Here is a 71,083-nt window from a genome sequence, read left to right as displayed (position 1 = left end):
TTGCTAGAACATACCTGAAAAACAGCTATAAACTTCAATTCTCAAAGATATGTTGCGTACCATGTCTTTGGATGAATGCGGATGTAAAGCGCGGTTACAGTTGGTGATAGGACATTTTCCACCAGCGAGTCTCTAATGAAATGAATAATTTGTTAAACAATTAATCTTAATCACACATTAAAAGTTATATATGACCGCATGGAAATGATGTGATGCATATAACGTGACAGGGTAATCTGTAGAAGCCTTGCTTATTAATCCAGCTAACCCTGACTAGTCCATTTATTTTGTAATGATCGAATTTTTGCCCGTCGGAACTACAGGACACAGAATAGGTCTTCACCCACTAATTATAATCACGACGACTTTGAGTGAAATCGCTCCGACAAACATCTTTCTTGCCGAATGCATTTGGTCCTGGTTATTTTTCCGTGCAGACCAGGAAGCTGCCTCATTTAAGCGACCATGTCCTGTCGACTTATCCGCATTCCCAACACTTGTTGCTATTATCTGGGATGTTATGTGTCTTCAGTACGTGGGCCAATAATTAGTATCAATTATCTTCTGGCACCAAAACACCAATCGAACAATCATCAACAAAAATGAAATGATAATGCATATAATTTTGCCATACACGGCTCCTCCAGAATTGAAACCAGTCGAGGTACAGCGTTATTTCCATTGATTTTGTGAAATCTTTACTTGGGGGTTAACATCGAATTTTATCACATTCCCATATAGGGGAATTACTGAATAAAAAAATAATGTCCAACAGTCCTAATATGACATAATAATAAACTGAACATATACCATGTAGCCTGCAATATTTACCTTGCTTGGTATGTCAGTCCATCAAATCCATGTATGGCACAGCGATGGATGGAGGTGTAGTCAGTGATAAGAGAAAGGTAATAATTGTTAGCAACTCCTGGGTTGCCATACTTTATTTGATCTAAAATTGAAACACAAGGAACAAGTAAATTATTATATATTGTCCAGGGTTGTGAGGCTATCAGCATTGTGATATCCCAGGTTCATGCGTACCGCTACCATGGGACAACATTCCTTAGCGAACAAATAGTATTTCAGTGAATTGCCAGAACATACCTGAAGAACCGCCATAAACTTCAATTCTCAAAGATATTTTGCCGTACCAATTCGACTCTATATGCCATAGAATCTACAATTGAGATTACAAGAACATAACTATCACACAATTGAAACTATAATTGTATATGAATCACAAGGGCCTATACAGTATAGTAACAGCATGTATTTTTGACTTCTATAACACAAGAATATACAGAACAAAATGCAGGTTGTTTTCTTTCATATTCACATAATACCCCCAACCCCTGACAGTTACATATATATTGGTAAATGCAATTACATAATAGGAAAGGGAGAAAAAAAATCTATTTTTTATAACACCAGTGAAATATTGTGTACGCATAATACTTAGCGCTATGACCCATGCTGTCATGCTTCCATCACCAGATATCATGAAATCATCTTGGTTTTTTAATGTTGAAATTAATCCGTTTAATTTAAAAAGCACAAAAATACCACCAAAATATAGCTCGAAAATTTCTAATCAAGAAATTAATCAATATTGCTGTTAACCTGACACTGCAGTGCAGCTCTAAAAATCATATCAAATTACACAGGATTACAAAATGGAAATATAACTCGCCTTTGGAATTTCGTTATTTTCTTCGTTATTTTTTATCCTGTCGTCTTTTAACCGTTACATATAAACTGTAAAGGCATTAGTTATCTTTTCTGATAGGATTTAAGTCAGGATGGGCAGAAAAACTCGAAAAATATAGATTTTTTTATTTGTTATTGTGTATAGCGAGGCGTTGCTCAGCCGCATGCACAAGTGGTTGTCGCGTGAGGTTAGAGGTGTCAAAAACGTAATGTTGCCTACCCCGTGGGGGTAAAATAAGCCCAGAAATCGATTTCTGGGTAAAATTGTCCCTAGAGGTCATAATTGTCAAATTTTCGCTAATATGGTGATAATTATATGTACATTTCGGGTTTCCGTTTGTAAACACATTAGTTGGAAATATCACTACAAATCGCCAAAGCAACTGTATTTCGAGTAAAATATATGAAAATATTGATCCCAATGTAAGCTACAAATATTTGGAGGTTTTTAGGCGAGATTTTTGGAAGGCTTTGCGTATTTTTGCTTCTCTAACATTCAATTTAAAAAGTACAAGTTCTGCAATAAATATCTTGGCTTATAGGAAAGCTTTTGAAATGAACTAAAGTTATACAAATAGGTAAATGTTTTTTCTTTAAGATAATACAATTTCTAGTTGAATTGATAAAACACTTCCAGATAAAACCGAAATTATCTGTGTGCGCCGTTTACGACCGGACAGCAATGAGTTTAGTGGTCTCATATTTATTAAAATGGGTGAAGTATTCGCAGAGTAATCACAAGTTTAAATGAGCTTACCACTTTGAAATATCCTCTGATCGGACGTCTAACTGAGAGGATCCCTTAAACATCGAGAATACTTCATTAACAAGTGCCGCATTCTGTCCTGTTTGAGAAGGTACAAGAACTTCATCTTGGTATTGTTACTCTTTGCTCCGTTGGAAGTTCCATTCTGTTGTATGAGGACAACACTTGTAGTTGGTGTGATGAAAGGATGCAGATTGTCCGTTGGATGTTGTGCTTTTGTATTTGAGACGGACCACATTAGATATCAGCGCAAAATTGACACATTCATGGGATTCGAACCCATGAACTCCTAAAAAGGAGTATCCGCAAAATGTGTTCTTTGTGTGGCCAGGAAAAAGAGAGAGCTACAGGGCTTCTCCCAAACCGACTGGCAGACAATACGAAACGTAGAGGACAAGACAGTACAACACAACACAACACAAAACACACAACCGACGACACAACATCCAACAACCCACAACCCACTAACTCTGTAGCTGAAACGACAAAAAATATGGTGAGTTGTTCCTAGAAAATGAAGCATCACAATTAGCATGAAGGCAATTGCTGGCTGGGGTTTAACTGACGGCATGGATATGGGGTGGCTTCTTAGGGTTGGATACTGAAACTAAACTACGATCGTCTTTGTCTGAAAAACACAAAAAAAAATTATTAGTAGCTCCCTAGAAAACGAAAAGCAAAACACAGTTAGACAAGCAGTGAGCCGTGTTTCCAGATCGGGGACAGAGATTCTTAGCTAACAGCGGGGCCACGGGGTCTACTTCTATTTAAAAAATTAATTATACATACCTTGATCCTACCTAAAGAAAGAACTCACTTACCTGAGAAAAACGGTCGCAGACGGCTCTGTTTTATAGCCTGTAGGCTCTTGCATAATTCAGCAAAATTAAGACAACTGATTGGTTATTTCTGTACACAGGTCAATTTGTCATTGGTCAATTTTTGTACTCCACGATTGGTTCAATAAAAACCAATCAGATTGGTTAATCTATATTCAAAATTTGATACCGTTTCTTTGATATTTGCAAGGTGATTGCACAACAAATGTTCGATTTCACACGTTTTGGAGCATATTCCAAGCCAATGTATCACAGTATGAGTGTATTTGTTCGATTATTTCTCTCATGAAGTTCACAAGAAATTACAGTTCAATCATTATTAAAAGGCTTTATTCCCCTACCAGCTTTAGAACCCCATCGAACAGGAAAGTCGGAATTTAAAAGGCAAGTAAATCTTTCAAACTGTTGTAGCACTTGAATTCTGTGGTACATTTAACTACTGAACCTTTCAGAATATTGTAGAATTGGGCATGGCATGGAATAATAGTAAATATAGCAAACTGACAAATTCGCAAATGTAGTAAATTTCAAGGCTAAATATTGCAAATTCCAGTGGAAATACGGCGTTTTACCGCCATGCATACATAGCTATTCACAGCTACGATATTCACGTGTTGTATATATTCAATATTACACATCAAAGCGGCCTAATTCTTTGGATATTGCCCAAATGCAAACGAAAACCGGTTGCAGTGGTTTAGCTCACATATTCAGGATTATTTTGATATCTTTAGCGTCAAAATCAAGCCTTTAGAAGATTTTTGCCCATTTTTTATATAAACATACCTGATGATATGAATATCGCATCACCGGCAATAATATTTCACAATAATAAAAATTTCGGGCCAAAAGCCGAAAATCTGACCTAGGTCCGATTCGAGCTTGCCTTAAGCACGTGATTAGCAATGATTATCGCTTAGAACTTATAAAATGCTCTTTCTTTGATTATTTTGCACATACTACACCAAGAATTACTCAGAATTAAAACAGAATGATAACATGTCAAATTCTAGACATTTTGAAGACAACAGAGACCAAAAAAGCGAAAAAATATGGAATTTCCAAAATATATCTTGCAATGGGTGAGTAATTTCAGATAACAAAGCAAGCTATTATTTTAATTCTTATTTTCACGTAATACAAATGCAGGTTATAACTATATGCTGGTTGGAATATACTATTCAAAGAATCGTTTTAACCGCTATCGTTTACTGGTATTCCGGGGTCTTTAGCCCAAATACTTGCTGAGATATTTAATGTTTTTCTTCTGTGCGACAATATTGTCAGGAGTAATAGCCTAATAGGGACCAGACGGGAATTAGATATTATAGTACTTGTATATAATAATTGTAGGAAAAAATATTCCCTGTGATATATCTTCATAGGAAAAAGTATCAAAACGGATTATTTTCAACATTAAAAAACCAAGATTATCTGATGATATCTGGTGATGGCAGGCATGACAGCATGGTTCTTAGTGCCAACTACTTCGCAGGGCCACGTGTTATGCCTACACCATATTTTGCTGTACAGTTCCATCATTCATTTTACACTGATGTTATAAAAATTTTTTTTTATTCTCCCTTTCCTATTATGTAATTGCAGAACGAATATTCAATATATTAGTGTACCAAATAAAAACTCATTATGACAATGGCTATCGGACGTCTATTGCATCGGAGATACGACTTGTGGTAAGCCAAATTCAATGTTATTTCTTGCGATTTTTCTATGATGTCTTACATTGTTTTTTTGTAAAGATTCTTCAATGTTTTCTCAGTCTGCGAGCTGACAACGTCAAGGCCTTGTGCAAGACAAAAGTGGAAAAGTCAAATTCACTTCGTATGTTAATTGTTCTGAAAGGAAAACGTTGGTTAATGATGATAGTGCAAGGCATGTCAGCTATTCTGCTTCCAAAATTCCTTTTCTTGTTAGTGTAATACATTCTCATTTTTGTTTTAGTTCTGCAGAAGATAAGACAACCGGGATTGTTTCACTGCCTTACAGCGAGGCGATGAATGTTATTCCTGTGTGCTTACAACAGGTAAACTTTTCTATCATAATATATCATCTGGCATTAAGTTTCGATTGAAGTTCAACTTTCTTCATTTTCTAGAAATTGGAATGGGAGGTGTTGGATGTTGTTCTGAGAAACTTTCCGGAGGCACTGCAAGATAAAAACTTGATACATTCTCGAAAGCACTACTTACGTTCAATATGTACAGTGTTATCTAAAATGGTAAGGGATGTAAAGTTGTGCACTTTTCACACCAAAATCATGAACTAAAAATTTTACTTTGCATTCAGGTTTGAAATTATGATTTTCTTCCTGGATTATTTCGTGTTCCTCATGATATGCGCCGACCTCATTTGTACGCTAGAATTTTTCCAGTACGGTTCTTATCATTCAGTTTTTTGCATCTATCATAATATCTTACCATAACTATACCAAAACCATACCATACCATAACCATAACCATACACATCATATCATATAATCATATCATATAATCATATCATATAATCATATCATACCATAACTAACCATAACCAAATCATACCATACGATAACCATATCATACCATACGATAACCATATAATCCCAAAATTATATCACACCATACCATACCATGACCAAATCATGCCATACGATAACCATATCATACCATAATTATATCACACCATACCATAGCATAACCAATTTATACCATAATTATATCATACTATACTAATGATTTAATTGGATATTTTATTGTAACATGTGCAGGTATTAACAGAACTGTGTACGTACCACATTTTTATTGGGCAAGATGAACAGGTAAGAACCTGCTTCACTTTATTTTCAGCGGTTGTCTGTTCTCGCTTAAACGTTGTTGTATATTTCGTCTAGTTTTGTCTGATGCGTACTTTGGAGATTGGTTTGGTTGCTCATTCCACGACGTTAAGCGTATCTTGTCTCACCATATGTATGTTAGAAATGTCTTCAGTTATGGCAAGGTATGGCTACTTAAGATTGTCTGGAATTTGAGACGTTTTTTATGTCCATTAGCACTTTGTAAAGAATGAAGTTGATTTAAGTAATTGCAGCGTTTTTGAAGTTTATTACTTTGGAGATATTTGAAATCGTGCCTTGATAATGTGCTCAGTGAATTTACAGAAATGTTTTTCAATAAACTCCAGCCTAAATGTAACGTCTCTTGTTATGCGAGATACTCCTTCACAAGATTATTTGGGTAATAATGTCTAAATTTTTGTCCTTAGGCTGCTCCAACATATCTGGAAAAGTTTACTAAACTTTCGCCAACGCCTCAAGTTGTCATACCACTGTTAGAATTTCTCTCTGGTATGTTTCTTGAAGTTACGTAAATTAAGAAATCTTTTATGAAATATCAATGTACCCCCTAAGGAGAGCTAGGTTGTATAAACACTCAATCGTATTCGACGAAAAGTTGCTAACATTCTTTTAAAACGTTTAAATAGCATTGTCAAAGCTTCGTGATTAGTACAAAAACTTCACAGCGATCCATTTGAAACAAGTCATTGGAATATGTTTGCCTCACACAGCATCATCGAGGTTTGTTTAACGCGATAACATCTCAAACTTTTTATTATTGGTTTTGTGAAATTGAATAAAATATAAACGAACTGATATGTTTCACCTTAGATACTCTCAATACACGGTAACTCTTGCTGATAATGTCATTTCATCCTGGTTTGTCAACTGTCCACTGTTGTTAAGAAAACAATTCGTGCCATTGATTACAAAAGTAAGTCCACATGTCATTCTATGGCCACGGAGATTGCTTGCTAAATTTTCAATAGATATTAAGAAGTGGTGTTTAAACTTTATACAGCTTAGGCAGTGTTGTTACATAAACTTGTCCATTTCATGTTACATAATTTTGCTTATATGCAAGCTCGTTTTCAATCATTTGTCCTTGTATTCCTTTAGAGTCTTAACAACGCAGATATATCTTCAGATGCTGCAAACCCATACCCTTAGTCACTAATCCCCCCACCAAATTCCATTCACTCCCAAACTCCTTGAGAAATCAAAGGAAGACTCAAGCAACACACTTAGTTCAGAGATGATGGAAATCGTGGGTGATATGATGGTCAAATATACATTTTCTTCTTATTTGACCCAACCAAAAAGGTCTTATGTTGGTTTCGTATTTTCTGCACTGTGTTTCAGGGAAGATGACTATTTTGTTGTTTTTATAGAGCTGCAGTTGTTGAACGACTCCTGCGCAATGGAGCGTCAAGAAGTTGGTTGCTTGGCAATGTGTTGATCACGGTTACAGTCAACAAGCGGGCAACTTCGAACATGTCATGCGCATATTTTTCGGCAGGAAAAGTGTTTGTGTGAGATGATTCACTGCAGAAGGGCACGGCCTGAGGTTTTAAAAGTTGAGCTTAAGAGAAACAAAAACGAGGCCTCAATTAGTCAGGTAAGGAAAATTCTTTCAGTATCATTGTTTAAATTGGCATACACTGTCTGCCCAGCGTATTCATGCTTAAACAACAAAATATATTTGCAAGAGCGACCAAGTTTTAATATTCTTCTAGTGAAAGCTCTTAGGAACGTATTTGACATTTCCATTGATAACGACAGTAATATCGTGTGTTTGAACGTTAAAGATGAACTCAGGGATATTCTAAACAATACAAATTATGGCCCTAGAGTTATTTCCGATAAAAACCTGTCGAAGTTGGTTCGTCATATTGCAATGCATGTTAAAAAATTTGGTCAGTAACTTAGGGTAATTTAAATGTCCGGATGTGATATTGACGGTATACGAATGTTTTTCTTTTTAAGATTGCGTCAGTTATTCACCAAAATCAGAAGAAAACTACAGATACCTAGGCTGTAATTGGTTACAAAGAATACGTCAGATCAAGAGGATTCGAGCTAGAGTTTCTCATGCGGTACCGGAACAATGTAGGTCGCTAGACTTAAGGAAAGACGCTCGTAATATAATAGATTTTACAAAATATATCCTTTGGTAATTCTTATGAGTTGCAATAAAACCTTTACAATTGTTCATCCTTCACTGATGAGCTCAGAATGTTTCGTTATCACGTGGTCAATGCACGACTCTTGCCCTGGAGGAGGAACCCAATCCGGATATAAATGACTTTTTTATCTAAAGTACTTCACGGAAATGCCTTCAGTTAAATATGAAGAAAGTCGGGCTGATGTTTCAAAGATTTTATGACGCGAAGTTGAATCTTGGTTCATCGTTTCTTCAACGAAACGGGCACTGATAAGACTTCACAGATAAGATATCACAGTGGAAGCCAGTGCTCTTTCGCTGTAGCTTGCCTAGCGGCACAGAGGTCTCAACAGATGGTAGGAAATGACAACAGAGAGCGAACATGATAAAATTTTTATGAATAAAATTATTCCGAAAATAACAAAAAAGATCAACCTGGTTGGGTGACATCTAGAGGTCTAATTTTATTCTTTCTCCAACTATGAGATTTGATGTGAGCCTCATTTTTGTTTCTTCTGTCCATCTATATTTCTTGAAAACAAATACCATGAAACATGGTTCAAAATATTGAGACATTTTATAAGCACGATGTTTGTAGAATACTTTGCAACGCTTAACAAAAATCCGTAACTGGTATTTTCAATTTGTGTTTATAGCTTCAATCTCGTTCTACTGCAGTTTCCGATAGCAAAAATGAAACGTAGGATAAATTAATTGTAATTTAAATTTTAATTTAAATTTGATGAAGTATCGTATACCTCAAAACCTTCAACACCACTTTGCTGGTATTACTAAATGACGCTCAGAAAACTTCGAAACATTAATTTTGCACTTTAGCGAGTTTCGAATTATGGAGTTTTTTATTGCTGAGAGAAGAAGCACTGGCTGAAGCCGTTGCTAGATCATTCCTCATTTTTTTCATTTTCAGTAATAATCAGTATTATTCACTCGCATATATTTATGTATCTTTCTCTCTGTAGTGGCATTCGCAAGTAAGTGAAAGGAGTGAGCCGTTTGAACCCGTTCTTACTTACGGTCACTTATTGAAAATTACTAGCTATACTATTTACAAAAAGTGCTGAAAGACTTCTCTTTAGGCCTCGACTGAAAACCATTATTCCATTGCACTCTTTCATTCATCTCTATAAAAAAAATCACTTTATATTTTGAAACATCTATGACATGAAGAGAAAGTGCAACATTTGGAGAGAAAAACTCATCAAGTGGAAAATTATCAAAGAAAGCCAAGTCAAACCTTCCCAACCTTAAAATTTGCAACCCGTCACCAGAGTTGTCGATGGGAATTAAAACATTTGTTGAAGTTTGCAAGTCGATTGTATTGCTACAAATATCACGAACATTTTTTTTTAATTTGTTTTTATTCTAATATCCATTACTAGCTATATATACTATTTACAAAAAAGTGCTGAAAGACTTCTCTTTAGGCCTCGACTGAAAACCATTATTCCATTGCACTCTTTCATTCATCTCTATAAAAAAAATCACTTTATATTTTGAAACATCTATGACATGAAGAGAAAGTGCAACATTTGGAGAGAAAAACTCACCAAGTGGAAAATTATCAAAGAAAGCCAAGTCAAACCTTCCCAACCTTAAAATTTGCAACCCGTCACCAGAGTTGTCGATGGGAATTAAAACATTTGTTGAAGTTTGCAAGTCGATTGTATTGCTACAAATATCACGAACATTTTTTTTTTAATTTGTTTTTTCTAATATCCATTCTACTTTACATATTTCAGTATAAAGTTGTTTTGTATTGACAAGCAATTGCTTTTGACTTACAGATGTGATTTACTACAATATTGAAAATGGCTTGAGTGACGAAGGTGGACTTGGTGGAGTTGTTGAGGATTATGCCATTGCAATGGCGACATAATTGATGAAATCAATGGCGAAAAGAATTCTTTAGTCAACTAGAGTCGTGTTAGAGTACCATGTTTAGAAGGCGCTTGCGACGACGACGAAAAACAGCGATTAAATTTGCAAAATATGGCTGAAATTGTGCTTTAGTGGGGGTTAAGTGAAATGAAATATGTCGTATCGCAACAAAACATCGTTATTTCTTTGGAAATTTATAATAAATATATTAAAAGCATTTTTTTCATAATATGGCGAACATTTTTAGAAAATAGAAAAAATTAGACTTTTCCGGGTGAATCAGTAATTTTATGCCTAATTAGCAGTTGACCTGGAATGGTAAACATAATTTGCTTGTAAAATATAAAACTGATGATAATTTCACCCTCCAGTGACCACCCCTAAAAGCAACCATTCTGAACCATATAAGCAATTCAGAAAGACTGTAGCTTTGATAATTCAGGATTTAGAGCTATGGCGGTTATGACCGCCATGGTCATTTTACCCTAAAACAATTGAGATAACCTGTTTTGCATGAAATGCACACAAACTCCTTTACAGGGCCTTGACTAGTAAATATACCTGAGTTACACGGGCTGTTGATATCACAATTGTTTATCTCTTCACGCACTTGCAATAAATCACATCATTAGCAGGGGATGGGTTAACTTTGCAATTCCGGACTTGACTTGATATGTTCATATCAGAGAGATGTCGGTATTGGAGAGGTACATATTAAGACATGTTTACATTTTCAATTGCTGCTGCCATCTTCTTCTTTTGATATATGTGAACGAGTAGATAAGTTATGGATTTTTCTGATAACAGCACCGATTTCATGTATTGAAATGCAACGCTCAATACCCTACACACAACTAGTAGCGTAGTAAAATTCAAGATAAATGGTACGATAATTTATTCAGCTTTAGAGAGATTACATGTTCTGACGTTTTGGGTTCATTACGAGAGCTAAATCCCAACAAGGCTACAGGACCCGATATTATACCTCCTATTGCTTAACGAAAGATAGCAGAAGAAGTCTCTACTATGCTTAATGCTAGCCTCCTCCGCAAGCATATCTTATGTATTAATATTAGGCATTTATATTTCGCTTGGGTTAGCTGTGTCGGGGAAGGCGAGGAAAAAGTGGGAGAGATCAGCAATTTTTTTTCTCGCTCCCCGACAAAGCTAACCAAAGCCAATTATAAATGCCTAATATAAATACATAAGAGATGCCTGCGGAGGAGGCAAGCTTAATGCATTATACAATAAAGTAATCCGACATGGAGTGTGACCGTTGGACTGGAAACGGGATGAATGGATTTCAGTGCACAAAAAGGGCGATCGCCTTTCCAAAACCAATTAGAGCACCGGTTACCATAATGATAACCGTTGACAAAATTTTCGAGCATCTTCTTTGAAAGCAATTGAGTGAACTGACGGAAAAGATCTTTGACAACTTTAATTGGTAAAATACGGAAATATAGCCATGCCAAATTGCCATATTTTGTATTTCGCGCGGAAATTGAGTAACTAATTTAGTTACAAACTTCCAGCCGTAAGATTCCGGCTTTTCTCTATCCTTGTTTTAAAGATCCCGGCTTTTCTCATTCCCTGTTATAAAAATTTCGGCTCTTCCCATTCTTTGTTTTTAAGATTCCGGCTTTTCTCATTCCTTGATTTAAAGATTCCGGCTTTTCCCTTTCCTTGTTTTAAAGATTCTGGCTTTTCCTATTCCTTGTTTTATCGTCCCCCGTTCCCTTCCTCGATTCCCCGTAACTGGTTTTAAGGCTAGTTTCCACTCAGGAAAAATCTCCTTTGGATCGGAATGGACAGTAAAATTTCTTTTGTCGCTGAGTTCTCAGGCGGCGTTTATACAAAAGAAACTTTTCCGTCCCCTCCGATCCAAAGGAGAATTTTCCTGAGTGGAAACTAGCCTTTAAAGATAGCCCTTTTCCGCCCCTCCCTTGCATATGAACTAACCGCTAATTAAAAATTTTTGCGCTGTCACATGACCAGCCTTAACCAGGGTTTTCGCCGCAGCGTGGGTCGTGGAGCGTAGGTAGAATAGCCTGGCCTGCGAAGTTGGAATATGTCAATGTACACACACACCCGAATTACGAAAATTGCACTTGTCAGCAAATCGTCACAAAGGTTTAGTAAAATGTCACGTACCCTCAATATTCCATTATGAATAGGAAAGTTTACTTGAACGAGATCCGCATGTCTTCGGTTATTTGATACAAAAATCAATTCATATGAAGAAACATTGGCGTTGAATTAAAATCGTATGATCATGCACATGGGATAGAAACTTCGTCATAATTATTAAGTCGTTTTAAAAATAAGCCTGGAAAAATTTGGCATAAAACGATAGACAAAAACATGATTATCTTTAATTTAATTTCAAGATCAAAGAACGTTTTTTGGATCAATATTTAAATATAAGTTACGCTTGTGTTCCTTACAACGGAAACAAGACCACGTGAATGAAACAGCTCACAAATTTTATAAATCTAGCAACATCTATTGTTTGCTTTACTTTAGTTTATTGAAAGGTTCCTGTTACTGTTTCAGGAAAGTAGCGGTAGTATATTTACTGTGTTTTAGGCAGAAAATGGTTGTTTATAACAATTGAGTCTCATCATAGGTAAGTGAAGTTTCCTTCTCTTACAACAACAATAGGGCCATTATGGAATACCAGATATGGATACTGCACATCGACAACTTTACAAAAGAAGGTAAGAGTTTCCAGCTTCCCGCCTGCTTCAGGGTAGCGCAGAAAGAAATAGGAATTTTTTCCCCTACCACGGTTAGAACCAATATTTTACAAATACCTAGTGAAATGCCACTCTGACAACTTTATGATGGTCTGGGACTTTATTGTTGTCTTCAGATTTCCTTCCTTGGTGTATATTTGAACTGCCGTATGATCGTTTGTTGGTATCATGATTTCATTCTGCTGGGAAAATACTCAATGAAAATGCCTCACTTGAGTCGTTGTCAAATTTGTATTTCAATTGACACATCTTGTTACAAACATACACACATCAGGCCTCTGTGTTGGATGATGATGATATCATCGTCTTTGCATATTGCGTTTCTAACTACAGAAGATATTTTGTCCTCGAGCAAATCTAATTTGTCTTCTGCTTTTACATTGTAATTCTCGTTCAATATCGTCAACAGGAATCCTTCACCAGTATGTTTTTAGCACGTAAACATTGTTACTGATATCAACAGAAAGGGCCATTAAAATATTGCCTGTAATTTCAGGTAATTCAATCCGTTTAATTTTTCCTTCCTCCTGGATAATCATGATTTTCTAATAAGGCGGAGTACGAGGGAAAGTAAGAACACCCCCTGACTTTTCACAGCATATGGAGAAGCTCTTTTTTTTCATGAAGGGTCTGTTCGTTTGGAGGATGAGGCAATTCCTCTTTTACAGAATTTCTTGCTGAAATTTCTTGCCAGCTTATTATTGGATGAAAACTGCGAGTGGGAAGTTCAATCGTTGGCATGCAGGCGGACACTTCAAATGAACATTTATTACTGAATTTGCAAACATATTGAAACAAAACATAGTTGATTAACATAACCGACAGACGTTCTCCACCCGTTGAGTTTTATTCAACAACGATTTGACTCCATCGTTCAAAGACACTGAGAATATCTCTTGAATCAGTTGAATGGCTTGTAAGCTATGCAGCTTCTTCCAAAACGATAAAAATTGGGTGATTGCGGTCTCAGGACAATCGAGATGTTCCACTATTTTTGAAACTATTCGTAGCTTCGCTGCAAAAATTCGATCTTCGATACTAAATGCCTCATTCCAGAAAGCAGTGGCTGCTGCCTTGCGCGCTTCCTCGAATCTTTTTCTCGCAGTTTCTAACTCTCTGTCCGAGTTGATTTTAAGCTTTTTCCTGGCTGGAGGAAGCTCTATTGCTTGGTTTAAGATACCAGACAGAATAACGCTCGAAAGTTCACCTGGTTCGTCCTGAGTTTCGCTCTCTTTCTGCTCAAGATTTGATTTATCGAGAGAAACACTGAGTAACTCTACTCCTTCTAGAAAATTATAACTGGCGAGTGAAGTTGATCTAGAAAGGCCATCGATTTTAGACTTGATATCATTATAACTCGCGTACGACAATCTTACGAATTTCGCCGTCTTTCAGTTTGTCTGCCGTCGAGGCTATGACCTTATTCCATAATAAACCAAGTGTTGAACTGAGTATACTTGTCACAATTAAAGTCGTATCGCGTTTCTTATTAACTGTACCCAAAAATTAAGGCTTTATTAAAAGCATCTGCTAAAAGGTGAGGAGGGAAAACATCATTTAGAACCGAAGCTTCTTGAAGCGATACGGAAAGCGTGCGTCGTGGTTTGTCTAGAACGTCGTGGCCTTTAACCTCTGGCTTGGACCGATGGCAGAAATTTGGTGGAGGAGAATTCGAGATTTGTTGTGACACTTGAAGATAATCTTGTTTAGGTGCTGACGTAGATAAACCAGGTGATTCGTCATCTAACAGGGAAATAGTTGGAATGGATTCCTTGTTTTCTGCACTTCGAACTCCGGAGCGCAAGAGTACATCGTCGGTAGGAATGTAAGCCATGAATGCTGCGATGTGCATCTTTCGTTCGTCTGATGACATGCCTTTCCAATCGGCATATGTTTTACGAAACATGTGGTAACCTGGTGCTAGGACGTAAGGACCGTCATCATATATGGCTTTGACAACATTGCTAAATAAACGGATACTGCATGCTTTCAAGGCATCTAGGCACTCTGAAAGTGTCGCGTCTCGATGACTACGACCCTCTGAATGCACGTGGGCGGATATTTCATCTTTTGACAAGACGTTTTGCCACTCAATTGGATTTTGGCCGTACACTCCGTCAATGGAAGCTTGCTTTTGTCCCTCATTTGCTTCTCTTTATGAGTTTCAAAATAATCCACGAACTGACTCGCGGGACGATTGCTGGTGTGTTCCTTTTCTATTTGAAGCCATTTTGATTTCAGTTGCAATAGCTTACGGTTGTAAATATGAGTACTTTCGCTTCCGTATCTTCTTCTTTGCACGTGGCACCACCGAAATATCACTCAGGATAATTTTTTTTGGATTGAAGGAAAATTTAACGACTGCAATTTTTTATCTACATTTGCTTGGGCATGCTCTTTGCCCAAAAGGTAAATGGTCTTTCCACTCGTTTCCTTAAGAATCCCGCTAGAAAGTGCTTCGTCTTCATCTGTACCAAAAGCAAGGATGTTGGCAAGAGCCGGATTCCCTCTTTCCACTGCTTGCCAAAAATATGCGAAATCCTGCGCTGATTGATTTCGATGGATCAGAAATGGTCCTGGAAACCAGGGATTCCTTAAACTCTCTCTTCCAATTACTGACATCTGCTTGTAGGTCGTTTGTGTCACGAGATGATTTGCAATGTTTAATGTAGTGTCACAAGCCAAAGGCGTAGTAAACCTGGGATTTGCTGATGAATGCTTGATTCTTGTCAAGCAAATCTGGGTCAATTTCGTCAGCAGTGGGTCTTTGCTCAAGGAGTTTAAGGATAACTTCCTGAATTTGATCGATACTAGATCTGGTTTTTGTTTCCGCGTACAAATAACGGTAATTATACAGCTGCTTGGTATCCCGAATAGTGGTTGACTGTAATGGAGAATCAAGTTAATTCAGATACTTCGATTTTTCGTCTTCAATAACCCTTGGGGCACGAACATCTGTATGAACCGTTTCTTTCACTTCTTTGTTGAGAGAGTGCTCTCTTGAAATAAAGGATTTGGCGTGCGGACGTATTGTATTCCCATGCGCTGTTGCGACTACGAGGACGGCATTCCCGGTGTTAAAATAGTAATGCATGATAATCGTGGAACATTTCATAAGTATATGACTTCAAATTCTTTAGACGACTATAAGATTCATTATATTCTGCTATTAGCATAATAAATATGACATATCTTGTAAATTCCGTCTGATACATTTTCATCGTATTCTTATGCGCTGCTCTTTTTCTAACTACAGCGTACATAAGCTCCTTGCCTACGATCTGCCGAACCCAATTTCGAGCATCGCGGACGTCGCAGGTACCACCAACGATAATGCCATTGTCGTCTTTGTTCACCGAGACCTCTGAACTGATAAAAAGTTCGCCTCTGTCCGTAACCTTAACTTCATAAAACCTAGTTCGCTATTTTTCTCATAGTACCCAAGTGTTTCATAAGTTTCGATATCAAACGGATGCTTTACTTTTGCAAGTTTTTGGCCGACAACGAAGGTTGAGGTTGTAGAAATGCTTGTTGGCTTGATTTCTGCCTTTCGGTCTGCAGGAATATCCTTTTTTAAACAGATCTGGAATATTTTTTTAATGTCAGAGCTGGAATGACTGTAAATTGGAAGCCTTTTATCACCCCTGTAATGGACAAGATTAGGCAAGATTGGACCCCTCAGACAACACAACCTTGTCACGAATAAACATTTAAGATCACATAAGCAAACAATATGTACAAGAAATACGTACAAAAAATATGTATAAAAAATACATTCATTAATGGCATAGATGGCAGACAATCAAACCATACGATGTCTGCCATAAACATACAGTTGTACAAATAGTCACATTATTCATTATTCAACCACCATCACACAGCAATATCATGTAATTAATTCATTTGATTCGCTCACCGAGCATTGTTGTAAATATAACACACGTTCACTTTTTTCAATCACAACCTTGATACAATTCCACAATCCGCCTTGAAACAAAAACACACGCATGAGTTGAAATATCGCTCCGAACGTTCTCCAAAGGGAACTCGTAATCATATTACTTGTATATTTCGAATACACAACACGTCATTAAACCGGCCGCCATTTGCAACAGTCCAAACAATACACCACTACCCCTCTTCATCCCCCGGATTCACCAAACACTCCCCCCTATCCTCACCAGTGCTTCCACCATCGCTTTCCCGCGCTTCCCACAACGTGGAAACACAAACCACACAACCCATTTTTCAAACGAGACCCTAACCCGGACCGTAAGGGGAACCCTAACCCCAACCTTAAACAAAACCCCACCCCACAACCACATACAATCCCAATCGTAAGATCGGTTTCCAGGGTTTTTTTAAAAAAATAGCACCCCCCCTAACATTCCCCCCCCCGAAATAAATTCGGCCTCGTTTTCACGATCCCAACCACGATGTCACTCATTTTACATTTCTTGCGCGTTAACACTACAGCGAACTCCGGTAAGCATCTTGGACGCACACTTTTCTTCAACTTGAAGGGTAAGTAAAACCATTTAAATCTCTTCCATCTTTAATTCCTAACATAACAGTCCCCGGGGCACAGGCCAGCCTTAATAGATATCTTATTCACAGAGATGGGCCCAAATATAAACAACATTTTCCTCGGCACGCTCCCATGCCGCGGTATATAAATATTTCAATATCGGGAATAAACGTGGGATTGAATACCACCCTTCCTTACAAAATCTCTACACATTGGGGATCTTTTATGGATTTAATCAACTCAAATAACACAAACCAATCGATTCAGGGATTAGCCCCCAATAGCAAACAAACAGCCCAGTACACACGGATAAACAGCATGCTCATACATATTTAGACTTCATCATCATCACCGATCTCACCATAAATTCACGTCACACAATTTCCGCTCATCATCACAAATCTCATATGCGAGCACGTCGTTCCAAGACCTGCTAGCGGGTTAGAAACGTGCTTTCCCTAGTTATGCTTGGAGCCTGATGAAACATAACTACAGTTTTCAACGAAAAACAAACGAAAGGGACTTGACCAGAGTGGCAATAACCGGCATTCATTCTGGCCAAGGCATCTCACACATTTCCATATTGCACCCGGGTTTTGCCAAACATCAAACACATATTCGTAGCATTTCATAAACACAATTCTTCACTACACAATTCCCACAACAGAATCATATCAAGTTTTACCAATCATCAATCTTCATCATTGCCACATTGCCACCATCTCATATTCAAAAGGCGCCCTCCAACAACCCTACAATGAGGGCATAGCAATCTCCACAGGATCCGAATACCTGCAACTACATATAAAATAAAAATATTGACTAAAAACGATGTTATAATACAGCAGGAAAAGGTTAAGTATCAAGAGATCTCCTGGCCATATGGGATAGCTACATGGGTCGCCAATTTTTCTAAATGTGCTATTGATTAAATGTGTCATTGATTGAATAATAACAAGACACACAATAACAACCACACCACTAATAAAAACCACACTCTCAACAATTTTTTCACCCCATCCATATCTAGCAAATTTTTCGAAAGACAAATAAGATGGAAATCAACCACTTAGACACTGACGGGGGGGATCTGGCTACCCTACTCGCCATGTCTGACCATGAGATGGATGAATTCCTCGGTTCCCCAACCCACCCCAATACCCAGACAACCACCCAAGATTCACCAGTATCCCCAAAGCACCTGGCACAACCACAGCCCAACTACCCAACGTTCAATATAACCCAAACCACCATATCCTCCCAAACACCAACCACATCTCCAGGCACTCCAACCCCAACCGACCCTCCCACAACCAACACCCACCCACCCACATCCCCTAACATACCTCTCCCAACCTCAATAAACACCTCCTCTCCCAACACCCATAGCCCCACCATCCTAGCCCCACATCAACCATCCACTTCATCAATTCCCACCAATTTCAGTCACACACCATCCACCACCTTCAACCAACTGGTTGAACTCCACAAAACCCACTCATACCATCAACGCCAACAAACCATCCTCAACAAACACATAAATCACCACACAACACCTACTGGTTTAACCATCAAATTACAACCCTGGACTCAGTTGTCCCCAGAACACCAACAAGCATGGGACAACCACATCCAAAACTGCCAAACACAACTCACCTCCATACTACACCAGCACCACACTCAACAATTGGAAAAAATTGGAGAACACATAGCCACACTCTCCAAATCTGTCCAAAACACATACACAAAAGACGTCTCCCCCACCATCCTTGACATTGCCAGCACCTCCAATCAAAATCATAAACAAAAATACAAAAAAAAAAAAAGCCGCCACAAATCCACCCTTCAACCACCATACAAACGCACCAAATCCACACCACCCACCCACCAAACAACACCACACGCCCACCAAACAACACCACACACCCACCAAATAACACCACCAACCCCCTCGGGTTTTCGGAAACGGCCACATCCCCATCCCAAACCGACACCTCCACCCATCAAACCAAAACAAACACCCATACCAATGTCCAACGAGACATTAACAGCAACCATCCGCAAACGCCTGGTGGGGAAACAGACACAGTTCCCCACCATATACAACATGTTCATGAAAGAAAAGCCATAAAAGCATTCTTTCATGACACCACTCGACGGAAAGCCACCCACAAAAACCACGATAAAAAACATTATCGTGACCAAATCACAAATCACACCAACAACAATCTCATAGTCAACCTGACAAACCAGACACTTGCACCACCACTCAAATCCTTACTCACAAAGGGCTTGAAATTCATACCCACACCAGACAATACCAGTCTAAAAACAATCACCAATGCCTTTAAACAATTCAGACGTTCCATGTACATACATTACCATTTTCGAAATTCCCCCAACGAACAACCAAACCCCCTCAAAACTACCAGCACTTGGCAACCACCACTCCCAGATAACCCTAACCTTATCTCATACATCTGCTCAGTAGCAGAATCCATCAACCTCACCTTCAAACATGGAACATCAACAGAACACATCACAAACCTCACTGAGGAAGAAACAAACTTCCTCGCTTCACATAACATTCACAATCAAAAATATGTCATCAAACCAGCAGACAAAGGGGGAGCTATCGTTATATGGTCTACTCTCGACTATGAAAAAGAAGCCCTCTCTCAACTCAATGACAAAAAATATTACCAACACATACAGGCCACTCCAATATCAGTCATCAGAACACAAACCACAAAAATCACACAGTATGTCAAAGATCTCTTTAAATATGGAGACATTGACTACAAAACCATGACATACCTGTTACCACCAACACCCCCCCGCATACCTATCTTCTACCTACTACCAAAAATACACAAACCTGGAAATCCAGGCAGACCAATCATATCCGGATGTGATTCACCAACAGACAAACTTTCCTCATTCATTGACACACATTTACAACCATTCTGCACCACTCTGCCATCCTACATAAAAGACACAAATCATTTCCTACAAATCATTTTCAGCATTGAAATACCATTACCACCAAACACAATCATAGCCACCATTGATGTCAAATCCTTATACACAAACATCCCACACAATGAAGGAATAAATGCTACTCTCGAAGCATTAGATTCCAAACATGGGCGCATGTGGCCTCTCCGCAAAGTCATACATCAGTTCCTTGAATACATACTAAAGGAAAATTACTTCACCTTCAAAAACAAACTTTACCTCCAAAAACATGGTACTGCCATGGGCACCAAAATGGCACCCTCATTTGCCAACATCTTCATGGGTGCATTGGAGGACTCCTTACTTTCATCTTCACCAAACCACCAACATCCTCTCCTGTGGAAAAGATACATTGATGACATATTTCTACTTTGGACACACGGGGAGGATGCATTCAAAACATTCACCACACATCTAAATACATTTCACCCAACCATCAAATTCGAGGTGACACACTCCACAAAAAGTGTCAACTTCCTTGACACAACAGTATACATAACTACTCAAAACACCCTCGAAACCACCCTATACATCAAACCAACCGATCGCATGCCTCTCCTACATAACAATTCACACCACCCAAACTCCTGCAAAAAGGGCCTCATCTACAGCCAAATGTTAAGATACAGGAGGATTATCACTAAAGATGAAGAGTTTCATCAGAAAGCTCAGAATCTAAGAGTAGCCCTCATAGGAAGGGGCTATCATGACAAGGATATCCTACCACACATTAACAAGGCTGCCACATTCACTCAATCACAACTACTCTCAAAAACCACTTCCACCAACCACACACGCACACTCCCATTTGTCATACCATACAACCCAGACCTAAAACTACTACGCCACATTCTCCTACAACACTGGCAATACATCCAAAATGACCCCACTCTATCCCAAATATGGCCAAATCATCCCGTTGTGGCTTATCAAAGACACAAAAACCTAAAGGAACATTTTGTGCGCACCAAACACATCTAACCATTTACCTCACCCCATCAATTAAACCAATGGGCCAACCCAAATTACCTCTGATCAAAGACCAAAATCTCCACCACCCAGACAAAACTCACAGAACCAGCTCCATCAAGCGACAACCAACAAATCGAAAGAGCACACCCATGGAGACCACATTGGAGTCATTCACCAAACTACAAACCACCTGCAGCCACGTTGACAAATCTGGACCCCACAGACAACACAACCTTGTCACGAATAAACATTTAAGATCACATAAGCAAACAATATGTACAAGAAATACGTACAAAAAAATATGTATAAAAAATACATTCATTAATGGCATAGATGGCAGACAATCAAACCATACGATGTCTGCCATAAACATACAGTTGTACAAATAGTCACATTATTCATTATTCAACCACCATCACACAGCAATATCATGTAATTAATTCATTTGATTCGCTCACCGAGCATTGTTGTAAATATAACACACGTTCACTTTTTTCAATCACAACCTTGATACAATTCCACAATCCGCCTTGAAACAAAAACACACGCATGAGTTGAAATATCGCTCCGAACGTTCTCCAAAGGGAACTCGTAATCATATTACTTGTATATTTCGAATACACAACACGTCATTAAACCGGCCGCCATTTGCAACAGTCCAAACAATACACCACTACCCCTCTTCATCCCCCGGATTCACCAAACACTCCCCCCCTATCCTCACCAGTGCTTCCACCATCGCTTTCCCGCGCTTCCCACAACGTGGAAACACAAACCACACAACCCATTTTTCAAACGAGACCCTAACCCGGACCGTAAGGGGAACCCTAACCCCAACCTTAAACAAAACCCAACCCCACAACCACATACAATCCCAATCGTAAGATCGGTTTCCGGGGTTTTTTTTAAAAAAATAGCACCCCCCCTAACATTCCCCCCCCCGAAATAAATTCGGCCTCGTTTTCACGATCCCAACCACGATGTCACACAGCCCACTCATTTTACATTTCTTGCGCGTTAACACTACAGCGAACTCCGGTAAGCATCTTGGACGCACACTTTTCTTCAATTTGAAGGGTAAGTAAAACCATTTAAATCTCTTCCATCTTTAATTCCTAACATAACAGTCCCCGGGGCACAGGCCAGCCTTAATAGATATCTTATTCACAGAGATGGGCCCAAATATAAACAACATTTTCCTCGGCACGCTCCCATGCCGCGGTATATAAATATTTCAATATCGGGAATACACGTGGGATTGAATACCACCCTTCCTTACAAAATCTCTACACATTGGGGATCTTTTATGGATTTAATCAACTCAAATAACACAAACCAATCGATTCAGGGATTAGCCCCCAATAGCAAACAAACAGCCCAGTACACACGGATAAACAGCATGCTCATACATATTTAGACTTCATCATCATCGCGGATCTCACCATAAATTCACGTCACACAATTTCCGCTCATCATCACAAATCTCATATGCGAGCACGTCGTTCCAAGACCTGCTAGCGGGTTAGAAACGTGCTTTCCCTAGTTATGCTTGGAGCCTGATGAAACATAACTACAGTTTTCAACGAAAAACAAACGAAAGGGACTTGACCAGAGTGGCAATAACCGGCATTCATTCTGGCCAAGGCATCTCACACATTTCCATATTGCACCCGGGTTTTGCCAAACATCAAACACATATTCGTAGCATTTCATAAACACAATTCTTCACTACACAATTCCCACAACAGAATCATATCAAGTTTTACCAATCATCAATCTTCATCATTGCCACATTGCCACCATCTCATATTCAAAAGGCGCCCTCCAACAACCCTACAATGAGGGAATAGCAATCTCCACAGGATCCGAATACCTGCAACTACATATAAAATAAAAATATTGACTAAAAACGATGTAAATTGGAAGCCTTTTATCACCCCTGTAATGGACAAGATTAGGCAAATCAATGTCAAATGAGTAAGACGTATTATCATTTTCACTGTTCTCATGAGTTGACTGATTCGGGATCACTGGAAAATGTGATAATTTTCTTCGCTGTTTCCTCTTTTTATTGTTGGAAAAAAGATTTCATCGTCCTCCGTGAGATCCACAGTTTAGTTCTCTCGCGCTTTTTTCTTCTTTTCGTCGTTTCCCGATAAATTAGTTTTTCTTTTGGACATCTAGAAAAGCGGGTCATTTTTGTTATGTAAGTGCTCCTGTTTCTGCTTTTTTCTAGTCAGATGCCTTAAAACAGTTACGCATGCAGTTAAATATTAGTTTTGGATTGTCATCTTGATTACTGATGATTGACATTCTTGCATGACCCTTACCATGACCAAATTAGTTAGTAGATAATACCTTGTCACTTGAAGTACACTAGCTCACCGGCTGATAATATTTTCATATTGTGTTCAACTCCATTCAATAATTGTTACGTATTATGCTAGCCTCATCGAGTAATTGTATAAAGTATTATAGGAAAAATTAAACCTTGAAATAACCTATTGGAATAAACTGTCCAAAATTAAAGGCGTGTGCATGTGAATCTAGAATTCTCCATTACAATTTACATAAACAACGTGTCATATATTAAGGTAATGTTTCGCGAATATTTCACTCAATTTAAAATAAAACATTTGCTAAAAAAGGATTTGTTGAGATCCTGAGGGGAATTCCCCTGTCTCCCGGTTCTCCCATTCCACTGTTCCCTGTTCCCCGGAAAAAGTCTTGTGCAGCCCTACTTCGATTACTGCTTGCCCCTGTGGGATACTTGTGGCAATCTGCTCAGAGATTTCAATTTAGTTGCAAAGAGTTCAGTTTCGTGCAGCGAGGGTTTTAACAGTGCAAATTATGAACCTCTTGAAACTAGACGGTCTGGTGCTAAGTCAGTATTAATGTACAAGATACTTAATAACCATACTGCGCCCGCTCTTCGGGAGTCTTTCGTGAGAAGAGAAATAGGATCCCAAGGTCGAATCGAGAATACCTTAAAAAAGTTTCAAATATAGCCGCGCTATGCTTTGGAATCGGCTCACAAACGAAGCAAAATCAGCTCAGTCGCTCGTTAGTTTAAATCAATTGTTGTTGCACACTGAAATGCGTCCTAGTTACCTGTGTGTGAAACCTATACTGTATTCTTATTACTGTCTTAATAATTAAACACGCCCCTCGTGGAAACCAGCCTAGAGTTGATGGGGCTGGCATGTTTCTTGCGATTTCCACGTTTTCATGCGATTTCCACTTCTGTTCGTGAGCTTTCGTTCGTGTTCATAATTTTTGATTCCTGTTCACTCGTGTTCGTCATCTTTGGTTCGTGTTCATGATTTTTTGACTCGTGTTCATTCGTGTTCATAATTTTTTTTCGTGTTCACTCGTGTTCCTGATCTTTGGTTCGTGTTCATGATTTTTTGACCCGTGTTCACTCGTGTTCATTCGTGTTAATGATTTTTTAACTGGTGTTCACAAGTGTTCATATTTCTTGAGTCGTATTCTGACTCGTGTCCACTGGTGTTCATTCGTGTTCACTCGCGTTCTGACTCGTGTGTTGTTTTTGAACAGATCATGGCAAGAATCGAACCTACGCTTTTGCGATATCGGTGAAATGCCCTTGCCATTGAGAACGTATATTTGACTCATTTTTCCATCCACTGTTCCTGGCTTGAATTTGAAGTGTGTATAATACCACTCGAAATTAAGACCTTTTAACCTATTTGATTCTTGATAATACAATCGCGTTCTTCCAACAGCTCCGTTTTAACCGTGTACTTAAGGGTAGACGGCTTGGTAAAGGAGACAATAAAACCTGACACGAGTGGGTCATTTTGGTATGACCAAAGCTGGTTCAGGATACTTAGAACATATCATCGTCGTCGTCATCATCATCTCTGCCTTTGTTTTCCTTCACATGTTCACATCGTTTAAAAACTTCTTAATAAGAAACTTTCTCTTATCAACGGCACCTTCTATTGCTTCTTCTTGGTCAAAATCATCATTTGTAATAAACATATTTTCTTATGTACCGGATCTTTCTTCAGTTGTCTCATCCACAAATGGCGCTTTAAATAGATATTTTCTAATTCTTCCTGGAGTCTAGCATGGCATTGAAGTAAGCTTTCTTTTTAGCATAGTGCTCATCAAAACCACTGTTTATAAGGCTTTCTTTCATTTCCTCGAATACTGTGTTACTTCTATGTTATGCTTCTTCTATTAACGGCATCCAGGGATCCACTTCTTCTTCACATTCTGAGTCCGTTGTCGTCGAACTTCCAGATTGCTGAGTGGAAGTGGTCGAGACATCATCTTGGAAATCACTTTCTTGACTGTCCGAGTCTGTTTGAGACATGTTTCTTTCTTGTTCTCGTAGTAGGCAATACTCCCGTTCGGGTCTGCGCTGATTGTAACTGCGGCTGAAATATCTTCTGCAAAATTGGCAGCTCATCCCCTTAGCACTAGAAGTGTGTAAATGCCTTGTTATCGAGCAGCAACGCAGTTTTATGAGCAGATGTCTGCTCATGTGTAGTTATGAGATGTGCTAATCTGCTCAACGGTACTTTTTCCTAGTCCAGTACATTCACACAAACTAAAATGTTAGCAATCCCTTATGTACTTTTTCGTTTCCCCCTAGATAGAGGTTGTTCGTTTGCAGTGCTTAGGTAAACATTAAAGTTTCTCTCCATCTCTTCTTGATAATAAATTTCTCTCCATCGCGCTCTAATAAATTTTCCAGACACTCCTCCATATCGAATTCCTTTGGTTCTTTACTCTGTCGAGGTACACATATTCCTTTCTTACTCCACTTTAACCATCTCTTGCTTCCTCTGTGCCCATATCGTGTACTTGGTCGAGATGATTTGCTAACCTTGCTAAATTTGTACTACCACAGCTAAACACAGGACAGCTCCTACGAGTGCGACGCATATTTAGATGATTGCTCAACAAATTCCTAATAATAATTGGCTCATTTTTTTCGTAAGTCAGGTATTTTATTAGGCCCGTTTGGGCCCTATATGGCCTTATATGGCACTATTAGGCCCGATGGCCCGATTGCTGCATGACTAGGCGTCCTAACCCGGACAAGTCCGGGCTTTTCAATGCAAACTCTTGCTTACGGAAGAAAAAGTCAAACGATCTAAACAAGAAAACAGTGTAGTGCCCGGACAATATGTTTAAAATATTTGTAAAATTGTTCTACTTAATTACATTGTTACAAGCGTTAATACGTGTCTTAATTTATGCTTCAAGCATCGCGTTGTCCATAACACCAATATATATTTCGATTCGCTCTAAAAATGCACACATTTTCGCATTCGCCATACCCCCCTTTTTCCTCCCTTTGAGGAGTTTGGGCCTGAAATATCTCATTAAGCGGATGAGCATCTGCTCATGAGCATTTATGAGCATGTGCTCATAGGCCCGTTTGGGACTTATATGGCCTTATATGACCCTATTAGGCACGATGGCCCGATTGCTGACTGCATGGGCATCTTAACACCGAATATGGACAAATATTCGATTAAACATTGGGGAATAAATGTTCCCTTAGAACATTCCTCTGCAACACTGCAAATCTATACGTCGTATACGTACATTTTTTTATTATGTATACGAATACAACGCCCATAGGATATGTGACCTTCCACGGGAAAACGTACGTTAACGATATTTTGTTGAAACGGCAAAACGACGGATAACGAACGGGTAGTGAACGATCTGTAATAACGTTTCAACGAACCCAGAAAACGTTTTGACGAATTCAGCTAAAAATGTGAACGTTTAAAGTCGAGAATACGAACGGATAAATAAACGTTCAATCTGAAGCCGTTTGAACGATTTATGTTTATTAACGGTTTTAACGAATTTGTCTGAACGCCTGTTGCGCGTATAATTGACGCAAGATATTATTGACTAATTTATCTAATTAAAAGAATAGGAAATATTTTCAAACAAGTAACATGTGTTGTTCCAAGTATGTGTGTACATAAATAGCTATACCTTCATTTGAATGTTTAACTAAAATTATTAGCTATACTACCTAAATCCCATTATTTTATACTTTATATACATATATACATTGGCGTTTTGCATCAAAATTCGGGTTAATCGTTAGAAGCCTTCAGTTATTAGTATATATTATCATCGTTATGTCAAATTAATGCATCATCTGCAACTATACCCATCAAAATATTCAGCGCGTGTTCATTTGCAACATCGTTACAGGTTTTGTAAATTTTTCCACGAACAACTCTATGTATGAGTGGTTAAAGACATATAAACAAAGACATACAGGCGATACAGCATGCATCCGTTTTATTAACACGGCTGTAAACCGACAGTAAACAAAAATTGCCGTCTCAGTTTGGTTGAGTTTCAGCTACTGGATACATACTTTATGTTAAACTAAACACAAGAGATTCCATTGTACACTTTTGTTTATACTCTTTGACGCGCAAACGATTAAATTAATTAGCGCAAGGATCAAGTTGTTTACAGATGATAACCAAACATTAATACAGAATATCGCATACGCAAAGTTCGTTTGTATGCGAACCAGCGTAGTAACGTGTGCTTGCATGCTGTCAAAACTTATTTGGTATAAATACTACATTAAATATCCACACCATTTATACACATGAAATCCACATTTCAATTTCAGCAATGCATTGCGCGGTAATAAAATATTTAAAATATAGGCTTGGATTTTACCTAGTGCACACAAATGTTCCGTGCAGCAACACCAGTAGCCTAGCTTTAGCCGCGGTCAAGCTTGTCGCGAATGTCGCCTATACACAGTACTGTCAGTAGCAAGTCACTAGCAATAACACGGGACGAAAAGATAGATTTGCCTGTATGCAAATGTATGGGCAAATTTATTGCCAATTTCAAATTCGATCGTATATGACCACATTTGCACCATTGCAAATTTTTAAATTTGCCTCGTGTTTGCACCTAGTGCGATACAGTGATTGCCGCGATGCACCGGGTGCAAATTTAGTGCAAATTTTATGGTAAATTTATAACATTGCACATATTGCGATTGCAGTGTGATTTTGTTGTGAACATAAAATTTGCGATTTGTATCACGCGTGTTGCCATTTTCGTGGAAAATGCAAAATGAAACTTGTTCAAATTATGCTGGTCGGTTTGATTTGTTTGCGTGTGCTTTCTATTTTTGTGTCGCGCAATTGAATTTTTTAAAGTGTAAACGAAGGTAAATAAAAAATGATTTTTTTATTATTTTTAAAAAATATATTGAAATCGTACATATATATATAAGACAATAATATAAACACGTAGAGTCATAGATTCAATATAAACCTATAGATGTTCAAAAATATCCTGAATAGATCCTAATGCGTACAATAATATAGCTACATGCTATTTATAAACCGATATAATTTATATACATTTAGTTAAAAAATGTCTATACAACAGAATTCGAAGCCGGCAACCTATTTTTTTCGCATATCGTTCTTATATTGTATCTTCTAAAATCTTATAAAATTTTTCAAATTATTGTTATTTTCCATACTCTCCAGTCATATATACTTCATATTTTTTTATAAAACATGAACATGGAATTTTTCATCATGTAGACCACAGTTAATAGAACATACATGGTTTAGAGACTACATATAATTAATTATATATACGGTATATAAATATATATATATATAAGTAGTTACAATAAAACTCATTAACTATATATATATATATATATATATATATATATATATATATATATATATATATATATATATATATATATATATATGTCGTCGGGAAACATTTATGCAAAATTGTTCCTTATTCGCCACGTGTCTATCGTATTTTGAACAAATAAACCAATAGTAAGGTCTGAATTAACATGTTGTTCAAGAGGATCTAAACCAAGCTATAATTACTATTTGTTAATTGGGCAAAAATACAGAAGACATGCATGTGACGGATAAAGAACAATTTTCAGCATAAACCTGCAGGGCAATAACATAAATAATGAGTTTTATTTTACTTCCATCTATAGTATCCAAACCATGTATATTCTAGCTAATAACTGTATGTAGACTAAGGTGCAAGTTTGCCGGGTTGAGAAATCCTCAACAGTACTAGTACGGAAAATAGCTATGCAAATTTAAAAGATTGATGGCTATATTTGTTTTCCATACTGCTCAGTATGGCTCTACAGCATAGAAATACTGGACCATACGTCGTCAGCATATGTGACTTAATGAGTTGCACATTTTCTTACGTAAAGTGTACAAAATTTACGTAATTAAATTTGGTTTTTCCATACATCCAAAAAATAGGTAGCGCTGAACTCTTATACATATAGTTTAATCATGCAACAGACTAGTTGTTCACAAAAATGGAAACATTTTAACGGTAATTAAGTGTAGTTTAATAACCTGTTTTTAAATTTAACTTTCTTCCATCATCAATGGATGCCATATTTATCTAATTTTTAATCATCCAATCAGGGATGTCACTTGGTGGCAAACAAACCATTCTTTCGCCCATAATTCTTTCTTTGAACATGGAGCGAGCCTTCTCCGAAATTCGCCTGGTATATTTCCGGTCCAAGCTTTCCAACACGCTTTGGAATCTCTCGCTACGCCATGACAATGGGCGGGTTTTTAATATTTTCTTCGTACCCAAAGCGTCATCGTCGGATTCGGACTCGTCATCTCTTTCAATTACCTCTTCCTCGCTGTGCTCGGGAGACATACATGATATTTTCATCCCCTTTCTAAATTCTGCCTTTTCAGCCTCAGGCCAAGAGGTAGTTTTATATAGTGCATCCAGCCGGCGTCGAAGTTTCTATAAATATACGAGAAAACAGTGCATTAGCTGTGTAATCATTAGCTATGTTGATCTGAACTAGATTATTTTATGATAATTATGTCTCTCATAGATTTCTTGTTATTCTTATAGTTGTATTTAAGTTGAATAAGAAATGCGTATTATTCTTTTTGAGGCCCAAAAATGGCAAAGAGAGGGATTGATGTCCCAAAAATTAACAATGTTTGAATGTCCCAAAAAATTGCGAGAATTTCAGATGAAGTTATATGTGTCGAACGAGAGGTTGGAAACGTTTTGTAAATCAGGTTCGTAATTTCCGTGCATTAAACTAAAGTATACAAATTTGCAAACTTTGCAAAGCCACATTTTTGGCATCTCATGACATTTCGCAACCAAACGTTGCATTTCTACTAATTTCAGTACGCTCTTTTTAGCTGTGGTGATTTTAATGGGTTATCTTGCATGTATAAAAAAGTTGCCTATAATGCAAAAGGTCCATTTAATCTTTATGTTTGATGATTTAATCTTTGTATTTGGCTCGTGAGAGCAAAACGTGAAATCCGTCTCATGGTTTTGAACAACGGCATATGCTCTGCGAAAGTTGGAAAGGCAAACGAGGTACGTTTTTACATTGATTTCTTACATCTGCCTTGCGATGGCGACGTCGTTCATTTTGCAAAATATTACTTCTCTGCCCTGAATCGACCTCCTTGCGTCTCCTCCGCATTGTCAAGAAATGTGCCTTCATTGCTCCTAGAAAATGGTATCAGACTGCATGATTCAATCTTGAAAGTTCGTCCGAAAAAGGGCAACGTTCTCATGATAAGTGGGATTCATGCAATTGTCTCATCTAAGAGAAGATTGGTGAGGTACGTTTTTCGTTTATGGCACCAGAGTCAGAGGAATATAAACTCAACTATTCCGGCATATATATAATCAATCACCTAATCATATATTTATCATTTATAGACCAGGGGCCGGTTGTATCAAAGCCGGATAGCGCTATCCACCGAATAGTGATTTTTTCAACCGTTCTAAAAATGCTCGAAAGGGGATAAAATTTCAGCTTGAAAGCAACAATTATTAAAGAGGATCTTCAATTTAGGAATACTAAGATTTAATCAAAGTTGTAGCAAATAACGGGCGATTTTGAAGCAATTGAAAAAACCACTATCCGGTGGATAGCGCTATCCGGCTTTCATACAACCGGCCCCAGGGGCCGGTTGTTCGAAAGGTGATAAGTCGCTATCCAACGGATAACTCGCTATCCAACGGATAAGTTTTATCCAGCGTGTGATTTGCGTTGCACGAAGCTTGCATAACTTTATCCAGCGGATAAAAATCGCTATCTACCGGATAAATTTATCCAAGGTCCGGAGGTGGTTTAAATCCACTATCCAGTGGATAAATTCAAAGATACAAGGTAACATTGTAAACATTTATATAAAATAGGACAAAAATGCAATATTCCTGTTACTGTGTTTCAACAAACTAATGCACATCATGATTGCATGTATTAAAAATGGTTTCGCGAAGTGCAATTTTTCGCAGCAGCGTTTTACGTTGCCTAGACATTCCTTTCCGAGCGGCGATTTTTTGGACATCCTCGCATTTATAACAGGCAGTAAATTTACTATTGTTCAAGTCTTTTCCATTCAGTAACTATACTCGAGAATTCGTAATGATTATGAATTCAATGTTGTAAATGCTTAGCAACAGCTGACGTTGTGGTACGAAATTTCAGTATAATCCAGTTTTCTTCGGTAAATTTTAACTTATCTATTGGATAGCTATCCACTTCACTATCCACGCTTCGTGCAACGCGTTTTTATCCAATGGATAACTATCCACTGGATAGCAGATTTATCCGTTGGATAGGACTTATCCGTTGGATAAGTTATCCATCTTTAGAACAACCGGCCCCTGGAGCGAGGGGAATTCGATGAAATATTACCCCGAAGGGAAAATATATCCCGAGGGCTTCACTTCCATATGAACGCAAATTCTCGATTTTTCCCGGTAAGCCGGTATTAAAACACGATCACACACGCTTGCCTGCAAAGGTAGGATAATAAGTGGGATAATAGGCGGTATGAATTGCATATGAAACGACCTTCAAACTCATCTCAGCAAGCCGAGCTCTCCTGGCTAACCGGGCTATCCCACCTCATATGAACAGGCCCTTAGTTCCTTTCGAAATTGATTATTTTTACGGTCTGCTAACATGAATGTATGAATATCAGCATCTCCACTTAACGATACTCCGCCGCAGCTTGTTTTATGCCGTGGGTCAAAATCAAACGTAAGCTATGGGAAGGTTTTCAAAATTTCCTACTTCCGAACAACCCGTGTACCGGCGGTAGCAGTTTGGGTCTATGCTTGAAGCAGAACAAATTGAAACGGAGGCTAGGTTGGATCGGATTCATTTATTTTTCAAGGAACAAGCCCTTAAAATCGTTAGCTATCTCTAAGTTTTGATGTGAAAATTAATAATGATAGATTGATAGTCCTATCACGTGTTGTATCAATCAAAATAATTTGTGACACCCCCGGTTAAGCTTAACACGTGCGCCAGACTGATTCGTCATCTTCGTTGCCATGTTTTCGTGTTGAAAAAATATTTAATGGCTTGAAAATTGACTCTTGTATTCTATATTTTATCCTATGAATTAATGGGCTTAACGTACTCCTTTTGTGTATGAATATTAATGTCAAAGTAAGTATGTATTAAAATGTATTCAAACCGCATGATTTTGTGTTTGCCTAAGTCGCAATATACATTCCGGGGATATTTTCATTAAATTTTTACAGCTAAAACCCAGAAACAAACGTAATTGAACTTTCTCTCCTGACGGGATAGAAAACTCTACAAACATTCGAATCACCTCAAATATATTTTCATGCATGGATGCTGAGACCTACTGTACACACGTTGTTTACCCTGTCAATACCTGTTTGCATTTTGTCATCCAGGGCTGAAAGTGAAAGTTACTTTTCAAATAAACTGCTTGTATAAACTGCAATATACCCCATCTTTACTAGCTATAATGCTCAATATGCACACCGGTTCCTATTTAGGCATGCATATATAAACAATTTATAGTAATGCAGTATGCCAGATGAGTATACAGGTTATTGAACAAGGCAATAGATGGTACCATGCAGAATTACTTAGACAGAATTCAATCACTTCTAACTGCCTACCAGAGAATGGCGATAAAAAGTGCTATACCTAACCATTAATTGGCTTAGTAACACCTCATAATTTTGTTATTCTATTTCTGGTACTATACAATGATCCAGGCTCGGAACATTAAAAATCATTTCTATGACAGGTAAAATTTGCCATTATATATATTTTGAATATTTTGAACAAAAAAACCCTGATTCAACCCTGTAGTTTGTATGCTATTGAACCATCTAAGGGCTTGGTAGACTTTAGTGCTAATTAAGCCTAGCTGCAAACTATTGCAATTGCTGTTCTACATCTAGCAGATCTTTTTTATGGATTTTAAAAAGTTCCCTGAGTAACTTAATACGTTAGAGGATGCCATGTAAATGTCTCTTAACACTGGCCTCTTTGACAGAGGATGAGTCTGAATTGCAAAAAAATATATGGTGCTTACAATAATCACTTATTGGTGAAAAACACAGCCTATTGTTGTTGTAAGCTATGCTTTTCCTTTACTGCAACTTACTTTCAATTATCTGATCTGACATCTTTTCCATGCCAGTCAATGCCTTGATATTTGTCACCAGGAGTTTGTTGGTGTCTTCATTAGCTGTTGCTCTAAAACTACATTATAAATTTAAATACTAAAATGTTGCATGTATCTAGGCAATTATTAATTTTTTTAAATTCATTTTATGTACCATTTGCTATATGATGTACAAAACCTATTACATCACAAAATGTGGAATATATATACCCACCTCTGAGTTAAGTCCCATCCCTGTTCTAAGCCTTTTACTGCTAAACGGACAGTACGCTGAGAAATTAAATGTAATTGCATATAGGTTATTGGGTAGTTACTAAAGCTCTCTTCTTTAATCTATATAAATATTGATGTGCATAATAATTATGTCAATATTGTCTGAAATTGTTTTATTTTTAGGAAGTTTTACTTGAAATCCAAATGAAAATGATTATAAATCAATGAAATTGATGTAAGTATTCATCATCATGAAGATTATAATAGCATGCAATATAACAATAGAGTTGATGTTTGCTGGCATAAATGTGTTTTTGGCCCGACTCTGGACTTATTTTAGCCCGAGCGTAGCGAGGGTTAAACAGTATTCTGAGGAGGGCCAAAAACACATTTATGCCCAAGAACATCAACTGTATCACTATTATATTAACTTTTTAAAGGGCGATTTTTGTATAGAAACACTACAATGGATAAACACTACAGTCGTTCTTCTGATTGGCTAAGAACAAGGTGGGCTAAAATAGATTTTAGCCTGGCAAATTTATCATTTTAGCCCGCAAAGTACACCGCAATGCCCACCAAAGTTAATATAATAAAATATTAGCTACTACACTTCTTTACTAAAACTGTCTTGTATTATTTATATATATCTGACCATACATAATATTAATATTGTCTAAAATCTTTCATTATTTTATAGGGAGTTTGGATTGGAATCCAAGTGACAAGTATTAATTAATCACTGAAATTACTGTAAGTTTTCATCATCATTGAAATTTACAAGCATGCAATATTCCAGTGGCATGTATGGAGTTCTACCCCTGTTTAATCACCAGAATATTCACATTTAAATTATCATGCTGTTGACAATTTCTACTGTCATCCCTGACCCTGGGCAATTAATTTTCACCCTTTTAAAGGGAAAATCATAGGAAATGGACTAGACAAACTATAAACAGAATAAAATGAAAATCTGAAAAGGGAAATTTGCTTTATATCACTATACCCAATACTCAAGGTCAGCAGCAAACCATATCCTGCATGACATGCTCATGTTTGATTTCATTGTTGCATTGATTAATGATTTGGTTATATGCACCATTATTATTATATGTTGATACTGTAGTCCTTCCTTCCAATCCCTCCTCTTCTTACAAATTCAAGTTATCATACTGTACTACATTGCATTGTTTGCTTTGGGACACCATTGTTGTATACATTTAAGCATTTGCAAAAACTGTATTCTGTTGAAAAAGGCTTAGTGGATCGTAATACATACACAGTTTTTCTTCCCCATATAGAAATGATTGATTAAATTACTTTAATTCGAATGAGTAAGCATTTACCTTTAAAATAAGGGGGATTTTCTCTCGGGTAGCAAGCTGTGCCCCGCGCTCTTTAGCTATATTCTGCTCTTGTTGATGTAATATTTTTTATTTTGTTCAATGATTGTCCGTTGACTTGCCAAAATACGTCGCATGAGTTCCTCATTCTGACCATTGATTGCCATTTTTTTAAAAAACTGGTAGCTTTCGTTAAAAAATTAAATGTTAAGTGTATAAAAACTGGCTTGTCAAAACAACTTGAAAATTTTTCCTTCGAGTTTCCCTCTCGAATTCTAGATTTAGCGCGAAATAAATATGAGGCTTCTAATTGGTTGGTTTAGGTCACCTGGACACTTATAGTGTCCCTGAATAGCATCTACTACCCCCGTTTAGCCCTTTGTGTTTCTTTTAAACTCTTGTTTTTATATCAACATCGCTTATAAAAATCTAAAAACAATCATGGCTGAATACAACAACTATATGACCTTGTGTCCACATTGCAGACCTATTTACCTGCAAGAACTTTCAGGCGACATAGGGAAGTTTATTTTGACCAAAATTCAAACCCGTGGCAGAGATCCAATTTTAGAAGGCAGTAGTGATGATGAAGACAACTTTATTGTGATCGACCAGGTCACTCCATGTTTCCCTCTTCCATCAAATCATTGCGATAGCAATTATACTGAACCTGACTCGGCTGATGAATTGTTCCGCGAAGAACTGCTTGAGCGTGAGATCTGGGATGATATTTCAGATAATGAAATCGACGAAGACACTAAAATTCCATCCGTTAGTGTCAATACGTCAGATTCTCCTTCCAACCGCACGTTGCTCAATTGTCTAGTTATTTTACTTGCGTTTTTTTGGACCTACTTTCCCATACCGGACAACGCAATGGAGTTTTTGCTTTTGTCGTTGAAACGATTCTTTCAAGCAGCATCTCTTTCCAACAATTGGCTTGCCACATTCTCCTTGGCTTTTCCTGGATCGCTGTACCTTTTTAGAAAAGAAGTAGGCCTGGTAGGTGACAAGTTTACTAAGTACGTTATTTGTCTAAAATTATAGACAATTGCGCATGCGTCAACCATGCAGCTCAACTCTGTTGAAAGAGGTAACTCTTAAAGATGGTGGTAAGCGATTATATCCTCAAAAAATATATTGTTACCAGAGTGTTATTGCAACATTGCAACAGTTTGTTAGGCGAGCTGGTTTTACCCAGCGATGTGAGTTGTGGAGAAATCGTGATATTCGAACTGCTCATCAAGTTATGTGTGACGTATTTGAAAGGACGAGTCTGGAGAGATTTTCAGATGTTCAATGGATCATCCTTTCTGGCATCTCCTCGTAATTATAGCTTTATGCTCAATGTTGATTGGATGCAACCATATGATCACACACCATATTCTGTCGGAGTTTTGTACCTTGTTTTGATGAACCTTCCGCGCAGTGAGCGCTTTAAAACGACAAAATATTTTTCTCGTCGGAATCATTCCCGGACCTAGTGAGCCCAAGAATAACATTAACTCATACCTTAAACCACTCGTTGATGAGCTTGTTGTTCTTTGGGAGGAAGGCGTGACCCTACGACATTCTGGCTCACTTATTTTACCCAAACGCTTTCGAGCTGCTTTGTTGTGCGTAGCCTGTGATATGCCAGCCAGTAAGAAGGTTTGCGGGTTCACTGCTCAAACTCTAAACGTGGTTGCAATAAGTGCACCAAAGAGTTCGTTACTGGTGGATTCGGTGATGCAACTGATTATTCCGGATTCAATTCGAGTAGTGGGAGAAATATTGTTGACCATAGGAGGCATGTTTGAGGAGATTTTAGCGCAGTTGACGCAGGAATTGCGTAATGCGAAGGAGTCTCTATATGGCGCTAGATATTCCGAACTTCTCCGACTACCATACTTCGACTGCATTAGGTTTACTATTGTTGATCCGATGCATAATTTATTTCTGGGAACTGCGAAACGCATGATGGAATTGTGGTTGGAACTTTCTCTTTTGACACGTGCAGATTTGGAACTTATTCAACAGAAAGTAGACATATGTAATACACCTTCAAACATGGGTCGACTTCCGTTCAAAATAGCCAAGTCGTTTTCTGGATTTACGGCAGAACAGTGGAAAACCTGGGTAAACTGTCTTCTCTCCGTTTGCATTGTTAGGTCATCTACCTGGTAAACATTACAAATGCTGGTTGAATTTTGTTAAAGCTTGTAAAATTCTGTCACGGCCAATGATTAAAATACATGACGTGGTTCTTGCGCATTCTCTGCTTGTAAAGTTCTGTCGTGATGTCGAAAAGTTATATGGAACACAACGCATTACACCGAATATGCATATGCATACACATTTGGCCGATTGTATTCTTGACTATGGACCAGTGTATAGTTTTTGGTTGTTCAGCTTTGAACGGTACAATGGCATACTAGGTAACTATTCGAACAATAATAAGTCAATTGAATTGCAAATTATGAGAAAGTTTTTGAGAGATCAGAACTTGAGAGAACTTGAATTCCAAAATGTGTGCAGCATTTTAGCGATTTGACTGATAAACTACAACAGCGCGAAGGCCATCAATCTTGTAGCGAAATAGTTGATAGCAAGCTTGCAATTGATATTCTTCATTTGTGTGATGGTAGGCTTGACATTCGTGATGAGTTATGGTTTACTCTGGATGGTTACTCCCTTGGTTTACCTCACGTTATTGAACAGTTAGATTGTGATGAGCACGAGTACCTGAGTGCTGTTTACAAAATATTTCTTCCTGGCATACCAGTCGACAACATTCCTTACCTCTACGACAAATACGCGTCGATCGAATTTTCAGGGGAACGATACGGGTCAGAGTTTTCCCGTCTAAGTCGTTTTGCTTACATTTTAGCAAGGTGGGCAGGACGATTCCATGGAGGTGTGGATATGGAAGGTGTAGAGGAAAGACCGGCATTATCGATTGTTTCGTACGCCAGTCGATTTCGTATCGGGATAAGGTACATTCGTTTTGTTTTGCGCACGTTCCCTGGTTTCAACGGCACCCTGAACGATTTCATTATGGTAATGATGGAGTTACGCCCGAGATTTGGTGCTCAAACTTGTTCGAGAGTTTTGGTCCGGCGTCCTTTATACCCGTTCAACGCATAGCGCGAAATTTAATACCCGGTTATGATAAAGTTGATGACGAAACCATCTTGTTTGTTATGCCATTGGAAAGGCGAATTCTTCTGTGATTCAGATGGAATTTGGAGGCTAACTAGTTTAAGTCTGACTATAGCACATTCAAATCAATGCCCTTGATCATGGTTCTTCGTAGTGCTTTAAAGTTCGTAATACCGTGCTGACAGAACTGTGACGTATTTAATACCCAGAAATGGGGGCAGATCAGGGTTAAAGCAACACATAATTAACGGCGTTAAGTGGTTTAATACATGAATGCATCCATGCATGCACGCTATATAACCATATGCCCTAGATTATAACCGCTATTTGTATTATCGCGTTATTAATTCGTGTAAGCCCTAATGGATACTGAACAATATTTAATTTGTAGGTTCTTGAAAGCTTGCATGTTGAAAACAGTATTTTATCGTACGTTTGTGGAAATACCGCGTGAAAAATTTAATTTGGCAATCCTCTGGGGCCGGTTGTATAACTGCATGTACTGTAGTTAACGACAGAATTGGCCAATCAGAGTCGTGTATTGCTCATTTAACTATGCAAAATGTAGTTAAAGAGTTTTATACATCTGGAGCCGGTTGTATAAAGCTCTTAACTACATTTTGCATAGTTAAATCGTAGTTAACTCAGAAATACATGACTCTGATTGGTCAATTCTGTTACTAACTATGATTAAGAGTTTACTACATTTTTATACAACCGACCCCTGGTCCCTGATCTGCAAAATTATATTCACGCGATATTTCTCCAAACGCACGATAAAAAAATTGATTTACTAAATGTAGACTTTAATTAGTTCTCACTGGAACAAAGATATTATCAATTAGGTAATTTAAGCACTCTGTTTATACTATATATGCTATCCGAATTTGCTTTCTTGGTATACAAATACCACCTTATACTAGCAAGAGACCGTATTGCCCGCGTTGCTTCTAAGCAGTTGTTTTGTCAGCCACCGAAAACCGGGTTTTTGGTTAGGGGCTAGGACTTTTGTTACTTAATTATATTCTAAGTTTTAAAGTTTAATATATCCTGGTTCCGGTTTATGGTACATATTGGTTGAACGTTTTTCAGTGGTTAGGCCAGCCTGCCAACTTAGTCTTGCTATTCTCGTATTTTGATGTTTAAAGAAATCAGTAATGATAATAACAATATGTTCCCATTCGATTAATTTTTCAGTTTTTAAACGGATTCATTTAGAGATTTTCCCCTTTTCGAAAGGCTCTCACTTTTTGAAAGTGAATAAAATTCTAGTTGATGCTTTTCTAGAGAAGTCTCGAAACGCTACCCGTAAACTGGATCCAGGGTGTTTTGTCAACATTAGGTTTAAGACGTTGAATCCAAAGTTATTCAACGTTTTATTTAAAATATAATCAAACGCCTTGTATGTTTAGGTACATTTGTTCATATAGCGTTCTATTTAATGCATTTTAAACTATTTAAACGTGATTAACGTTGTATTACTTTTCCTGACTTTGATTCTGACGCCCTTTAGAAATCATACAAATCATCAGCCTTGATACTGCCTCGATTAATTAAGGGTCGTGGTCAAACTTCAGATGAAGAAACGGGTAAGGAAAGTCCAATGGGTGGAGTAATTTTAACGTAGTTGAGTAAACTTTATTTTTCAGCTGTTTTGTTTTTAAACCAAAAAGCTTTGTAGTAGGGTATAGAGAGGCTGCTCTGTTTACTGCTAGGCGCCGAAAACCAGGCCTGCGTAACCCTATGTATAGGTTTCGGCTTTTACTGACGTTTTTGAACGACTGCACTGGTTCTGCTCGAAGATTTTAGTTAAAAATGATAAAAATCCTCGTTTGAAAGCAGCATGTACTTTATTACATAATTATAGTGCTAAGGAACGATTTTGGTATTTTTAAACTGATTGCGTTTGAAGGATATCGTCGATGCGAAGTTTTTTTGAATAGCTTATTCTTTCAAAGGAAATAACTCGGGTCTTTAAAAGCATGGGTAAACAGGATGTAAGGAGCTCTAGGTTTACTTCCAATAGTCAGAAACAAAGGTGCGAGATCATAGCGGACGCTGTCACTTACAACCGCAACCTGTTTCCAGGATCTAGACCCGTAATAATATAACTGTTAACTGTTTACTTTCCGAGATCATATAGTCCAAAAACCTAATAAAATATATAAATCTAACAAAATTGCACAGTATAACTTGCCAAAATCCCGAGAATTTCTAAACTTAGTTTGCATAAAGAATAGTTTTATTAATTTAGAACAAGTCATTAGGAAATAACATTAGATATTAAAATATTTTCCCCTTAATTGTGCCACGATTATGTGCCTCTGATCGATATGAAAATCTGCTTAATAGGTATGAAGGAGCCAGTCCTTTTAAGCACGTGAAAGTCATCACTGCATCTTTGAAACGTAACTGACGGGAAGCCAATTTACTTGACGTAACACTGGTGTTAAATGGTCATATTTGCCTTTCGCAGTCACTATTCTTGCAGGAAAGTTGTGTACACGTTGCAGTTTGGCGACATTCTTGTTTCGTGTATTCGCCTAAACAGAAGAAGAGTAATGTACGTAATCTGCTGGATACTAAAGCGTTAGTTATTATTGTCACAAGGGTATGGTCATCTAGGATATGTTTAATTCGGTTAATTTGACACAGAGATTTCATACATTTCGATACTAAACACCCATCCAATTCCATCCCAAATCGTTTGCAGCGGACAGTGGTTGTAGTTGTTTATCAAGAAAGGACACACTGAAATCTTGTATTCCCTTCAACATTTGTGGTAATCCAAAGCTTTTTTTTTCTGGATTAATAAGCAGACTATTGGAAAAACATGCACCACGTTGCATGCACCACACTGCAATTTTCTGCAAATCATTCCTAAGTTGAGCCTGTGGTAGACTTATTTATAATAAAGAACGACAAGTAGACTTTTGAATAGTCCGCAGAAGATTCCAAAGGGCACGTGCACTTGTCATGAACAGTCGGTAAATGATTTATACAGATGTTAAATAACAATAATGGACTAAGCATGGAGGCCTGAGACACACCATATTCAACCGAGCAAGTATATATCTGACAAATTTTGACCAATTTGACCGACTGTTTCCTTTTAGACAAATAACTCTTAAACCAAGCTATTGTGCGGTAGAAGCACCCATTGAGCGAAGTTTGTTAAGAAGTTCAGATGATTAACGCTTTCAAACGCTTTTGATAAATCTTATCAAGCGACTGTAGTCCATTCCTTTCCATCCATATAGCATCCAAGATCGCATCTGTCAAAAATAGATTTCTGTCGAATGACTCCTTGTCTTACTGCTTTGATGAACGGTAATATAAGGCGTTTTTTCCCTACACAGCAAAAAATCATTTTCTTATTTTAGGAAAAAAAAACTCATTTTAAGAAAATTTTCTTAAAATAATTTTCTTGGGAGAATAATAAGAAAATTTTCTTACTTTTTTTCTTAAGAATTTTTTTCTTAAGAAAATTTTCTCAAAATAAGAAAAGTTGCACACAAATAATTCCTCAGTTTAAGAAATTTTCTTGAAATTAGTCCAAAATTTCTTATAGAATGTTCATAATGAGAAAAATTTTCTTAAGAAATTTTTCTTAATATAAGAAATATTTCTAAAGAAAATATTTTCTTATAATAAGAAAAGTTAATTCTCAAGAAACCCTAGAAACTCTGACATGATATTTTGTTATAAGTAAGAATGTAATGTAAATTTACTAAAAATCATGAGTCATAATATAGAATACACAGCAGACGTTAATACATGAGAATTATAGGCCCTACATAATTATTTAGAAATACAGAGAAATGATTATATATAATATTGCACCACGGCTTTGAAGGTTTTGTATTTGTCCAGTGTTTATTCGATATGTTTTTAAATATCAATTATTGCAGAGTACAGATAAATTATTGCAAAAGGATTTTTGTGGTGCTTAAAATCAGATAAGACATCATCAGATAAATTTGAGAGTAAATAATTAAAAATTGGTGTGAAGTAAATCCTAAGTTCACACTTAACTTAAAAATAAAACTTTGCAATCATGTTAGGAATTGAGTACATCAAACAAAAAATACTGGTAAAATGATAATTTAGCTACTCTGGGGAATTTTAAGCTATTCTTTAGCTATTGCTTGCTATTTTAAGAAAACTGCTTTACGATCATTATTAAATACACCCATCCTTCAACCCATTCTACACTGCTTTTCTACCTCCCTATGATAGTTTAAATTCCAATCAATTCACCATGAAACGCATGTAATTAATTCAAACAAATATACAGATAGAGGCCTTATCCAATGAAATCAAATGGTGTTAAATCCAAAAATTGTGCCTACACTTATATGTATGGATAAATGTATCTGAAGGCAAAATAGAGAGCTTTGTGATAATTTTAATGATATAGGCAGACTCTGATGCACAATTTATACCCTTTGGAACAGTCGCAACCACTGGAGAAGCACTGTTACATTTAATAACCCCTCTGGATTTAGTATGCTATCAATCTGAAAATACAACTTAACTCTGATCCTACATTTTCAAACAAAGACATTAGAAACACTGCCATATGCTGCTCCTTAGTTATATATATCACAAAATTGGACTATTCTATGTTGCTCCTCTGATGTATTCTAGGCCATAATTGCTGAGGAATTCTAAGGACTAAGGTATTGTTTAGCTATCCCTGCATAGCCAACTATTTGACTATATAAACAGATAATAACATGGAAAATCATAGCGCAAATCATTAAACGATGAAGAAAGACCTAAATACAATTCTTGATCTAAAATAGGGTGGAATAAAGGCTAACGAAGGCTAACAAAAAAAGGCTTATACCTATACGTTGTATATAATAACACACTCGATGTCTCGATCAGCATGTTGGCATATGACATCATGAAACATCAATTCACCTTATGAAATACCACAAATTTGCGCCGATATAGTGTATATTTTCTCACATCCTAAACGTCCAAATCTTTATCGGTAATATATAAAGTTAATAACAAGATACAAATGCCATATCCGCCATAAGAAACAATATTTCTTTAATATGCGTTTAATAGCGTTATAGGTTGTTTCGTTAAGTATTCAAATTTCCCTCGTGGTCTACGCTCGAAAGGCATAATGGGATAAATGGAATAATCAGGCTCTGCGTCAGGCCGGACCATACAATTATCAGTATTAAACCTTTGAATGCTTTGAATTATCTCACGCTGGATTTCTGTAAATGAGAACAGCATTTTGCAAACATTATATTATGACTTTGTTCTATTTTAACAGTTCTTGACTGAATATGTCACGCCATGCTTGTAAAGTGCAAGTAAGAAAAGCTTCATTGTTGACTAGGAAGTCAGCAATGACTTCAACAATGATTTCTTAAGAAATTCATTTTTTGCTGTGTAGTTAAATACTCAGGAAATTGATTTTGCGCGACCACATGGAGCATTTAGCGAAGCTGCTGGGAGCGTGACAGAGGCCGGTTATCATTTAGTATATATTTCAAAGTCTCCTTCTTTTAAAAGTGGTGTGACTTTAACAAGAACAATTAGCGATCTATATCTCTTTTAATGTTGGTAATATAACAGGTAAAGCATCTTTAATCACTCTAAACGATACCTTGTCTATGCTAGGTGCTTTATTTGGTGAAAACGAGTTCACAATTTTACGGATCTCATACGTTGATACCGGATAAAAGCGGAATTGGTCCATGTCCTTAGCTAGCCGGTTGTAAACTTTTCGTTCGCCGCACCTTACGGATCTCATACGTTGATACCGGATAAAAGCGGAATTCGTCCATGTCCTTAGCTAGCCGGTTGTAAACTTTTCGTTCGCCGCACCTTGCGTCCCGCATTTTTACCGCTGATATTTCACGAGGCGAAGCCGATCCCCGCGGCTCACCCCCGGTTTGTGACACATATCGAAAAATTAAATAATTCGATAGATTGAGTTTTTTCAACTTTAATTTATATAACTCGGACACGGACAGGTAGTTACCTTTTTAATGTTCGTTCCTTGTTTTTATGTAGAATTTATTTTTAGCTAAGTTATTGATTGTATTTAAATTGAGGGCCTACATGAAAAGCACCTATGGGTGATTGTGGCACCCTCATAAAATATTTTGATAATAATAAAAAATAATAAATAACAGGAACTTCGTGTAATGTCAAGCTAAGCATATATAGTCTGCCGCCTCGCTTCGGCTCGAAAAATAATGTTACTTTAAAACGTCAAAAATCTGTTTCTTTATGACATACCTAATGACTTTAAAGTGGTATTCTGATTCATTCCGAGCAGTTAAGCTTTTTTATATAACGAAAAGTAAATTTTTCGGTTTCTAATGTGATATTTCGCAAACTCTGATCTTTTATCAATATTTCGCGCTCTTTATATAAATCTATATCGCTATATAAATTTATATCGCGACTGTATCGATATGTATCGATAATACCAGTATTTAATATGCTCAAACTTATCAAGTAAAGTAGATTGTCTTCCTTCAATGATGTCATCAGGGGGTTCCTTTTATCCCTATCGCCCGGTGACACTCATAACGCTAATCCGCCCCCGCACACTTGCGCTCTAATACTCACGCCACCGATACCCAGAGGTTTACAATCTAATTTAAATTAATCGACAACTATAAAAAAGGTTTTAACGCACTAGAAAAACGCTAAAAATGAAGCCGCGTATAGGTTTCAACCAAATTAATATAAGGTCTTCGTTTAGATGGTTATAATAAGTATAGATATAGTTTATAATAGTAATTGTGATTTGAAAATTGAAATTTAATTTAGGAATCGTTCGAAAATTTAATTCAACAAAATTGCAATAGATTTGCTCTATACAGCAAATTTGACACGGATTTGGTATTATATTTGCTACAGTAATATTTATGTTATATGTTTTTTCTAACGTTTCATAAGTTAATCTTTACTCCGCTAGTCCACTGAAGGTTGTTGGTTCTGTAAAGGTTGTTGGTTCTGTAAAGATTGAGCTTTCTTAACGTTTCACATGTTAATCTTCACTCCGTCAGTCCACTGAAGGTTGGGGTGTTGTGCACGCCCTTTTATAATGAGGGTTCAGTGACTCTTGCATACGTCATCAACCATAGTGGGCTGATCCTTATCCAGCCAATCAGCGTTGTACATGTAACCAGTGGGTTGGTCTTAGAAGCTCGTTCCAGCTCTCATATCTTGTTTATTTAAGGCGTTGTCGCACTAGTCGAGTTGGTCTTCTGCTCAATCGATCAATACTTAAAAATGTTCACAACTTAAAATATTCATCATCAACAACTAGTAAAATATACCAACAATATGTCTGTGAACAATATCTTTTAACTTAAACTATTTTCACTCTTATTTTATCGAATTGAACTTTTGATGACGTAATCTATTACATGCTTGACCGAGCAACATTTTTAACACAATTGATTGACATAGGAACTTGAATGCCCTACAGCACGCACACTTTTTTAAAGAATGCAACCATTAAGATAAGTGACGACTTAAGACTGTTTATCCAGGTATCAGTTCTGAGAGGATTACAAATATTTTCCTCTTATTACTCATTTAATCCCACGATATGTCATACATGAAAGGGAAAGGCGATTAATGTTTGCTAATGGCCGAAAATTATATTTACTCAGGCGTCTTGTGGCAAAAATTAATCACTAATCCCTGTCATGCTCTTGATATTTCTATTTTTGCAGCTATTTTTATATGCATATCTCTAAACACAATAAAGCTTTGCGTAACAATCCTCCTCACCTAGAATAAGCTGTCCCCAGCTTCGAGTGAGCTATAATGAACTTAAGTGGACTAAATATAATAGTGTCATAGATATGTGTGTATATAATATGTTTACAAATTCCCAACTATTCTAATTTTTTTTGAGCTCGGCGTGGCTATCACGGGCATATTACCAAATGCCTAATAACTGAAACCATTCATATAGACGTGTTGTTATTCTACGACAACACTACATAATTGATTATACGAGATACAACTGATCTGAATATAATTGACTTATGCCTACATGCACCTCAGGGGTAATCTAACTATAATAATGTCATATAATTATATTAAACACGTCAGAATATAGCAATATTAAACCAAAATTAGTGTGAAAACAAGGGGTAAAAATTTCCTGTTTTCCTGAATGTATGTACCAGGGACTTAAGCGAAATTATAAATTGTGTAGATGCAGTCAGAAAGTGTACCAAAAATTATTCAAATTTCATAAAATATCTTATCATTGCAACAGCGAAAATTGTATTCAGATTCTTGGTTGATCAACTCACATAACAGGAAATTATTATAAAGCTCTTCCGACAAAACATCTCTCCATAATAATAACCTAAACCTAAATATACGTCTTAATAATTCTTCAAAATATTTCAACTTATGCAAACAAATTTTATACGTATACTTCTTAATATAACTGAAACTCATTTTACTTTTTTAAACGTCATGCACGGCAAACCAAACTCCAAAATGTAGGTTTTCATCGACAATATAATTACCGAGTCTACATAGAGAAAACAAGAATGTGCCTAATATTTAAGCTTTTGGCTTGAAAAAGAATTGTAATCCATTACAATAAGTTTGGGAGACCCTTGACTGTCCCGGGGAAAGAGAAAATATATTATCAACGAATGACGCAAAACTAAAAGCGTCAGAATTAAATTTATATACTGACCCAATTAAAAACATGCATGCGCTATCCTACGGCAACATGTTTAATCAGCATGCTGAGTGTACCTAAGGAATTTTAGTTGAACAGCTATATACTCTCGTGTTTAATATTATGGCACATAAACAAACAAATGATAAACATATACGTGTAACATGAGAATGACAAAAACTTATATTATACAAATCTTAAAATGCGTCCAGTTTCATGTCCATAATACAAGCGTTCTGACCATTAGGAAGGATTGGAGGACTCTGAGATTCACACTCTCTAAACCATAAATGTACACGACCACGGAGGTTTCCATTGGTGCCTCTTTAGCTGGATCTTCGATATAGCCAACATGTTCGGATAGAGAGAGTACATGTCGCCAAACTCGTATTGGACTGCAGACTGAGGGCAAAACGACTGTAGTTTCAATTCAAGTTCATGGAAAGTGTAGAGGTTGTGGACAGTTGTCTTGAACATACAACCAAAAAATGAAACAAAGTCTAGCATCACCATAAGGAGAAGTATGGATGAATACAGAACGTGCGTTTCCTTCGAACCAGTCATCAGGTCGCTTCAGCAAGGCCAGTATTCACCCGTTGTTACTATAGTACATAGGCGAGGTTTTTTTTAGAGCCGTTCCTCCACCAAATTGTTATAAGATTCTTTAATTGATACGCGAGGTACGAGATCTTTACAAGGGTTTACTAAAGTTCAATAATGTTCTCTTCTTTCTCCGTTCTTCTCTTCTCTACTTCTCGATCTTCGTTTTTGCGTTCTTGTCTTTGGTCGTCTGCTCCGTCAGGTTGAGCTTCTTAACGTTTCACATGCTTTTTATCCGCTAGTCCACTGAAGGTTCAGGTGCTGTGCACGCCCTTTTATAATGAGGGTTCAGTGACTCTTGCATACGTCATCAACCATAGTGGGCTGATCCTTATCCAGCCAATCAGCGTTGTACATGTAACCAGTGGGTTGGTCTTAGAAGCTCGTTCCAGCTCTCATATCTTGTTTATTTAAGGCGTTGTCGCACTAGTCGAGTTGGTTTTCTGCTCAATCGATCAATACTTAAAAATGTTCACAACTTAAAATATTCATCATCAACAACTAGTAAAATATACCAACAATATGTCTGTGAACAATATCTTTTAACTTAAACTATTTTCACTCTTATTTTATCGAATTGAACTTTTGATGACGTAATCTATTACATGCTTGACCGAGCAACATTTTTAACACAATTGATTGACATAGGAACTTGAATGCCCTACAGCACGCACACTTTTTTAAAGAATGCAACCATTAAGATAAGTGACGACTTAAGACTGTTTATCCAGGTATCAGTTCTGAGAGGATTACAAATATTTTCCTCTTATTACTCATTTAATCCCACGATATGTCATACATGAAAGGGAAAGGCGATTAATGTTTGCTAATGGCCGAAAATTATATTTACTCAGGCGTCTTGTGGCAAAAATTAATCACTAATCCCTGTCATGCTCTTGATATTTCTTTTTTTGCAGCTATTTTTATATGCATATCTCTAAACACAATAAAGCTTTGCGTAACATTTATATGCAAATTTGTGTGCCAATTTGTTGCCAATTTGTTGGAAATATATATGCTAGTAACACATGAAATTTTTTTTTAAGCCTGTTACAATTTCTTTGAGGTTTTCCATACTTATTTTTGTACGCTAAAGCATAAAAACCGATTTTAACGAACTTACGAATTTACTAGAGAGCCTGATGAATTTGCTCAAAATTGGCACCTATACGCAAATGTCTTGCAAATTTTGGGATAAATTTGCCACGCTGGCAAATTTGTGGCAAACGTGTTGCAAATTTATTCGGTTGCAAAGATGAATACGCAATGGTTGCAAATTCAAAATACGAAATTTGCACCAAATTTGCATCTGGTGCAAATTTTGTGCAAATCTAAATTTTCGTCCCGTGTAAGGGCATCATTACCTTAAGAATATTTTAAATATTGACAATATCCATTTTGTCGATTGCATGCACCATCGCTATATTTTCTTTGCAAAGCTAAAGCTGCAATGTCGCTATTTCTGCCGCCATATTTTTTTCATATTAGTTACATATTTTGTGACCATACGATCACATATGCATGTGTTATGATTTTTAACCAGTATAACAAGTCGCTAATTAATACTTGTGATCTAACTAAATTATTGGTGGTCACTATATTCATTCCCCCCATATATTCGACCATCTACATAGTTAACTGTGTAAAAATGCCTAAGCTAACTGCATGAGCCTAACAATAGTGACCTAAAGACATAGAACGCATAAATTAGTGGGATAATTTTCGAAATCTTCATTTCAAACGACCGCGGCAATCCGCAATCCTAAAGGTCCGAAAATCCGTCCTGCAAAGCAACTTAATACTCAACCCCGGCAGCAAGACAAAAGTGCACATTATTTTTACTAAAGCATATAGCAATAGCACACGGCCCATATAGAAACCGAGTTTTTAAATCACAAAGAGTGCAAATAATTTTTTTTGCAAAGCTTATAGCAATGCTGCCGCCCATATAGAAACGACAATGCCAAATGCATGCACAGGGGAGTTTATACTCACCATTTTAAGAAACACCCGATCCTTAACATCTTCGAGACATCTACTTGTGACACAATTTGTGCCTCCTGCTTACAATAAAATTAACTAATCAAGATTTCCCCAGACAGATGATTAAGGCATGCATCAAAGCATCAATCCATTTTGTCTTGCGAAAACTTTTTATATCATATAATTATATATAATTTCAAGGTAGCATCTACCCACATATTTTTTGACAAATGTCAGAAAAGTTTGCAAACAATTGTTGTTTCAATGTGAGTAAATGCATCCTATTAAATTGTAACCACCAAGCTAACAACTACTCTAACCTCAGCCAAGCCATTTTAAAGGTCTGGCAACCTTTCATGTCATGTTTATTCGGAATGATTGGATGATCGTGGCCCAACTCGATTCCACCGGCCATGGCAAGTAATCTAAAGGATTATATTGCAGTGCGCATTATATCCGACTCCATTTACTCGCGTTAGCATATATACATAAAATGCAATTGAGAACGTCTTGTTATATATAATTGCATGATCATCTATATGAAATCTTACTTCGAATGCGTGTCATATTTCGATATATGCATGGATCAATAGAGAGCTACAGTTTAGCCAGGCAAACACACTCAAGGAAAAAAACTTTAAATCGAGCCAACCGTAATACGAATTCTGTTGATGATTTCATCGATAAACCTGATTTCAATGCTGGGAGGGAAATAATTGCAAGCGCGCCTAATAAAGTATGCCCAGTCATGACTTGCCTTATATAATAGCTAATGTTTCGTATAGTCTCATACCTTTATACTTTATATGCAGGGGTAAAACGCCTTGACTTCTCCATATAGATGTTAATATCCAGCAAATATTTGGTTTAGTCTTCGCGAAATTACTGGTAAAGTACTTTACTTTACTGGTAAAGCGCTCATATACACATAAACAGTTGATAGGCGCCATTTCAAATTTGTTCATTTTGCCGCTCTAGCTGGCAGGCTTCAAGGTGCAATGACCATGCATAATTGCAATTTAATATCCGGAATGTAATTTCCTAATAAAGGAGCCCAAATCAAAATTAGTGAATATTTTCCTGTTGCCCAAGCAGCTGATATGTTGTCCAAGCAAGATAAATTCTAATGTTCGTTTTCTGATGAAGTATGGCGAAATAATATAAGCGAAATATCCGAAAGGTCAAACTTAAATGTTTGTACACGTTAGCTTGGCAACTTGCCCTTGGGCTTGGGCCAGTTGTGCGCAAGGCTGCGCGCACTTGGTTAAAACATAGCGCTAAACTCAATCTCACAAAAACGGAATTTGTAGACGGCGTCTTTGATGGTTTATGGTAGTTTAATATCAACAAAACTTAAATGGTATAATATAAATCATAATTTCTGTTTTGTTATATTTTTCACACGGGCCACAGCTCTAATTATGTTGACCAGATGATATTTTGTGCATTATCAAAGCCTATAGGCTAAATTTCCCTGAGCAATATTATGATGTTCATTGTACGACACTCTTGTTTTTTTATTGTAATAAACAATGTCACACAATGAACATCATTGATATAGCTTCATTACTTTCATACAGTCTCTATGATTTGGTACGATTTGAGACTTTTCCGCGTTCCACGTTTCCGATTCGAGGAGCTAGTCGAGAGAAATCAAATCACAACCAAAATATAGCTACATGCATGGGGAGTGAATTGTGCTGAAATGTGCATTATATATCAACATATATGAAGTAATTTTTTTGTGAATTAAGAGTCTAAATAAACATTTACAATGCATGAGTTATATTTATGCCATAAGTTATATTTATGCCAATTGATACCTTTCAACATGCCAGCAACAATCGAGCCAGATGGCTTAGATCTGGTGAGACAAATATACCCTTTTAAGGAAATAAGACAATTTTGCAAGCGGGGCACTGCTCCAGTTTTAGACTAGATGCACGCGTCATATTTAAATTGCTTGGATATTCATGCAGTGGCATAACGAACAGAGGATGGGGTCTTGAGATATACTTGGTACTGCCGGGTCCCTTAATTCGCTGTTTGTCATTGATCACGTTTTGCTCATATACTATGATGTTTCGTTATCTATTCTGGCCCCCAATAACTGGGGAACCTTATTTTAGTTCTCGTCCTAACCCTACCGAACGCGCGTTAGGTCACTGTATTTATGTCTTCAAATATTAGCTAGGGTATTTCAATTGTTGTATATAATTTGCATGTCAGACTGCATTAAAGACAACGAGCTGAAATGCTGAACCGCATTCTCGTCCTAGGATGCGGTCCTTTATTTTGAATACATTTTAATCAGTAGCTGCTTCGGACGGAGGCCCTGCTATCAGATTATCAGATGTAAATAAATTAGCTTAAATTTATCGCACTTTGTAAATAAATTTACAAGTGCGATAATATGTAACACGCAAAATCCCTCAATTTACTGATTTTAAAATCTGGTTTTGTCTGTTTACATACATTACAGACTTCCGACAATTATGCAACTTAATTAGCACCTTGCCAAGGCATATTATGGCTCGTAATGCTGTAATATATGGCTTGCGACGTTGTTTGTGCGCGCGGTGAACTTTGGCTTTATGGAAGCTACAGAAGTATATTAAAACACAAATTCTAACCATTCAGTGCATTACCGAAGCACAAAAACGATAAATTTTTAAAAGAAAGCTTATAACGTGAAATTTGTCGCTAAGGAAATAAGAGCACGCTAAGCATAAACCAGAACATGAAGCGCAAAAAAGCATTCGATTAGGCTAAAATGATATAACCCTACTATTTCCTTTACAAGCCTTCTACTAAGGAACTGAATACATTTCTGGGAGTATTTCTGTGTAACACATTCTGCGCTTCTTCTCTAAAGTTGTAACATTGCAAATGTTTAATCGAATGTTGAACCAAATCCAATGCGATTGAACGAAATTCCGGCAAACGTTTCAACGAACGGTAAATCAAACCGTTGAACGCTTTTGGACCAATTTTCGAACGATTTTTCCTAAGCGTTCGAACGGGCAATTTCGAACGATGAACGATCTCGAAAATCGTTTCAACGAACGCTTGAAGCGTTTGAACGGCAAACGAACGGATAACGAACGATATTTTTGAACGAACGAAATAGCGTAAACGTATGTTTTCCCGTGGAAGATCACATATGTTAATGTAGTTTTTACATATGTGATGTCAACAGTTATTTAACACAAATGTTCGCCTATACTCGCGCGATTCTTTGACGTTCATATGGTAACCGTATTTCTTGTTTCGCATAGGTGGTTTGTTTGAGTAAAAACGAGCTAGTACACTGGCTAGTACACTGTTGGCTTGTTCTCCCTGGATTTCCTGTTTTACTTGCTCTCATAGATATTTAATGGAATATTTTTCCATAATCGCGGGTTAGGACGCGCAGTCAGCAATCGGGCCATCGGGCCTAATAGTGCCATATAAGGCCACATAGGGCCCAAACGGGCCTATGAGCATATGCTCATAAATGTTCATGAAAAGATGCTCATCTGCTCAATGAGATATTTCAGGCCCAAGCTCCTCAAAGGGAGGAAAAAGGGGGTATGGCGAATGCAAAAATGTATGCATTTTTAGAGGGAAATATATATTGGTGTTATGGACAACGCGATGCTTGGAGCATAAATTAAGACACGGATTAACGCTTGTAACAATATAATAAAGTAGAACAATTTTACAAATATTTTAAACATATTGTCCGGGCACTACACTGTTTTCTTGTTTAGATCGTTTGACTTTGTCTTCCTTAAGCAAGAGTTTGCGTTGACAAGCCCGGACTTTTCCGGGGCTAATACGGGGCTAATACGGGGCTAATAAAATACCTGACCCACGAAAAAATGAGCCAATTATTATTAGGAATTTGTTGAGCAATCATCTTAATATGCGTCGCTCGCGTAGGAACTGTCGTGTATTTGGCTGTGGTAGTATAAATTTAGCAAGGTTAGCAAATCATCTCGACCAAGTACACGGTATGAGCACAGAGGAATACTGCGCACTGCGCAAAAGGTTAAGTCCGCCATGTTTTTTGCTTCGAAAAGATGGCGGCGAAGTTACCGAAAAATGACGAACCAGTCCTCCAGGAATTATAATATAGCTCAGTGTTTTGCACCCAAAGTTCTTACTGCAGATATATGTGGGAACATCTAAGGTCAACAAGTCCCACAGTTAGTTGAAGTAGAGTAGTACATGAACTGAAATACGTCTCCAATATTACTCCTATAGCTTCGACGATGTCCGGAATGCACTATCACTGTAACCTCCCTTACGAAAATTTCACATGACAATTTCACATATGAAATATTTCACATGTGAAACTCTTGTGTGGAATTGAAACACTTCATATATGAAACATTTCACATATGAAATGATTTCACATGTGAAACATTTCACATGTGAAATCATTTCATATGTGAAAACTTTCATATGTGAAATCATTTCACATGTGAAACCTTGTGTGGAATTGAAACACTTCATATATGAAACATTTCACATGTGAAATCATTTCATATGTGAAACCATTTCATATGATGCACCCAGGAATATTTCATATATGAAATGTTTCACATATGAAATTTTAAGATGATTATGAAATCACTGCATGATGTATGAAATTCAACACAAAATACCAATTATAGAATTGAAAATTTAATGTTTATACATTAAAATCTAAATACAAAAGTTAACAGAACTTTAACAAATATACAGGGATTAGACATATATACATAAAAATAATTGCAGTTTAACTAGCTAACATTTAAAAACACTTATCCAGTTCATTCATAATTTTTCTTTTGCACACCATCTTCTCATCTTTTATCTTCTGGCAAATTGCATTCCTTATAGCTGTCTTCTCAGTTCCAGGAAATGTTGTAGTTACATATTCTAAGTAAAAGAAAATATATCAATTTATTTCAATACAAATAGGTTATATCACTTTCATGTTGTAAGGCAATTCTAGCAACACAAAATTGATTAGCTAGATCAGTTTTAGCATACCGGTATCAATTTGTAGGCATGGGGAAATCATACTAGTTGCAAATATTGAATGTGAAAGCAGTTGAAAAACAAGCTTATCATTAAAACATACAGTACACACATACCTATTATCATTTGCACTTTAGCTGGATCAAGTTGTTCATCTTTATTCTTTTTGCCAGCTAAAGACGACTTCTGCAACGTCTCTCGATCAAAGATAGCTGCCAACAGTGTCTTTGTTAATTTTGAATAATTTTTTGCTCTATCCACCTCATTTAATGCAGCTGCTGTAAGCATCAACTAACAAAAGAGAAATTATTTTATTTTAAATTAATTTGAGTAAAATTGTTAAAGATTTCATCATTAAAATTGTTAAAGATAACATGTGATGTGCAAACAATCTTGGAGAATTAATAATCACCACAGTAGCCACTACATCAAAAGAGAACAAATTTAACCAGCCAACCCAACTCTTAACAGTGAATGCCATATAGTCTTATAGATAGATACATGTGCTTTGTTTTATGCTACTTAATGAGTTAATAGGACTTTCACAGAACAAGAGTGAACACTATTTTTTAAAACCAGAGCAGTTCTATACTCTAAAATTGATCCTCTGAAAGATCTTTAAAATAAATGCAATATTGGCTTGGTATATTCTATAATTGTACCAAGCCAAACAAAATAATATAAGACCAATATAACAACAACTATCTTCCAGTTAGTTCATATACAACATTTTTAATTTTTTGGCCATTTTTGGTGATTGTATAAAACACATAATTTAAGAGTTAAAATCATAATTACTTACTCTCACTTTCTTCCTGTTTCCTAACACCTGGTTATCATCAGGTGTTCTTCCATTTGTAAACTCTGTTTGGCCATCAGCTGTTGGTGAATGGCTTTTGCCAAATGGAGTTGTTTTCAGGCTTATTGCTGGGTTTGGAGTTTTTGTCTGGAGTGGTGGTGTTGAAGTAATAACATTAGGGGTAACATTAGGGACATAAGGTTGAGTACCATGATTTGCTGGGTTTGGAGTTCTTGTCTGGAGTGGTGGTGTTGAAGTACCAATAACATTAGGGGTAGCGACATAAGGTTGAGTACCATGATTTGTCTTTATACCCACACTTGGCATCATACTCTTTGACAGAAATTGCAGTCGTTCAACAACTCGCTTGTCCATCATCGCATTAACCAGCATTTCTGGAAGATCTAGGAAAATATGGTAAACAGTCAATGTTGAAATATTACTGTTCAGTACATGTATGATCTACATGGATTCTGGGATTATTATTAAACATATGTAGTACTTTTGAGAATTTCAAATCAATATCATATATTTCCAAAGTGAATCAACATAAGGTGATAAGTAAGATATACTAGTGACTAGTCTACAGAGCTGACAATACCATCTCATACGATACAAATACCATCAAGCATATAGTTAGCTTTACCATCATGAAGTTGTTTAGTTTGCCTTTTCTTTCTCTCCTCAGAAAGCATTTTCTGAAGGTGGACAACTTTTTTAATAAGGTCTCCTCTTGACAGGCTTTGCAATTCCTCAGGCTCTTCAGGTATACTGATCGTCTCAGTTGGACACAATGACATTTCAACGAGATATTTATCTGACTTTCTTTGGGCCAGTTTTCTTTTTTCAGCAACAGTCGGAATCTATATCAATTTGCAGATGTTCAAGACATTAACTCTTTGAAAACATTACTGTGCTCAATATTAGTTTGTGTCTTTATAGACTTTCATTTCACATAGTTTTCTTTACATTTTAAAAGTTGAAACTGGCCATTAAAATATGAATCATTGTAATTCCAATAAAAAACTGTGTTTGGATCGACAATTATATATATATATATATAAAATGTTTTAAGAGGAGTTTTGCATGTTAATGGTTATTAAATTAGCAAACTCTTTGATTGTGAAATTCTTTTTTGATACATGATTTAAATACAAGCATGATTTCATATGTGAAACCAAAATTTCACATGTGAAAGTTGCATTTTATATATGAAAATGGTGTGAAGTAAAAATTTAAATTATTTCACATGTGAAACCAAAATTTCACATGTGAATTTAGCATTTCATATATGAAATTCGTGTGAAAGTAAAATTTTAAATTATTTCACATGTGAAACCAAAATTTCACATGTGAATTTAGCATTTCATATATGAAATTCGTGTGAAAGTAAAATTTTAAATTATTTCACATGTGAAACCAAAATTTCACATGTGAATTTAGCATTTCATATATGAAATTCGTGTGAAAGTAAAATTTTAAATTATTTCACATGTGAAAGTAGCAATTCATATATGAAATTTGCTTTTCATATATGAATGAAAAATTTTAAGTTACTTCATTTGTGAAGCCAAAAAAGGATATATAAATTGTTTTTCAGGTTGAAAAACGTAATATTTAAATAATTAGAAATTGATATATCTAAGTAGCATTTCATACATCAAACTCACGTTTCATATGTGAAATTTTAATTTCATATATGAAATTCTTCATTTCATATGTGAAATTCTTCATTTCATATGTGAAATTGGTGTTTCATATATGAAATTTTATGTGAAATTTTTGTAAGGGCTATGCATTAACTTTACATGTCAAACTCTTCGCTCGTTGATCAATCATCTCGGTCGGGTTCACAAGAGTGATCGGGATTTCCATGCGCTATGTGGCATTAATGAATGTCCACGTACGTACACGAACTATTTCTCTCTGCGAAACCATTTTGTCAACAAGCATAGTCAAGTACTTCAAGCAGAGGAAGTTGTTGAACGAGATCCACGTGCCAACAACGAGGGAGATGAACTTGACGTTTATAATGGTAAAAACGATGACGATGATTTTTTCGTATTTGTTTGCGAGGTCGAGAGTAATCAACGATCAAATGTATTGGGCTTAATCAAGGTCAAAGAGGAAGGCAAGGTACCCCAAACGATTGTCAATCCGATGGTGCAACATACCACCCAGATTGTCGAGAACAGCGTCGATGCACTTCAGTGTGGTCTCTAGCAATGTTATCGAATGCGGGTTTGTTTACCAAAATACGCATAAGTTTTTTTGCCAAAAGTTGTTCAGTACAGTCTGTATATATAATATATTATATATATATATATATATATTATATATATATTATATAATAATATATATATATATATATTATATATATATATATATATAAAAAATATATATATTAATATATATATATATATATTATATATATATATATATATATATATATATATATATAGTTGTTTCAACTCTAAGGGTAGTTTCGACTGGGGTCAAAACGACTCTACAATAGAGTCTTGTTACTCTACCAAAAGGTAATGTTACTCTTCGAAGGAGTCAATTTGACTCTAATTGCAAAGAGTAACCGAACTACGAAAATTACCGTTTCGTCTAATTTATAATTATGCAAACGTTGTTTTGTTGATTTTACTGGTTGCGCCCAATCACACTGATCAGTGATCACACATGGCAATAATTTTCAATTTCACTGAGGCAAACAGTTATACAGTATTTATATAATCATGCACATGCACAGCAAAATCGAGAATTCTTACCTAGAATAATGTTCTTGAGAAATTCTTATTTTAAGCAAAAGTTTGCTCAAAATAAGTAAAAGGGGATAAATTATTCTTATCAAGAATGAATTTTACTTGAATAAGTAAACTTTTTTTAAGCAAGAATAACCGTTTCTTAAAACAAGTAAATGTTCTAGCTTCTATTCTAAGTAATAATTTTGGTATTCTTAAAACAAGGAAAGCGTCTTTGTGGATTCTTGGCAAGAAACATTGTTAACTTAAAACCGGCAATCAAAAACGCTTGTTGCCAATTCACTTGCCAAGAATACTAATTTCAAACAACCAATTTATTTCAAACAACCAAGAATATTTTTACATTCTTACTAAGTAACATTTAATAACCGAGCAAAGATTCGCAAGTTTCGTTTCATATGCAGACGAAATGAAGGTTTTAATGCCTATTTAAGCATTCTGAATGGACGTAGTTCGTTTCTTATGAAAATATATATTTTAAACTTCGCTAACTGCCAACTGGCGGAAAGAACTGTGGATTATTGTGGATTACTGTGGATAGGATTTACTGGACATTATGTCGCAAAATTTCCTGCAGAAGATTGCGCAGATTGTTTTAAAAGTGGCTGGGAATCTCAGTCTTCTAAGAGGTAAGGATTTAAAATTATACGCGCAAACAGACGAAAGCTATTTTTGAATTTGCCGCGTAAACAGTAAACGTATTTATAAACAATAAACAGATATATTCACAGTTTTAATACTCATCATTCCCGATAAATGAACGACGTTTATATAAATATATTATAACGTGGTTATACTATAGGCACTATATGCCATAAAAAGTGTACGTGATATTGACGTTAGCTATAAAACCATGGTCAAATTTTAGACGAAACATTTGTACACAGCAAAAAATGAATTTCTTAAGAAATTGAATTTTCTTGTTTTAAGAAAATATTTACTTGTTTCAAGAAATAATTTTCTTATTTTGAGAAAATATTTTCTTAAGATATTTTTCTTCTTAATTTGAGAAAACATTTTCTTGAAATAAGAAAATTATTTCTCGAGAAAATATCAGAGATATCACTTTCTTATCATAAGAAAATGTTTTTCTTAAAATGAGAAATTGTTTTCTTAAGAAAATATTGAGATATCAATTTCTTGTTATAAGAAATATATATTCTTAAACTAAGAAAATGCTCTTCGCATTAAATTTGAAGAATTTCAGCTGAGTAAACTTCAAAATTACTTGTGTTTCAAATGTTCGTCATTGTTGAAGTTTGTTGATTTCAGAGAGTTATATGGTTCATATTTTATTGTTTTTCGTTCTGATCATTGGATGATTTTATCAATTTAGCTAATTATCAATATGGGTAAAGTGCCCTAGTCAACAATGAAGCTTTTCGTACTTGCACTTTACAAGCATGGCGTGACATATTCGGTCAAGAACTGTTAAAATAGAACAAAGTCATAATATAATGTTTGCAAAATGCTGTTTTCATTTACAGAAGCGTGAGATAATTCAAAGCATTCAAAGGTTTAATACTGATAATTGTATGGTCCAGCCTGACGCAGAGCATGATTATTCCATTTATCCCATTATGCCTTTCGAGCGTAGACCACGAGGGAAATTTGAATACTTAACGAAACAACCTATAACGCTATTAACGCATATTAAAGAAATATGGTTCTTTATGGCGGATATGGCATTTGTATCTTGTTATTAACTTTATATATTACCGATAAAGATATGGACGTTTAGGATGTGAGAAAATATACACTATATCGGCTCAAGTTTGTGGTATTTCATAAGGTGAGTTGATGTTTCATGATGTCATATGCCAACATGCTGATCGAGTGTGTTATTATATACAACGTATAAGCCTTTATTTGTCAGCCTTCGTTAGCCCTATTATAGATCAAGAATTGTATTTAGGTCTTTCTTCATCGTTTAATGATTTGCGCTATGATTTTCCATGTTATTATCTGTTTATATAGTCAAATAGTTGGCTAGCTAAACAATACCTTAATTAGAATTCCTCAGCAATTATGGCCTAGAATACCTCAGAGGAGCAACATAGAATAGTCCAATGTTGTGATATATATATATTAAACTAAGAAGCAGCATATGGCAGTGTTTCTAATGTCTTTGTTTGAAATGTAGGATTAGAGTTGAGTTGTATTTTTAGATTGATACTAAATCCAGAGGGGTTATTAAATGTAACAGTGCTTCTCCACAGTAGGGTTGCGACTGTTTCAAAGGGTATAAATTGTGCATCAGAGTCTGCCTATATCATTACAATTATCACAAAGCTCTCTATTTTGCCTTCAGATACATTTACCCATGCATATTTTGTTAGGGGCAATTTTTGGATTTAACACCATTTGATTTCATTGGATAAGGCCTCTATCTATATATTGTTTGAATTAATTACATGCATTTTCATGGTGAATTGATTGGAATTTAAACTATCATAGGGAGGTAGAAAAGCAGTGTAGAATGGGTTGAAGGCTGGGTGTATTTGATAATGGTCTTAAAGTAGTTTTTCTTAAAGATGCCGGTTTTGCAAGCGATAGCTAAAGAATAGCTTAAAATTCCCCAGAGTAGCTAAATTATCATTTACCAGTATTTTTTGTTTGATGTACTCAATTCCTAACATGATTACAAAGTTTTATTTTAAGTTAAGTGTGAACTTAGGATTTACTTCACACCAATTTTTAAATTATTTACTCTCAAATTTATCTGATGATGTCTCATCTGATTTTAAGCACCACAAAAATCCTTTTGCAATAATTGATCTGCACTGCAATAATTGATATTTAAAAACATGTCAAATAAACACTGGACAAATACAAAACCTTCAAAGCCGTGGTGCAATATTATCTATAATCATTTCTCTGTATTTCTAAATAATCATGTAGGACCTATAATTCTCATGTGATAATGTCTGCTGTGTATTCTATATTATGACTCATGAATATTTTAGTAAATTTACATTACATTCTTACTTATAACAAAATATCATGTCAGAGTTTCTAGGGTTTCTTGAGAATTAACTTTTCTTATTATAAGAAAATATTTTCTTGGAAATATTTCTTATATTAATGTAACGTGCCGAATTAACAAGAATAGACGCACACACAGTTTACAATTATATATATATTCTTTTCAGCTTTACACGTGCAACCTTCTCACTTCGGTTGTACGCTCATACTAACTAACTTGAGCGTCTTGTATTACCATGCATATACTGTCCGGAAGCAGTCTGTTTTATATTAACACGTTACACCATCCCCCAACAATAATATTCTTGCCCACAAGAAGTGCAGTGAAATTTACGATAACTATGTTTACGACTGTGTTCTTACAGGGAGTATTATCTTGCAACAAAACCGTACCGATCAGGCGGTTGGACATTTTGCCTGAGATTCCTAGGCCTAACCCGGGGGATATGTGGAGCATCGTCGCAATTAGGTTGAACGTTGTTCGTGGGAACAGTGTAAACCACTTGGTCGCCCCCAAGTTCTCGAGCAGGACAAACAACTTTGCCGTTGTTTAATGGTGCATAGCCGCGCTTCAACCGATCATGATGAACTACCGTAATCTTGCCTGTGCTTGATTTTATTTTGTAATCAACGCCGAGCCTGCAAATAAGTTCAAACGGCCCAATCCACTTGGTTCCGAATTTCCATCCTTTCGGTCTGCGTAAATATACCGTCTCTCCTGGTGCGAATGGACACCAAGTTTGATTTCTTTTCTCGTTACATTTCCTTTGTTTCTTCCTTGCTTTCTCTAAGTTAACTCTTGCTACCTCTCTCACCTCTCTAAATATCTTCCTAACAGACTGGCTGTATTCTGATTGTGTCTTAGGTTCTTTGAGTGGAAAACCTAACTCGAGTTCGATGGGTAATCTGGGCATACGACCAAAGACTAGTTCATATGGTGAAGTTTGTACCGACTCCTGCCGACTAGTGTTGTAAGCGAAAACTACCGAATCTAACCATTGATCCCAATCATGGTCATGTTTACTACAAAATGCCGCTAACATGTCTTGCAAAGTTCTGTTTTGCCTCTCTACCTGCCCGTCACATTGAGGGTGATATGCAGTGGTCCGACTCTTTGTAATTCCCATTATATCACACACTTCATGCAGTAATGTGCTTTCAAAATTTGCTCCTTGATCAGAGTGTAAGACAACTGGGGGACCGAACCGACTGAAAACTCGATCAACAAGTATTTTAGCAACTGTTGATGCTTTTTGATCTGGAGTAGCAAAAGCCTCACACCATTTCGTAAAATGATCCATTAAGACTAAAATGTGTTTGTTTCCACGACTACTTTCGGGTAACGGGCCCATATAGTCTAAGGCCCAGAATGTAAAGGGTTCGCTAACCTCCAAGCTTTGAAGTGGTGCTTTGCCATTGTTATCCGTTGGCGCCGGCGCTTTTCTCTGGACACAAACGTCGCAATGCCTAATGTACGTTTCAACAGTCTTCCGCATTTTTGGCCAAAAGAAACGGTTTCGAACACGATCAAGAGTTCTAGTCACCCCTAAGTGCCCGGCAAATGGACTGTCGTGCGTGCCTTTTAATATTTCAATTTCTAAAGATTTTGGTACCACGATAGCTGGATCTGGGTGTGTATTTCTGGTCTTTAACGATTTATAAAGCACCCCATCACGAACAAACAAGCTATCATAGTGATGCCAGAACGAGACCAATTTGGGATTACGTCGCCATGCAGCTAATTTATTTCTCGGCGTACCGCTTTCTTTAGCATTGATAATTTGAGAAAGTATTGGATCCGTGTGCTGACAGTTCCTTATGTTGTTTGTCGGATTGATGGCAATTGCGCAGTTATCTGGCACATGTTCCTGTGAATTGCACGTTGAATTTGTGCCGTGGTTTGTATCAAGTAAGCAGTCCGTCCGGGTAGGTTCCGGAGACTGATGAGGGGCTACTAAACGAGAAAGTGCATCTGCGTTGTTGTGAAGTTTCCCAGGTTTGTGTACGACAGAAAATTGAAATTCTTGTAATTCCATGACCCACCGCTCGAGGCGCCCTTTGAGATGTATACTACCTAGCCATTGTAGAGCGCTATGGTCCGTTATCACTTTAAATGGGCGACCGAGCAAGTATGTGCGAAAAGTGCGAGTACCAAATACAACCGCAAATGCTTCCTTTTCTGTTGTGCAATATTTACGTTCGCGAGCCGATAAAATTTTAGATGCGTATGCTATGGGTCGTTCTAACCCATTGTCGTCAAGCTGTGAGAGTACGGCACCTAATCCTATATCTGAAGCGTCCGTCTGTAGCAGGAATTCTTTGTCAAAGTTAGGATGGACTAAAACTGGCGAATTACAGAGGCATGTTTTCAAGGTGTGAAACGCCTGCTGACACTCTGGAGTCCAGTCAAATTGCTTAGCCTCGGTTTTTGTAGTCAATTTAGTGAGAGGGGCCGAAATAGATGCATAACTCTTGATAAAACGCCGGTAATATCCAGATAAACCTAAAAAACTTCGGACTTCTTTTACGGTCTTAGGTGCAGGAATTTGTTTTATTGCTGCCACTTTTGATGGAAGAGGACTAATGCCCGCTTCGGATATCACATGTCCCAAATAGTCAACCTTTCGCGCTGCAAAAGTACATTTTGACAAATTTAAACGCAGATTATGTTGCTGAAAACGAGCAAGGACCGCTCTTAACCTATCACAATGTTCAGCGATACTGTTACTAAAAATGATGACGTCGTCTAAGTAACAAAGGCAAATGCTGAATGTCAGACCAGCTAAAACGAGTTCCATGGCTCGTTGAAATGTCGCAGGCGCAGTAGCTAACCCAAAGGGCATCCGGTTAAACTCATACAAGCCAGCATGTGTAACAAAAGCTGTTTTTGCGCGGTCATCTGGGTGGACGGGAATTTGGTGGTAGCCGCTTTTTAAGTCTAGAGTTGTAAAGTATTTTGCATGTCCAACCGAGTCCAAGAGGTCATCCACCCGAGGCAAGGGATGAGCGTCATGGCGTGTGATTTGATTGAGTTTGCGGTAATCAATACAAAAGCGAAGTTCACCTGACTTTTTGCGAACTAGGACGATTGGGCTGGCCCAAGGGCTAGTGCTGGGACGGATTATGCCTTGATCTAACATGTCTGTGATTTGTTTTTCGGCCTCTTCGCGATATGCATATGGCATTCGCCTGGCGCGTTGCCTAATGGGTGGATTATCACCCGTGTCAATTGTATGATGCACAATGTTGGTTAGGCTAATGTTGTCGCTAAAAAGTTCTTGAAACTCATGCAATACTTGTTTCACTTGTTGTTTTTCGGGCTGACTTAAATCTGGATCTAACATAGAATCTATTTGTTGCGTGAACGGAGTTGTTTTGACGGCATTACAATTAACCGGAAATTTGTTAGTGTCGACGGTATTCGGTTCAATTAGTGGACAAAATTCAGCCAATTTGCACCCTTTTTGTAGTTCGATTTCGCCTTCTGTGGTATTCGCTATTCTAATTGGAACTGTTTTACCTATAGGGGTGACAACTAAATGAGCTACATGTAGTCCTTTTAAATGTTTTACGCTATCTGACTGACTAGCTGATATCATGCCAACCTGTGAAACATCTTTCGCCTGTATCTTACCTTCAATTATTATTTCCGACCGAGCCGGAATTGCCACTCCCTCAGACAATGTCACTTTATTGATACCTCTGGACAGTGATTGCGTCAGCACTGCACTGTCTCTGCTGGAGTTGTTGGGAGGAACGACTGGCGAGTCCTTCTCTGTTATCACAACTCCATTCGATTGTACCTTATTTGCTGGATGCTCCGACTGTATTGGGCATTTCCCATAAGTCCCCACTAGCTGATAACTGCTTCGCCCTCCCAAAACACTCCCCTGAACACTTAATGTATGCCGCATAATAAAGTCCCATCCCAGAACACAGTCGTAAGGTATATTGCTACTGACAAGAAACGAACTATGGTACTTATGTTTAGACCGGTGCATGGTTACATTAGTAGATATGCTTCCTACAATATTTAACCCCCCCAGTAATCGACGTACAACGCTGTGATTGCGACGTGTCTAATCGAACACAGTCAAAGTCTATTACATGCAGGACTTTATCGCTTATAAAGGACTTCATGGATCCGGTATCTAATAGAGCATTGACAGGTACACCGTCAATGAAACAAGCAACAAACGGGTGTTCAGGTAAATTAATATCAGTGTGGTTAGTACCACTACTAACGCTAACATTATTATAAAATTCACAGTTCTTACTTGTGTCGGGGCTGTCTACTGGCCTGTGTGTCCTCGAGACGCCCCTTGGTAGTTTAAAGGCGCATAATTTCCACATTCTCGTGCGAAGTGCCCGTATCTGTGGCATTCGTAGCATCGAACGTTGGAGCGGTCTTGGCGTTGGCTAGGGCTGCGGCAATCGCGGGCCAGGTGGCCTTGTTTTCCACAACGAAAGCAAGTGACCCTGGGTCGGTTACGATCCTGTTGTTTAATTGCTGCGGTGTACATCTGTTGAGACGTGGCCAGTTGATCCTCGAGCGTCTTCTGTCGAGTAGCGAGTTCGGTTACTAAACCTACCAGTCGGTCGATGTTGGCGTTCGTGTTTTCTGCTGCTGTGCTCGCGCTGGTAGAACCGGGTTTATGTTCTTCAATTGCTCTATAGCGCTGTACAAAGCTTAGCATTTCGGTTAAGGTTGGTGTTGGGTTGTGCGCTAACAGTTTTTCTCGTATTGTGTTTGGCAGACCACGCATGAATTGGCGCGACAATAAGGCAGATTTTGCTTCGTCTCCTAGTGTCGGGTCAGCCTTTTCTAAGAGTTGCTCTAATTCCCACTTGTAAATAGATGGGTCTTCGCCGACACGGAGCATCCGAGCTTCAAATTTTACATAGTTATTTTCCCTTTCAACTGGTGGACAAAGGGCTTCTTTTAACTTTTTTGTCGCGGCGGCGTAAGTTGATCTCTCCTCGTCGGGAATCGTATAGAAATGAGTGGCTGCTCGTCCTCGTAGAAACGTGGGAAGTTTTTTGATCTTGTCTTCGTCTTTCCAACCATTTGCTAAAGCACACGCATCAAACTCTCTTAGCCATGCTACGATATCGTCTCCCTCGAATTTCGCTGGTAGAATGTTCGTTGCCATTTTCTTCAATCAACCTGTTTTTATCCAATCCCACCGCTGCGCCCCAATTGTAACGTGCCGAATTAACAAGAATAGACGCACACACAGTTTACAATTATATATATATTCTTTTCAGCTTTACACGTGCAACCTTCTCACTTCGGTTGTACGCTCATACTAACTAACTTGAGCGTCTTGTATTACCATGCATATACTGTCCGGAAGCAGTCTGTTTTATATTAACACGTTACATTAAGAAAAATTTCTTAAGAAAATTTTTCTCATTATGAACATTCTATAAGAAATTTTGGACTTATTTCAAGAAAATTTTCTTAAACTGAGAAATTATTTGTGTGCAACTTTTCTTATTTTGAGAAAATTTTCTTAAGAAAAAAATTCTTAAGAAAAAAAGTAAGAAAATTTTCTTATTATTCTCCCAAGAAAATTTGAACTCATTTTAAGAAAATTTTCTTAAAATGAGTTTTTTTTTCTTGAAATAAGAAAATGATTTTTTGCTGTGTACTCAATCTTAGGATCATGATATACTGAATCTTGGTTACTGGATATACATAAGTTTTGATTAAGAATTAGGATGAAATAACTGTTATATTGCCTTTTAAATTTTTTTATATGCATTCTTGGCATGTACTAAAACCCGAAACGTCGAAACGAAACCAGCGAAACGAAATCACCGAAACGAAACGAAACCACCGAAACGATACGAAACAATCGAAACGAAACGAAACAATCGAAACGAAACAATCGAAACGAAACCATCGAAACGAAATGAAACGGCCAGGGGTGCGAAAGTTTGACTTTTATAATTATTGTCATTTCCTATAATCATACCAAAAGGCGGTAAATGTAAAGTAAAAGCGTATTCCAGCCCTGGTAAAAACAAAGATCAGTGGTTAATTGGTGGAATACACTGAATACATCCGATACACTGTGAAACCATAAACCAACTCCTTGTTTATTAACAAAAACCAATAAACGCAATATATACATAGGGGTTACCATCAATTATAAAACCATTAAGGCTGGTTTCCATTTAATCGTTACGATCGCTTCAGTCATTACGATTCCTACTGAAAAAATTTCGGAAGTCGTAACGATCGTGATCGCTGAGGTTTTCGTGGTCGCTAGGATCGCCAGCTAATTGATTTCCATTTAACCGGTAATGACTGAAGCGATCGTAATGATTAAATGGAAACCAGCCTTTTTACAGCACCGACAAGATGTTCGATGAGGCCATGAACTTGTAAAGAATAGCAATGTTTTACCCATCAGTATTACCAAACACAGTATGATCTTAACATGTTTCAGCGTCAAATATTAGACTCCATAATCTAAAATTCGTAGCGCTTTGCCTTGTGGTCATAGTGGTACACACTGATATTCAAGACGGCCTCGAATGAAACTATTGAATGTTTTCGCGACGATTTTGCTGTTGGCCGTCGCGCGCTTGACTGTAGCTCAGTTTTTGAAAGCTCTTGCACGGGTCAGGACAAAAATAAGCCGTCTTGAATATCAGTGATACCACTATATAACCACAATGAAAAGCGCAACGAATACTTTTAACGTTTATTGTAAAACTTTTCTCAAGAATATTACGCCAGTTTCAATGAAATATCAGCATTGCATTGAGCATTGCATCAACAGACAACAGTATATTGTTAGGACGAAGAGAATTAGGCATTCTTTAACACCTGCTTCACACCAAACTCCTTGCTTAACCAATTCCAGTGCACATCTGTCAACTTCGACCTTAAATTATCCGGTATTTTAATACTGGATGGTATAAAATCAGCACACTTTTTTTTTATACAGCTGCAGCGAAGGTGGTAATGGCAATTTTGGGGTGCATTGGATACCTTGAGTGATCCATCTTGTGCTCTGTATAATCTGAAATCTTTATTCACGTGACATACGTCGTGAGGAGGTAATGGAACAGCTGGAGGAACCCGGATCGGCTGTCCGCACCCATAGCACGTTCGTACTTGAGTGCCTTCAAGATGCTTCAAAGAAAAATCCTCTTTATTGGTCGGCGACGAATTTGCACCAGACAAAGACAAAAGAGCAGAAGCTGCCGCGATAGATTCTACGGCAGTAGCGTTCGGCTGTGCTCCTGTAGACGAGGGTTGAATTTGCATCAAAGGCTCCCTTTTCTCGTTTGTCTTCCCTTTTCTTTTGCCTGTTGTAGGTTTCTTGCCGGAAGACGTTGGCAGATCTGATCTAATGAGTTGATATGGATCCGGCTCTTTTCTTTTGCTCCTAACTTTACCCAAAAAATCTGACAGACAGAGTTCGTGCTCAGCTACTGCCAAAGAGTGTGGGCAAATCATTGCGGACTTGAACTTCGAGCAACAGCATTTGATCGATCCAGCTTCCTCGACCTTGACCTGGCAGGGGGGAATATCTTCGCCATCAAAAACAAGACGCTGTGTACCTTTTTTGTCCCACGGAACGAGCATAACACCGTCTTTTTCATCCAGTATTCTTGACGCCGACGACCACATTTGTCGTAGATTAGCTCGAGATAACGTGGTGATCGAGCACTCGTTAACATCTATGGAAAGGTTACAACGATTATCTGCTGACACCTGTAAATGAACATCTGCTTCGGACTTGCCAATTTTGTCCAACAGACTACTGAAACACCTTTTGATATGGGCATCTCGTTGCTCCGAGCTCATATCGACCCATTTATCAGCCTTCTTTGCCAGGTGTTTAAAATCGTTACTCAATCTGTATTCACCCACCCCGTAAATCGCTTTTTCTAACTCTCTTGCCTGGCTTTTCGCCGTATTTTCCAAAGACGTACAGAAATCGGACCACTCTTTCTTGCCTCCTGCATTTCGTTTTATGATGCTGTTGCTACATTCGGACGTATTTTGAGTGTAAAACTCAGGCGGACAACCAAGACCCGCGTTTTGGCGGACGCTGGCGATAAAATTTTCCTTCATCACTTCGGCAAGATTATTTTTGAACCACGGGAAGAACTGTGCATCCCCCGAGTGCTGCGTGGTCTCCAGCTGAAGCCAATCCGTTTCCAGAGCGTCGAGCATCGTGTCGAATTCTTCACCTGTATTTGCATCTGCAAAGCCCTTCGTTCGCTTATCGCCAATTCGCTTTCCAAAAATGGAATGGAGAACAGCCTGACGAACTTCTTTTTCAAACGAGAGCGAGGATAGCTTCCTATCGATATTATCGTGTAGATGTATTTTGCAACGAAGATGGATTGAACCAGGAAGCTCACAGACAAAAGCATTGGCGATGTTTATTTCACCATCAGTTCCAAACGCGGTCAATTTTTCAAAGTGTTCGCAGTGAATCTTCAGTTGACTGGCCAAGTAATGGTAATCTTCGAATTCCTTGGTTGTATGAATATTAGACGGACCAACTACTACCGGATTCGTCTTAGAGTCTTTATTGACAAACATCTTGTGTTTGAACGACGTTAGGGTGACGTAGAAATTACCGCAATTGAACGTAGCGTCAACTGCGAGGACTGAACCGTACTTCTCCGACGCACAAGAACGCGAAAGCTGCTCAAGTTGAAAGGGCGTTGCTTGGAAAGATCGTGGTTGTGTATGACTGGAAGAGGGTTTGGCGAAAGAGAAATCTCGTACAAACGTTCCTTCATTGAGAAGCTCAAGGATGTCGTAAAATTCATGGCGTTGGGCTGCTTTCACGCTTGGTTTTTTACTGGAAACCTGTCGCTTTACGTTGTAAGCTTGTTTACGGTCTCTGGGAACTTCTGCAAGTGACGAAATAGAACAGGTTCCTCCACCATCTTCAAAGCATTCTTCTACAGCTTTTCTGCATGATCCTAACTCGGAACATTTTTGCTTGAGTTTTTGAAGAACGGGACGAGAGGTTCGCATGTATGGGGATGAATCGTCTTTCTTTGAGTTTCCATGCTTTGCCAGTTTTACAGGTATTTCTATACCTCCTTGGAAATAGTACTGAATGACAACAAAGGGTAGAACATTGTCCTTATGATCGCGAACAGTTGCTATCATTTTCCGAAACTCTGGCGTATGGGCGTGACGAAAATAATTACGACAAAGGGTGTAAACGTTTCTGGGCAAAACAGGAGCATTCTCAACTTTGTACTCTTCCACCAAGAGCATCTCCGTGTCGTCGCAAATTTCAATCGCGTACTTCCTTCTTGGCTTGCAATGCCCTTTCCAGCTGCCATTGTCATCGCCGTAGCCAATTATGTCGGAGGAACCCATAGAGGTGGTGTCTACAACGAATGTCGCATGTTTGCGTGTTGCTCGTGGGACATTTTTGCAAATCTTATCTCTTGGTACATCTTTTCCAACGATAATATTTAGCAGACGCTCGGCACTAAAGCCTTTCAGAGCACTTTCCAATACCGGCTGGAAGTTTGGGT

At 37.3% G+C, this 71,083-nt stretch overlaps 1 protein-coding gene and 1 long non-coding RNA gene across 2 annotated transcripts; one reads left to right on the top strand and one right to left on the bottom strand.

Moving 5' to 3' along the window:
- Window positions 1-29,987: 29,987 nt before the first annotated feature.
- Window positions 29,988-34,248, bottom strand: LOC114542776 (the record flags this gene model as incomplete). Its single annotated transcript, XM_028562229.1, has 4 exons — window positions 34,218-34,248; window positions 33,983-34,080; window positions 30,928-31,037; window positions 29,988-30,302 (listed from the first exon to the last, which is right to left on the bottom strand). Coding segments are annotated over exons 2-4 (456 nt in total), but the record flags the coding sequence as incomplete, so codon positions are not given.
- A 143-nt stretch (window positions 34,249-34,391) lies between these two features.
- Window positions 34,392-41,284, top strand: LOC114542775. Its single transcript, XR_003689760.1, has 4 exons — window positions 34,392-34,451; window positions 34,917-34,969; window positions 40,214-40,289; window positions 41,053-41,284. It is a non-coding gene; the product is annotated as an uncharacterized LOC114542775 (long non-coding RNA).
- The last annotated feature ends 29,799 nt before the right edge of the window (window positions 41,285-71,083 follow it).

The sequence above is a fragment of the Dendronephthya gigantea genome, unplaced genomic scaffold (assembly GCF_004324835.1).
Source record: "Dendronephthya gigantea isolate DGI-Jeju-01 unplaced genomic scaffold, DenGig_1.0 000396F, whole genome shotgun sequence".
In the NCBI taxonomy this organism is placed as follows: domain Eukaryota; kingdom Metazoa; phylum Cnidaria; class Anthozoa; order Malacalcyonacea; family Nephtheidae; genus Dendronephthya; species Dendronephthya gigantea.
Note: the sequence above shows the minus strand (reverse complement) of the source record. Positions and strands in the feature narration are given on the sequence as shown.